The 72,089-nt window shown below is 41.1% G+C and overlaps 1 long non-coding RNA gene across 1 annotated transcript; it reads left to right on the top strand.

Annotated features, from left to right (window-relative positions):
- The first annotated feature begins 13,569 nt into the window (after nucleotides 1-13,569).
- Nucleotides 13,570-37,736, top strand: LOC115846116 (uncharacterized). The gene is made up of 3 exons (XR_004036784.2): nucleotides 13,570-13,866; nucleotides 35,241-35,330; nucleotides 37,006-37,736. It is a non-coding gene; the product is annotated as an uncharacterized lncRNA (long non-coding RNA).
- The last annotated feature ends 34,353 nt before the right edge of the window (nucleotides 37,737-72,089 follow it).

The following is a 72,089-nucleotide window of genomic DNA, read 5'->3' as shown; positions in this document are numbered from 1 at the left end:
CTTGTGCATTTCCAATGTCTTCATCTCGCAAATAGTGCTTCCTTGTTCTTTCCTGCTGTTTCACCATCCCTGCTTTTCATGATGGAAACCTCAACTCCTTGCCTTTTTAATGGCAAATTATTGCAAGGTTACCAAATGGTTCTGATCCAAGTGGACAGCAGGCAAGACTGAACCCTGGCTGAAGTTACGGAGACACTGCTCTACCATCATAAGGGCAAGAGCCTGGAAGTTGCCAGCTGCATTCTATGGTCACATCACTCTTTTTCTCCTTATACTGTTTCTTGTTTTTATGATATTTTGGAATTAATTTTGAGTTTCATGCAGGCAAGAACCATGTCTGATTCATCTAATATTCCTTAAGTTCCAGCAACGAGCAACGTTCTGGAGAATGCCACTAAATACTTGAGAGGTGACTTTGCACGGATCCAGCTGCATTCGCACCATTGATCTTTTGGGCTATGAACTGGTGAGCAGTGCAGTCCAACCCCAAGGGACAGATGGCAGCCAGCTCATCCGTAATGGAACTGGATGAGCCATCTTTATTTTATTAGCACCTCTCTCTAAAAAATAGAAATGACCAGCCACAAATAAATGAATAAATGAATAAAGCATATCTGAAGACATAATCCAATCCCAAAGGATTTGCATTAGCACTCTGTTTCTTGGACTATAAAGATTTAGATGGCCTCCGCCTGGCAAGCCATGCTACTTGGTAATTTGGGGCAAATTACTTAACATCTCAAGGCCTCAGTATCTCCGTCTCTATAATAAGACGGATGAATAGCCGATACCTGAGGGCCCTTTTAGATCTGAAAATATTTGATTAGATTTCTGTCAACAATCGCTAAACATTGATTGACTCGACTGAATGAGCTGAAAAGCAAATGTTTACCATTTGATTCATTTCTGTAAAAATGTATTAAAAATGTATTTTCTGTAAGGCACTGTGCGGAGTGCTGGAAGGGCTCTCAAACAGGGTATGGCAATGCTTTTGTCTCCAAGGAACTGGTGCTTATTCTCTCAGAGGTGTCATAAAATTATCTTAAAATTAAGTAAAAGAAGTAGGCTAGAGTGAAGGCAGTTTTTTTTTTTTTAACAATTATGCCACTGCTTTCTCATAATCAACATGAATGATGAACAGATGCAAATGAGTTTGTCCCGGAGGGTGGTCAGTCTCAGTCCCCTCATCTAATGCCACTCCGTCTCCCCTTCCCAGCACATGGGGACCTCCTGCATCTCTCTGCTTCAGTCTCCTCTCCGGCTGTACCTCTTTCCGGGATGCTTTCTTCCCCTGCTTCTCCCAGGACACTATTTAACCACAGAATCTCCACCATCTTCCTCTCCTCCCACGGACCCTGGTGCCTCCCTCCTCTGTGATCCCATCACCCTGGCCCTGACCTCCACTCCAGCAAGGACATGGTGTTGGAATTGGTTTTCAGGTGAAGATTTCCCTCCTGGGCTCTGGGTTTCCCAAGGACAGGAGCTCCCTGTCTAATTCACCTGTACCTGTGCCCACCTTATGACAGATGGACGTACAGATCTCTCCAAAAAGATTTGCTCTTTACCTATCCCACAGCCAAGGGCTGCAGATTTATTTGTAGCTTTGCCTTTCGTAACCTCATTACTGAGTAAGAATCAACCTCCCTGTGCAAAAGCCAGTCTCACGTTTGGGAGGTTGACATCATCTGAAACTCACCCCTTCCTGTAACACTGGAAGGACCTAGATAAAGGCATTGACCTTGAGTAACCAGGCAGGCAGGACCGTGGGCACAGTCAACCCACTCTCAGGATTTCTTTCTCCGTCTCTTTCTCCGCAGCGTATTTCACCTGCCAGAGTGCATGCCTGTCCTCCCCGCTGTTCTGTCCTCTTCCACCCCTCACCCCACCTGTCACCCAGTGCCTACACATGTTTGTGTGCAAATCGAATGAGCACCGGATTCAGCATAACTGCTCACATGTTGACCTGTTACTCTGTGCCAGGCGCTGCTCTCTGAACTTCACGTGTAATAACATTTAATCCTCCAAACGACCCAATGAGAAAGTGTAGTAGTGTTGTTGTCAGGCTTCCCCGGAGAAACAGAACCAATAGGATAGTATGTAGCCTACTGAGAGAGAGAAAGAGATTTTAAGGAATTGGTTCATGCAACGGTGACGACTGGCAAGTTCTATTTCTGCAGGGTAGGCCAACAGGCTGGAGACCCAGGGAAGATTTGATGCTGCAGATGGAGCCTGAAGGCCATCTACTGGCAGAATTCCCTCTTCCTGAAGATCAGTCTCTATCAAGGCCTTCATCTGCTTAGATGAGGCCCACCCACGTTATAAAGAATAATCTGTTTCACTCAAAGTCTATTGATTTAAATGCAACATCTACACGGATGTTTGACCAAATATCTGGGTAACGTGACCTAACCAAGATAATACAAGTTATCACAGGAAGGTACCCTTGTTACCCTCATTTGACAGAAGAGGAAAAGAAGGTACAGACTGTTTACATAACTAGCCCAAGTCACATGGTGACATGTAGCCCAATTGGGATTTAAACTGGACAGTTGTCCCAAGAGCTTGTGTTCTTAAGCCCTGAGTCAAGCGATCTCCCTGTGAATCACAGCATGGTATTCCATACTTTGCCGTGAGGTTGTACAAGGGGAAGAGTTGAAAAGGAACCACTCTTTCTGATAATTGTCAAGGTCAATTCTACAGTTAAGTGTAGCATTGAGCCAGAAGTGCGGAATCCCAGAGGATGACTGCATATTAAGTTTGGTCACATGATTCCAAGCCAACATCCACCTGAACCAATTCCCTGGGCCTCACAAGGCTGACAGGAAGGTTCTGCCCCTGGAGGCTCTTGGTCCGTCTTTGTTTTTGGTTTTGTTTTCTGTATATGTGTATGTGTATGTGTTTGTGTGTGTGTATACCTGTGCATGATTCGGGAGAAATCTTCTATGGGCTCCTTGGGGACACCAATGACGGATTTCTCTAGTTCATCACCTCTAGCTACTCCCTGCTGTTTAGGACTGAATCCTAGGTGGGTCCTGCCCTTGTCCCAAACCTCCAAAATAGTGTCAATTTGCTGTAAAACTCAAAGTGCTGGCTCTGAATTCAAAGAAAACTGGGTCAGAATCCCACCTCTGCCTTTATCAGCTAAATACTCTAGGACAAGTTATTTAATCCCCCAAGTTCCCATTTCTTCTGTACTATGGGCTAATCAGGATGCCCACTTGGGAGGTCATTGTGAGGACTTAGAAATAATGATGCAAGTAAGGCACACAGCCCAGCACCTGGCCTGGAGACGTGTTTAACGGGTGTGAGCCTTTTTGAAAGATAATTAATGCTTTATTCTAAATATTTCCTCATTAAAAATCTTTTTAATAGAAAAATGATGAACCAAAGCAATCTCTTGATTAAGACTTTCCATATGCCTCATGGGCTGCAAAATGTCAGAACGATCCGAAGGGTTGCTCTAGCCAAGAACCTGTCCAGCTGGGCCTCCCTCACTCTTCCCACGGCCTGCTTTCGGTGACCAACCTCACCCCAGGCCACCGGTCTGGGTGAAGCCCTTCACATCCTCTCCCCACGTATGGTTATCCACCTGCAGTGACCCATTCTTACAATAAGAAAGTGGGCCCCAGCGGACGCCACCGCCTGCCGCCTGCAGGGGCCCCGCAGAATGCGGGCACCACGGCTGTGGTCTTGGTTGGTGGAGGCAACTGTACCTCACTTGCACCCCCGTTTGTTTCAGGAGGAAAACATTGAAAGCGATCTTCCACGGGCACTGACTTTACTCAGTCTCTGTGGGAGATTAAGTGACTGGGTCTCCATGGCTCTGATGTCATTTCAAATGTATGAGCGTTGGCCCAAAGCTTAATGCATTTCAGCCATGATACATTCTTGACTTTGCTCAGGCTGCAGATCCTCCACTTAACAGAAAACAGTCATGGGCCCGATGAAAGCGATCTTCCGGGATGGTACCTTGCTTTTATTTTCCAGTCTCCAGTAAAAGGCCACACCTCTCACCTTGCAGCTATGGCAACACCCCCGGGAACCTGGCCAAGTACGCGGACCTCACAGGAAATGATGCACATTCCCCGAATTCCTCACGGGGAAAAAGGGGCCTCCCTGTTTCTGCCCCACACTGTGCAAACACAGGAAGTGTGGAACAGCTGAGGAGAGGGTCAGAGGCTGTTAAATGTGTCAGAGTTTCTGGGGGTCAGACACCCTGGACATCTGACAAGTTAAAGTTGAGCACCTATTTGGTGGCAGGAAACGTGCTACATGTTAGATTTACAGCTGTGCACGAGGCACCCTGTACCATCCCTGGGGGGTCTCACATTTTCTCAGGGACAGACAATTCATCACTGTAATGGCAAGGGGGTGCAGGCTGCCAAGTAGAAGCTCAGGGCGTGAGAGAATACAAAACACTGGGCTCTTTGGCAGGGCTGGACTCAGTCTGGCAGCTCATTAGACGATGCCCTAGAAAGTGAGATTTTAGCTGAACTCTGAAGTGTGATTAAGAGGGTGCTTCGTAAAGAAGAAACCAGAAGAGCCTTATAGGCTGAGTTGGAAAACCATGGGACTGACGGAAGGTGGTCGAAGCTTGCTGGATTCCAGGAACTAAGAGAAGTGCTGAGTGGGTGGCGTGCCGAGGCAGCAGGCAGAAGCCAGAGCACACAAGGCCTACAGACCATGTGCATGATTTTTAATTTTATCCTACAAGGCAGGGAAGCCACCGAAGGCTTAAGAAAGGGATGAGAAGATTAGGTTTATCTTCCAGAAGATTATTTTGGCCAAATGGAGAATGAAGTAGTGGGAGACAAGATCAGACGAGCTTCAAACAAAAACTTTCACAGCAACGTTCACGGCAGCACCATTCACTGTAGCTAGAAGGTGGAAAGAGCCCAAATATACACCGATTGATGAACAGAGAAACAAAACGTGATAAACCCACACGATGGAGTGTTACTCAGGCTTCAAAAAGGAATGACATACAGATACCTGCTACAAAGTGGATGAACCTCAGAATCAGAAGCCAGACACAAAAGGTCCCGTGTGGTGATGATTCCACTTTTATGAAATATTCAGAATAGGCAGATCCATAGAGACAGCTGTCAGGGGCTGGGGAGGGGGAGGAATGCAGAGTAACTCCTTAACAAGTATGGTGATGGAAAGTTCTGGAACCAGAAATGGCGACGGTTGTACAACATGGTGAACATACGTAATACGACTGAACTCTACGCGACTCCAGCTTTGGGTTCACCTTTCCCTGAGGCTACACCAACGATGCTTCAACCACACTGACTCTCGTTCCCCCAGTTCAGGCCTGGTCGCTCATTAGAGACAGACATGGGGACGCCAGACGGATCCGTTCTTTCACTTCCTCACTCAAAATCATCCCCACGTGTGGACGTTCATGTTGGTTATGTTGAGAGTATTGTTATCAACATAACATCTTAATAAGCACAGCACTGCACTGTTTACAGAACACGTTCCCGTCTCTTATTGAGTATCTTCTCCACTCAGCAATCCTTAAAGCAGATATTGTTAACTGCATCTTATAGATGAGCAAATTGGGTTCAGAGAGGTTAATTAACTTGTTTAAAATCCCACTGTGAACAAATATCAGACCAAAAATTGGGATGCAAGTCTTTGGCCTCCGAGTCCAATATTCTTTCCACAGTGTCACCACTTCCATTCTAGAAAAACAGATCTCTGCATCCCGATGATGTGAACATTCTATCTCCCTTCACACCAGCAAGATGAAGTGGTCCAAATTATTCACAAAAAGAAGGACTTTTGCCTGACTACACAGCAGCCAGCATTTGACCACACATTCCATTGGGTTCTTAATTGGAAAACATTACAAATATTTCCCAGTTAATTTCTTTGTAAGGTCTCCAAGCTAGAAGCAGATCTTTTTGAGTTCATTGTAAGAGATCATGCTTGTGCATGTGTATGGGTGGGTGTGCGTGTCTGATCCTCTTAATCCCGAAAAGATCTGTCCTATTCCTAAGCACATCACAGGCCTATGATAAATGCTTGTTCACATTGAAATAAAATTAATATGAATTCACTTAAATTTTACAAGTAATACTTGTATAGGTGATGCAACACGTCACACTTTGGAGAGAGCCAACTATCCAAACTTGAACCCAAAATGAATGAATATCTGTAAGCTCGCCACCAACCTCAGAAAGGTTTCGATTTACTTAAGCAAAAATACTGGCCTCCACCCTAGACGATGCTCAGATCATCTCAGAGCACCACACGGGACACGGCTGCACATGGCACTGAAATCAACCCGAACTCAGTTTTCAAATTTTACATCCATTGCTCTTGCCTCTGTTCCATAGAAGATGAAGGGGAAGGTGAGTGCTACCAGGAACAGGGACTGCTAAACCATTTGCCCCTCTGACCCCGTCATCTTGACTCTGGGGACTCGGCTGTCAGGGGCCAGCTACACGGATGATGCTGAAACGCCAAGGATAGATTGATCCCCGGAGCCGGACACGCCTACTTGCTCAGAGTTATCACAAAAGGGACCACTGTCAGAGCGAGAAAAGAAAAGCAACCTAAACACATAATTAAAGGAAAGAGATTTAAGGAAACCTCAATCAAACTCAGAGGTAAGCAAGCAGATAACTATTAGGTTGCAGAGAACCTCCATAAAGTTCGCACATGTGAGTGACCTTGTCCTGCATTTGGTGGGTCACTCATTGTGAAGGTTACACTGACCATCTCGGAAAGAGGAGCCAACGGACATGGGTGCGGGTTTCAACTCTGCTCCACCAGCCGTGAACTGTGTGGCACTGATGCTTCTGTGATTCCCTTTTTCTCATCCACACAATGGGAGTGAGCATTTCATATGATTTTCATGAGAAAGTGCTTAGAATATTAATTGAAGAAGAATGTGTGGATGTGGCTAAAAGAACTGTGTTTATTGAATTAAAATAATAATAATTAACATTTTTAACACCTTTCTACGTACCGAGCTTACACCAAGAGCTTTTATCTAGCTCATCCTTCAAAAAATAACTTTGTGAGGGAGGAATGGTTATCACGCCTTTTTTAAAAGAGGAAACTGACTTAGAAAGTCAGTCAGAGTTTCAGCCACACACCAGCTAAGGAGTCCTAGGGTTGCGGCCCCAACAGTCAGTGCACTTTAAGTCCGCATTACGAACCACATCATAACAGAAACGACAAGCAAAAGAAGGAGGAGAAGCGGAAACAAACTTAACAGATTATCTTGTTCAATCCCCATAACAACCCTATGAGGTAGGTATTGTCAAAGCCCCATTTCACAGATGAAAACATTGAGGGAAGGAGAAAGAGAAGAAGGGGTCTTTGGAAACCACAAATAGTTTGCCAGACATGTTTGAAAAGCAGCACAGGGACGTGGACAAGAAAGTGGACCTTACAGCCAAACCTCCTGGGTTCGAATCCCAGCTCTGGCACTTAGTTGCTGTGTGACCTCAAGCAAGTCACGTCACCATCCTTGCCTCAGTTTTCCCATCTGAATAATAGGGACCACAGTAGCACCAACCTCACAGGTCGTTGTGAGGATTAAACTAGTGAATGTGTGCTAAGTGCCTGCTCGTTCAAGTGTGATCTGCCCACCATAAGCGGCACCTGGGAGCTTGTTAGAAATACAGAGTCCTGGGCCCACTTCAGACCCTGGACTGGAGCCTGATCCCAGGAAGTGTGTCTGCACATTGAGGAGAGCCCAGAGCGATGCATGGTAAGGGCGATGTTAGCGGATGTCTTTATTCTCATCGAAGCTAATGACTCAGACCATCAGAATGAGGCGGGAGGGGACACGGGCGGGTGGGAAATGAGCCTGGTGAAGTCAGTTGGGGTAAATTATGAAGGGCTCCCCCGGGCAGTCGGGTGCCATCCTGAAGGTCCCAGAGACAGACGAGGCCCTAGAGGCTGGGAGTGGGGTCATGGTCAAGACCACATTTTAGTGTTCCCTTCCAAATAAGGCCACCAAACTAATGACCAAGCATTAAACAAGCAAGTGTTGCTAGATTCTCTGGCTGTAGACAAAACCCCTGTGACCGTCCAGACCCTCCAGATGTCCTTGTCTCTCCCCTGGGGAACTGGTGGACAGAGCCTTGCTCGGGCCTGCGCCCCATGCCAGGCTCACCAGGGGCCGCTGAACAAGTGAAAGTTTCTCCTTTACACTCTTCCCCACGGGTGGACCTAAAATTAAGCAAATGAGCCAATTCATGTTAAAGGGTATTATAAACCAGGAAACACTATGAAAAAGTGAAGATTCCTTATTGGAAAATCAATTACTTTCTACATGGAAGAATCACCAGACATACCCCAGGAAAACATGGACCCTAAGATTCAGAACTTATTCTAAAAAATATCTGGGAGATTCTAATTCAATAAATTGGGGGAGGGGGGTGCAGGGGGAGGGAGGAGTATGATAACCTCTAGGAAGAAAGACCAAAAGTCTGGGAATTTTTTAGAAAACATGCCTGGATTGTTCTAATGGGAACTTACGGTTTGCAGGGGTAGTTCTCAAACTTGAGTGTGCATCAAAATCTCCTGGTACCTGGGCCCTACCCTCAGAGTTCCTGATTCAATAGATCTGGGTGGTACGGGTTTGCTAGGGCTGCCGTAACAAGCATCACGAACGGAATGGCTTAGGCAACAGAAATTAATCGTCCCACAAATGTGGAGGCCAGAAGTCCAGCATCAAGTGTTTGCAGGGTTACTGACTCCTGAGGCTGTGAGGGAGAATCCGTTCCGTACCTCTCTCCCAGCTGCTGGTGCTTTGCTAGCAATCTCTGGGGTTCCGTGTCTTGCGGATACATCAACCCAACCTCTGTTTTCATGTTCACATGGCATTCACCCTGTGTGCATTTCCATGTCTAAATTTCCCTTTTTTATAAGGACACCAGCCATATTGGATTCACCCAATTCACTGATCATCGAGGATGACCTCATCTTAACTAATTACATCTGCCATGACTCTATTTCCGACGAAGGTCACATCCGGAGGTCCTGGGATTTAGGACCCCAACATATGAGTATTAGAGGGGCACAATTTGACCCATACGATCTGTCTTACCCTGTACGTAACTCACAGCCCCCAAATCCTAATGAATCCAGATCATTGTAGCTATGAATGACCCATAGCACGTAACTTTCTTTCTTCTCTCCCTATTCAGCTCCCTCTAAATACAGATTTCTCTGCCATTGTACCTTCCCTCCTGGACTCCTGCACGTTCTCTGGGAATAAAGCCCTGGGCCTCCTCAGCAGGACTTCTTGGAGCAGAAGTCCATCAATGCCCATCTTTGTGAAGGCGGCTTTCACCAGCTCAGTGCTGCTTTGTCACTCCCAGCCCTTCTCCCTCTCAGGACCCCAGTGATTCCCAAAGAGCAACAGCCTCCTGACGCATCTATAGAGCTGGAAGTCTGCAGTTACCATGGTTAATATTTCTGACTTGATTGGCACCACCAGTAATTGAACTGCAGTCTCTCGAGTGCAACACGCTCTATTCATTAGCTCCTATTGTGTTGGACCATTGCATCAAACCACATTATTTTTCCGCTTACAAAAAAAAAAAATGAAAAAGAGAAAAGAAAGGAAGGAAGAAAAGGCAGTCATGAATACAACGCTGCGTTGCCATATGAGATGCTGCAGTTTTGCTTTGAGGGTGAAATCATTCAAGACGGAATTTAATGTTGTACCAGCTCTGGCCCCGTCAAGAATGGTGAGATGTAAAGTGAGAAATCTTAATTTTGATGGCACAGTCACACAGAATCAGAGCTAGAAATCAAAACTAGCCGAGTCCCAGTGTTTGTGTCATGAAGGCAACTGCTCGCTTGTTTACCATCCTGTCAGCGTGCTTAGAACCATCTTTGAATTCATGTCTCCCTCACATCTATTTATACCCTGCCCCCCATCTCTAGGATTCGAGAGAGCTTTTGTGAAATTGCAGGAGTTTTTCCTTGAGGAATTACTGAAAAGTGTGTGTATTTGTAACAGCCTTGGATGTTTAATAATCATGGCAGTGTTTTGTTTGTTTTCAAGCTGGAGACGCTTCACTTCTCCTCATTGGAATTCCACTTTTTCTTTCTCTCTTTTTTTCCTCACTTACTTCACCACAGTTCCTGGAGCTATACTCTATACTATCAGACTGTGTGGACTTGTGTAATATTAGTAACAATAACAAAGAAAATGCAAAAAAACTATAAAAAGATGGGAGTTGTGGTTTAAGTTTGATTTTTTTTTTTGCATTCCAACATTCATTTGTAAAACTATTCTGGTTTGATCATTTCTGCCCCAGGATATGGGAAATTATGAAACTTCAGAACCTGAGGGTGGACATCCTTGACTGTCACCTGCTCACGGAGGTTGGAGGACACAGCTGTTCTGGAAGGATTAGCCTCACCTCCAATCTCTTCTCAAAACTGGCCCTTCTTGGTGCATGGGAATAACATGGGGTGTCCAGTGGATTCACTCTTCATAACCTGCCTCAACTTAACCCTGACATGTCTCTCCTCCCAAAGTCTCTCAGGGACCCATTTCTCAGCACCCACTCTTCTCACATGCAGGCCTTATGGCTCAGGCCCAGAGCTCAGAAATCACCTCGTCTCTATAGCAGCCTCTGCTCCCTCTCTCTACTTAGAATCAGGTTAACTTCCCAAAACTAACGTTCCTTTATTTCCTGAGAGAGTTTACAATATTAAAATTATATCCCTTCCCAAAAAAAAGAGTTGACAGACTTAACGTCTGTCACCACCACCACAAAGTTTTGTTCGCCCAGCACTAGGTTAAAAAATAGAGTCTGATATCTGGAGGCCTCCCTGCATTCTCTGATTCACCGCAGGCTCCACCACTCCCTATCGCCCTACACTTGACAGCTTCTCAGGCTGTGATAGCTGCCTGGCCTTGAAGACAGCCATGCATATGTGCTTGCTACTCTTGCTGAATGCAGCACATTTTAACCCATCTACCTGGCTCTTCAATCACCTAAACATCGATGTCTACCCCACATTTCTCCTCCCTTCCAGCCAAGTTACACTTGATTTATTCCATTTCACTAAGGCTGATCTCCAAAGCTCTTATTTCCATTTCACAACTTCGTACCCAAAAGCATGTTTTGGGGGATTCCCCTTGCATGGGATGCTTTTGCTCCTCCCCTTTATCCATCTAGACATGATCTGCCATCCCAGTCATGTCCCTGTTCCTTTCATGAAGCCCTCTCTGTCTTCCGGTCCATACCCATTTGCCCCAGATGAGCACCGTACAGAGCCCCTCACCCAGCTGCCTGGATGGACTGAGTCAATCTAACTCAACTAGAAGTTTCTCATGGCCAGGTTGCCTCCACTCTCCTGGTATATATTATATAGTACTAAGTACATAGTCGGCGTGCGCTCAGTAAATGCTTTAAAATGATTCATCTGTGCAATGAAGACAATAGACATGAAATAATCTGCTCTAAAAAGCACCTCCCACCATGAAATGAAGTTGTTCCTCTCTTTAGCTTCCTGGGACTCAGAGTTCTGTCATGTGCAATTGCAAAGTCCAGGGAAACTTGTGGATTCTCCCCCAGGGCACTTTCTGAGCAAGTGTTGGGAAACGGGTAACTGATTCTCCAGGTCCTTCCAGCCAGCTGTGTCTGTTGCATCACGTTAGAGTAAAGTTACAGGAGGACACTTCCAAGCTTGGCTCACAGCCAAGCCCAGGCTCTCGCCACAGTGGGCTCCATCTTATTCCCCAGATACGCCATACCCTAACCCTGCCGGCACCCTGACCTCGACAGCTCCTTTTCCTGTGCTCTCTTTGCTGGAATGTCCTTGCTTCTTCCTACAGGACCGTCCCCAGTTGCCCTCTCCTCTGAGAAGCTTTCCCTCAAGCTCCCTTTCTCCAGCTGATCTTCGCCTGCTCTGTGTCTCTCCAGCCCCTTGGACCTGTGGCTCTCGGCTGGGGGCCCCTCTATACACTCAGGCTAAGATTCACCACTTTGCTCTCCTCCTAAGAATCCCTCACACATCACAACCACTTACCCTTGAATTTTGCAAATACCCAATCTGAGTCTTGAGTGGGAACCTGGGAATGGGTGTAAGAGCACAGGGTGTCCCTAAAATCACCCTCACCCCTGACATAAACCGCCACATATTTCAAGTCGCTGAGCACAAGATCTAAAAATAGCAGATGTCTACAAAATGTTAATTGTTTTCCTTCTTTCTAGTAGTAGGGAATATGAGCTCTAACATGATGCCTTCCCAGGTTTTTTTTTTTTTTTTTGCGGTACACGGGCCTCTCACTGTTGCGGCCTCTCCCATTGTGGAGCACAGGCTCCGGACGCACAGGCTCAGTGACCATGGCTCACGGGCCCAGCCACTCCGCGGCATGTGGAATCTTCCCGGACCGGGGCACGAACCCATGTCCCCTGCATCGGCAGGTGGACTCTCAACCACTGCGCCACCAGGGAAGCCCCCCAGGTATTTTAAATAATAATGAAATATTCCATCCCAGGTAGATATTTAATTAATTTCAATTTTATTCAAAGTTAAAATTTAACATATGCTCAGTTGACAATTAAGACTATGTATAAATCACAATTTATAATGAATTCTAAAGTGAGCTATTACTTGGGGGTTATAATTAATAAGCTACTTCTTTGGTCCAATTTACACTCTGGGAAAGGAAATGAGGCTTGATGGATGGGGGACCAGCTAACAGGGCAAACCCCTGGCGAGGTGTGTTCCTACCCCTTCCTCACTTGACCTTGCAATCAGTCTGCGGGGTGCGTGTCTTTACGAAGTAATTCAGGACCTTGCAATCTGGACGCTGCGCTTGCTCCCAGATCTCTTCCAGACATTTCTGTGGGTCTGTGTTTGCCGTGTGTTCAGTGAGAGGCATGGGAGCAGCAAACATGCTGAGAAAACTTGAGCGGCTGGTCTTTTCTATTTAAGGGAATCTCAAAGCACATGCCATAAATTATCCTTTCCTTGGTTTCTTATTCACGCGAGGAGTCCTGAGCCAACCCTCGGAGTGGCCCGTGGCAGCACTGTTCTGACAGGCAGGTGGCAGGGCAGTCACCCCACCCAACACGAGGCTTGCCTTCATGTTCCACGTCCTTCTCCACCTGTGTAGTGGAGATACTAAGTGCCGTTTTAAAAATAAAGCATGTTTAGAGCCTCCAGGATAATAAATTTTGCATTACCCTCCAGTCTCCTCAAGTCCAGGCTCTCTGCAAATATTCACCTTTATTCTTCATGCCTCTTCCTCTGAACAAGTGTCTGCATACAATCTTGTTGAGGATTTTATTATTTTTCCAAAAAAAAAAAGAACATAATTTTTAAGTAAACAGAGAATTCTTCTAGCTTGGACATCTCTCATCTGTACCCTGGAGTGTGGAGGGTTAATATCTCACGAAGCCACAAAACAGCCACCCCCGGGGTGTGCTGACTCTTCCAGATCTTTCCCTCCCCAGAAGAGGCCCTTCCAAAACCCCATGGGGTGTGGGATCCCACAGAGTTGTTTTCCTGACCTTCAGCTTTCTTTCCCGTTGGCCAAAACTCCCCATACACAAATAGTTGTATCTTAAGAATAGAACAAAATTCTTGTCCTCAGCTTGACATACTAAACTACTGGCAGAGATGTATTCTCGGGACAGCTTTTTAAAGTCTGTCTGCAAACAGCACCAAGATTAAACACGTCTCCGGAGCCTGAGTGGGGATGGCGCGTCTTGACAGGAGCAGTCCTGCAGGCCAGGAGGATCACAGCCCAGGCTGCACACACGTCAGGAGGTCTAGACAATGGCCCTTCTAATTCTGGAAATGCAGGCGATCAGCAAAGCCAGCAAATGGGACGATGGCAGATCCATCTATTGTGGACACAACTGAGTAAGTGAGATATATTTATGAATTCAAGACGGCTTAGTCATTCTGTAAAGTCAGAATTTAAAATCCCAACCAGAAATAGTCATATAATCTCTCCTTTTAAGTTACAGGGTTTTATATAATGGATACGAATGAAGTATATTTCACAAAGTGAGAAGCGCTTCTGCGCATTTAATTAGCAAATGGCGACACTTGGTCGTTGAATAGACACGGAGAGATAACGTCTACTTTTGGATTTCTGTGTTCCGAGGTCGCTGTTGTGTTTTCCTGTTGCTGTGTTCATTAGAATTTAGGAATGCTTCTATCTTGGCCTGACATCACTTCCAGATGTATCATGGGTGTGATTTTAAAATGCTTAAGGAGGAGAACGGCTTTCCTGCCCACACTTGTGCTCATGGTGACAGCACATATGTTAACTCTTTCCAGTTTTAGATGAGAGTAGGTGAACCTGATACTTATTGCTGGCCATAGTCTGTGGATTTTTTTTAGCAATTGATCTAAGAAATATCTTCTTAGAGTTGCACGATGCTTCTGCAGGTAGAAACAGTAACAGCCTATGATTTTATACCCAAAGGGAATTTTTACATGAAAAAAATCACTATTGTGAATGTAGAATGGAATATTATGCAGGCAATAAAATGAGGTTTATAAAAGGAGGTATGTCCATTTATATTTTAAGTGCTAAGAAAAAATTTTATGTATAACAATAGGAAAAATGCAAAATATTCTATACATATACACAGTTGAGATTATATTACATTGTGTATGAAGAATTGTATAATTTTTATATCAAATTATATATATATATGTATATTTCTATCTAACTACACATATAGATTATGTCTAGTGGGAAGATCAGGATTACTTTTACTTTCAAATATGTTTAAAAGTAAATTTATATGATATAAATATGTTCTTATAGTTTCTGAATTTTTATAAGGACATCTTATTTTTTAAGCAAAAAATGACATTTCAAATGAAATATATTTATCTCTGCCATCCCATTATCAATAAAGGAACAAAGTGAAATTGCCTGGTCCTCTAATTCTGAGGATACTTTGGCTTTTCAGTTTTTCCAAATAACAGTCCACAGGGAACAGAGGAGAGAGCTGTTTCCCAAGAGGCTTAGGAAATGCTTTCTTCCCCATGAAGTATGACTTTTAAAATTAAGTTACAAAATACCGGGGAAACAAAGTGCCGGGGGGACAATGGAAGTTTCCATGACTGTGAATTGTTTTCTTTTCCACATTCTACTATATTTTAGAATATTAAAAGCACCCCCCCCCCATAAATGAATTGATGTTGAAAAGTGAAAGGCTCAGGCAATTCAACATACAACCAATACTGATAGGCACCACTCAGGACCTCTGCACCTGGTATAGTGAAGGTGCCAGGATGCAAAAGTGGGGAGCCACTTCCAAGGGCCTATTTGCTGCATAGCACCATTTCCGCCTATGATTTTTTTCAAAATCATTATTATTTACTTTAAAAGGTAGACGTTGTCCGCTAAGGATCTGAACAAATTAACTAGTTGCACATACGTGCACATCTGGGCTTAACAAGTCAAGCTCCTCCCTCTGGCTTTTCCTGGCTCCCAGATAACAACACAAATCAAACTAACTTCAAGTCCATGACCTGCGTGTGTTCTTTTGTTTTGCTTCTCACCCTTGGGGAAGTGCCATGGATGCAAAACACATGGTAAAAAGTACCCCAAATAGGTCCCTGCAAAATCTGACCCACCACTCCCTTGCGCCCGGGCTGTGATGGCTAAGGTTGCCATCCTGCCCTCATCTCTCTGCATCTGTTTTAATTCTCCATCAGCTGGAAGGAAGAAAATTAGTACAGGAAGAGGGAACAATGAACACACTGTAATTTTTACAATACACCAGCAGTAGTATTGTGACAAACAGCTCACAGTGTAATTCAGCATCTCCGAACACTCAAGTACAGTGGAGAACATGACCGGTACTTGAAGAGCTAACAAATGACTTAGAGCACCTGTGGCCTTGAGCACCTTAGGTTCTCAATACTGATGTACTGAATGAACAAGCAAATGAAAGAATGAATGTGTGAATGAATGAAAGCAGATAGTACTTGAGAAAAATCCAGGGAATTTTTTCTGATACATTTTTTCACAAAGTTCTTTATATATCTGTTGGGAAGTTTTGTATTTTGTTTTTAATCAAATACCTTTTATTTCAAACCATGAGTCATAAAGCAACCTCAAATGGACCACTGAAAACCATACAGCCATAGGGTCTTAAATCAGGAGAAACCCTTTAAAAATCAAAGTACACTTCCCCAAATGTATTCTATTAAATAAAGCATTTATAAGGTTCTTAGAAGTTTCCCAATTTAAATGCAAGTGAGCGCCTGAGAAACAAAAGTATTCTGCTAACGTACCCATCTTTCACATATCTTTTTTCCAGTGCAACACAGCCCAGTTCAATATAGCATTTAGAATGAAAGTTATGATAATGTATTAAAAATGTAGAATAAATGAGGAATTTGTGGTACTTTACATTCTTCCTTTTTAAAGTAGTGAAAATTAAATAGCAAGAGCTAAAGCAAACTGTGTAGCAAGCAAGCTGTCAAGGAGGTGATCTTCAAGCAGGTTCGGAGCACAGTTTTGAGTATCATTTAAAGTTCTGAAATATAAACTCTCCCCGTTAAATTGTTTAAATTTAGGAAGAAACTAGATGCAGTACTAGAATAAAATAGAACAACAACAAAATGAATGAAAAAGCTCTTTCATATAAACTGAAAAGAGCTTTTTAAAAACATTTGAAGTTCAGGTACTTGTTAACTTCATCTAAAACAAGATAAATATTTAAGTGCACTTCCTCAAAGCAAGCCTATTCAAGGACACCAAAAGTCAAGAAAATACTTGCTTTGTTTAGATAAAAAACTTATTTGAATGCTGTCTTCCTCAACTATTGCCACATTGAAACAGCCTTACACATATTTTACAGTATAGTTTTCCAGAAAACACCTTAAATTATGTTAAAATATAAACTCACAGATCAGAGGTAGACTAGCTCCTGCAGCGGCACCAATAACATTTCAAAGACCCCAAATTTCCTACATCATCATAGAGCATGACAAACTCACTGAGGTATTAAAGTTCATGCTGATCCCAACTACATGTGGGAAAAAGTAGATTCTACCCTAACTCAGAAATCATTATATAAAGTTTTCTCTCTTTTAAAAGTATGTTACTTTCATTATAAAAATAATACCCACTGATGTAAAAAACTTCTTGAAAATGCAAACAGAGAAAGAAAGAAGAAAAATCTCCTTTGGTACTTTGGGCCTTTCTTTTTAAAACCACATTGGGATCACACTCTATATAATTTTGTAATTAGTTTATCTTTTAATTTAACATTATATCTTTAGCAAACCCTATGACATTCAATGTTCTTTAAGGACACAGACTACAATATATTTAAACTGTTCTCCTACTCTTGGTTAGCTAGGTGTTTACCAATCTTTGCAGAAAATAAATACATTATATTAAGTGATAATGGGAAATTTTATGTTATACTATTAAAAAAAAAAAGATAGACAATGCTTTCCGTTTAAAAAAACAACGAATACAAAAGGAAAGAACAAACCCAAAATAACAGTGGCTCGACAAAGAGGCGTTTAGTGCCTCTCCAAGACAGCTGTCCTCCTTGAGTCAGCTCACAATACCAGAATATTTTGTTCTCAAGGCACTTTCGTGCCAACGTGTACTTCTGCCACGGGGGAGCAGAGAAGAGCAGGTTCAGAGTTGGGCCCCAGTAAGTAAGAACTGACATCTATCACCTCTCTCCTCAAGCCCATGCTAAACTTCCAGGAAGCAGAGCTCAATGCCTCTGACCAGTCATTGGGAGAACGAGACACGAGTAAAAATTTTTCATGCCTAACACGCGGATCTTCTAGAACCTTACAGGAATCAACATCACCTCGCCATACCTGTAGAGATTCTGGGATCTCCCTTTCCCTCCTGATAACACACCTCCTCTGCCCTGGCATGCTCTCAGCTACATGACTGCTCAAATATTCCAAACAGTGGCCCAAGCCAGGCTTTATTGTATTGTACTTTCAACCCTGATTAATAAATTAATAGGTCAAGTCTTAGAGACAAGGAGCCAGTTAATCAGTTAGGTTTTATCTTGGTTGCATACAGCAATGGATGTTTAGGAGGAGGTACCATAATATAACAGAATTCAAAGCCTAGCTCTACATCACAATCAGGTGATGGAGTTGGAAAGTGTGTCCCTCGATCAGGTAGAAATGGAACCAAGGTCATCTTACACTATAAAACGGAGACATTTATTGCTTCCCTCTCAAGCATCCTTCTCATCCCTATGATTCCCCTACACAATATTCTCTCTGGACCATAGAGTTCCTCAAGGAGTGATAATAATAATATGCCTACTCACAATAATAGCAAACACTTATATAGTAACATTCTTAAATGCCAGGCACTGTTCCAAGTATATTACATGCATTATTCCTTTACTCTTCACATCAGTGCTTTGAGGTAAGCAATGTTGTTTGCCCCATTACAGATGAGGAAACTGAGGTATAGGGAAATAAAAGAGCTTGCCCTAAATCACACCACTACTCAGTACTGGAGACAAAATTCAGACCACAGCAGTTTGGCTCCAGAGACCCTGGTCTCTTTCACTGTACACTTGCATTGTGTCAGGATGATTTAGGTTGGTTTTTGAGAGCTCTCAAGACAAGCATGAAAGGGTCATCATTTCCATTTACAGATGGAGATCTACTTCAAGGTCACCCCTCGTGAGCATCAAAACAGAGATCTGAACCTGGCATTGAACACAACTCCACAGCCAAGTGTGTTTCCACTCTGTCAAACTGCTGGTTGCTTTACTGTCCTAAGACCTACAGACCAAGTTCTTTTATCCAATTGTACTTTTGCCAGGAAGAACAATTTGTTTATCCACACACAGCCTCTCTTTCCATTTTATTGTACTCCCCATCCTTCTTATTTTTTTTTAATTGAAGCATAGTTGGTTTACAATGTTTCAGGTGTACAGAAAAAGTGATTCAGTGATATATATATATATATATATATATATATCTTTTTTAGGTTCTTTTCTGTTATAGGTTATTACAAGATAATGAATATAGTTCCCTGTGCTATACAGTAGGTCCTGGTTGTTTATCTGTTTTATATAGAGTAGTGTGTACCTGTTAAACCCAAATTCCCAATTTATCCCTCCCCAACTTTTCCCCTTTGGTAACCATAAGTTTGTTTTCTATGTCTGTGAATCCATTTCTGTTTTGTAAATAAGTTCATTTGTATCATTTTTTTGGATTCCACATATAAGTGGTATCATATGATATTTGTCTTCCTCTTTCTAATTTATTTCACTAGTATGATAATCTCTAGGCCCATCCATGTTGCTGCAAATGGCATTATTTCATTCTTTTTTATGGCTGACTAACATTCCATTTTGTACATATATATACACCCCATATCTTCTTTATCCATTCATCTGCCAATGGACATTTAGATTGCTTCCATGTCTTGGCTATTTTTAAGTAGTGCTGCTATGAACGTTGGGGTGAATTAGAGTTTTCATCTTTTCCAGATATATATCCCAGGAGTGGGATTGCTGGATCATATGGTAACTCTATTTTTAGTTCTTTAAGGAATCTCCATAAAGAAATTGGTGGCTGCACCAATTTATATTCCCACCAACAGTGCAGGAGGGCTCCCTTTTCTCCACACCCTCTCCAGAATTTATTATTTGTAGTCTTTTTGACAATGGCCATTCTGGCTGGTGTGATGTAATACCTCATTGTAGTTTTAATTTGCATTTCTCTAATCATTAGTGATGTTGAGCATCCTTTCATGTTCCTGTTGGCCATCTGTATGTCTTCTTTGGAGAAATGTCTATTTAGATCTTCTGCCCATTTTTTGACTGGTTTGTTTGTTTTTTTTGATATTGAGCTGTATAAGCTGTTTGTAAATTTTGAAAATTAAGCCCTTGTTGGTCGCATCACTTGCAAATATTTCCTTCCATTTTGTAAGTTGTCTTTTCATTTTGTTTATGGTTTCCTTTGCTGTGCAAAAGCTTTTCAGTTTAATTAGGTCCCATTTGTTCCCTGACTTCAGGCTATACTACAAAGCTACAGTAATCAAAACAGTATGGTACTGGCACAAAAACAGACACATAGATCAATGAGACAGGACAGAAAACCCAGAAATAAACCCATACACTTATTGTCAATTAATCTACAAAAAAGTAGGCAAGAATATACAATGGAGAAAAGTTAGTCTCTTCAACAAGTGGTGCTGGTAAAACTGGAGAGTTCCATGTAAAAGAATAAAATTAGAACATTCTCTAACACCATGCACAAAAATAAACTCAAAAAGGATTAAAGATCTAAATGTAAGACCAGGTAACTATAAAACTCCTAGAGGAAAACATAGGCAGAACATTCTTAGACATAAGTCACAACAATATTTTTTTTGGATTCATTTCCTGGAATAATGGAAACAAAGCAAAAGTAAAAATTAATAATAATAAACAAATGGGTCCCCAGCCCTCTTATAAAGAACTTGCAACTCCCAGGCAATCACTTCCTTTGGTCATGCCAATGTTGCTTTTTGCCTTTGACCTTGCTTTGAAGACTTCTTGGTCTATGCTGGAGTTTCACCATTCCTCAGGGGAGCTATTTAATTCAGATCATCTCCCCTAAAGAAAACTGAAAGCTGGCCCTCGGGCTTCCTGTCACTAATTGGAGTCTATGCTCACTCTGTGGGGGCTATCCTGCCCTTGAGGTTTCCTGGCAGACTTACACCTGAGCCCAGAACAATGAAGCCTCCCTTTTCTCAGGTGGGATCCACTTTTGGTTTCACCTGAGAGGAACCTCGGATTCCTCCTCTCTCAGGCCTGGACAGAGGAACAGCACAAAAGACAGCCTCCCTAGGACAGAAGGTCACAGGATGACTGCAATGACCTGGTTGATGTAGGACTTTGATAAGCTTCTCATTCACAGGTTGACTTTCAACCCAAGTTTTACCTAGTATGTCCTTTTCTTCATAGCAATGTGGAGCTACTGCCATCACTGGCAAATCAGCTTTTGATGAAATATGCAGGATAGTTAGAAGCTAAGCAGCATAATTGAATTCACAACTACTTGACACAGGACTATAATTTAATGGGAGCATTATAATTTACTAAATACCATTACTGTGGGATCAGATCCTATTACTCAAAAAATAGAAAAGCTGTATGCAGCAGTTTTTCTTTACTATTCATAGGAGTTTATTACTGGGTGCCTACCTCTAGAGTAGAATGGATATTATCTTTTTAGCTTCCATATTCAAGTATCCTAAAAATAAGTCAAATTTGAGTCCCTCCAAATTTAGTACCTCCAAAATCCAGTTGGTGCCTCCAGTCTGAAGTCCAATTTCTCAATGTCTCCTTTAGCACATCACATTCACCACATAGATGGCAGCTCCAAAAGAGCTTCTATTTTTCTAAACCAATAAACAATAAGAGTTATGTATTGAGGTCCAAATATGTACCAATGGTACAGGGCTGGATGCATTATATATACATGGAGGGGCAAGAAGGAGTGAAGGGTTGGGTGTGTGTGTTCAATAGTCCTACAGGAACAATAGTCCTACAAGAAAGGTATATTACATCTGTTTTAGAGATGAGGAAAACTGGACTTCAGAGAAGTGCAAGGTCATCCAGTTAAGCTGGGCAGTGGAGCAAAGCCTGGGGCCAAATTCTCTCTGACACTGGGACTACCTGTTCTGCCTTAGTCTACTCGTGCTGACACAGCAAAATACCATAAACTAGGGAACTTAAACAACAGACGTTTTCCTCACAGATCTGAAGGCTGAGGACTCCAGGATTTAGCTGCTGGCAGATTCGGTGTCTGGCGAGGGCCCTCTTCCTGATATCAGAGGGTCACCTTCTTGCTGTGCTCTCACCTGGTGAAGAGGAAGCTCTGGTGCCTTTTCCTCTCCTCCTAAGGGCACCAATCCAACCACAGTGCTCTATCTGGATGGCCTCATCGAAATATAATTACCTCCTAATACCATCGCATTAGGGAGCAGGGCTTCAACATATGAATTTGGGGGGAAAACAAACTTTCAGTCCATAACCTGTTTCTGTGGGGTTTCCCCAATCCCAGTGTAGACAAACAGCTAGCGTTTCTCAAAATGCTGCTTGAACCCACCCTAATGGGTGACTTCTTGCCGACATCACTGCTTAGTGGCCAAAGTGGAGGAGGTTCATGAAGAAAAATGAGAGCCAAAAGCACCCGAGCATCTCGTCCCTCTAACCACCCAGAGAGGTATGAGCTTCTGCTTCCTCTGTTCCAAGGAAAGAGTTCTAAGGTATCTATCGGGGAGCCACTTACTATGAGAAGTAACTATTTTGAGTCAACGTCCCCATCTGTTAATATTTACACAGTGATGTACTCAGAACAGAACTAATGAGATTTTGTATTTTGCAATTATGAGCATTCTAAATACCTGCTCCTGTTTCTGTGACAAACTTAGCATGATTTCCACGGGAATCTGCTTCAGAGGCAGATTTAGAAGAGATACTCTTTTCTTTTTTGACTGTTATCAAGCTTTCCCACAACTTGCTTCTCCTTCTTTTCCTGACAGGCCTCAGCCTTGAAAAACTGCAGGCCATATACTTGGGGGCAAAGGTAGCATATTTTGAATAGTGCTAATCTCGGAACAGTCACAGCTCGACTAACATACTGTGTGTCCAAGGCAACGTGGGAAAATACACGTAACCCAAGCCTTCTCAGGCCACCTCAACTTGGTATGAAAAATGAAGTCAAGAAGAAGAAAAATGGGGTGACATTATCAGTGAAATGTATATTGCTCAGGCAATAAAATTTGTGTTGCTTCTCCTCCACAAAGCAGGAATTATATCCCCTGTAAAATGTTCTCTGTTGTTTCTGGAAGACTTGAGAAGGTCCTCTATGAGGTTTTAAACAAGTCCCATGGTTCACATCAATTAACCATTATCACCTTCCTCTCTGGTACCAAGCAGCCTTCACGATAAAGCTGCTGAACCTGCCCAGGAAACTGAATGGAGCAGCACATCACCGCCCTGGGGTCACCAGGTCCCAAAGTCCCTCCCAGCCAAGACCCAGGCAGCAGGTACAACAGAAACTACTCAGAAGGGGGCAATTTAGAAATCTTCATGTACAGCATCAGGACACAGCGTTTCCCAGGAGTAGCAGACACCATTCCCCCTACAGCCAGGAAAGTGTCCACATTTGCTGTCCAGTATTTTCCTCTCCAAATGCCATCCTCCCAGCATCCACAGATACCCCCTACTTGCCGCCCTGTTCACACCACTGATCTCTGCAGCACATCACAAAACACATACACGCACCAGGCCCTCATGCCCATGTCCTGCTTGCCTTTCAACTCACAGAGCAGCCAATGTGGCTTGTCTTTCAGGAACCACCCTTGCAGGTCTGTTGGTCTCCGCTCCATTTCCACCAGCCTCATCATTGGACACCCAGGCCTGGTGCTGTCCCACTGACCCTGCCAATAAGCTCTGAGCCAGATGCCATCCCTTGGGTCCTGCACCAGGACTGGGAGGACAGCCATCCCCACCTCGTCACACTTGGTCAGACAGCCTCCAGAGGCAGGTGGCCCTGACTTCAGGGTCTTCTTACTCCACATAGCTCAGGAAGGCCCATGAGGTGTAACAGGGTAGAATTTCCCACACAGGCAACACGCTTCTCTCTTGCTAAGCTTCTGCTTTTCCAAGATCATGGTGGAAAGTCTGGGTAGCATGCACTGGGGCGGGGAGAAGGAGACCGGCACAACGAGCAAAGGTAAATTACAAGGACAGGTGCAATGCGGTAGAAATGAAGATGAAGGGTAGAGGCAAAATGTATAAACTTGACTTAAATCCTGGTCCTGCTAATGACTCCCCATGCATCAGCAGCCCGGTTGCTATACTTTTATGTCCTCAGTTTCTCCATCCACGGCATGATGTGCTGGCCCCAGATGACTCTCAGACTCCATATAACTCTGGCAGTCTAGGACCTTGAACCCCAAGATAAAGCCTTTAGAATAACAGAGATAAAATGAAGTCATGATAGGGAGTGGGGGGTACAGATAATCTCATTTTTCAGCAACCAGATATTATGAAGGATGTTAATGTTAAACGGTTAATGATGAACACAACTGGCTACATGTAAAAGACACAGGGCCAGGGGAGGGGAGGGTCCAGATAAGACTTTAATCTTTTTCTCACATTTTTTCTTTTAATTTTTTAAAATTTTTATTGGAGTATAGTGGATTTACAGCGTTGTGTTAGTTTCTGCTGTACAGCAAAGTGATTCAGTTATACATATACGTATATCCACTCTTTTTTAGATTCTTTTCCCATATAGGTCATTACAGAGTATTGAGTAGAGTCCCCTGTGCTATACAGTAGGTCCTTATTAGTTATCTATTTTATATATTGGAATGTGTATACTCGAATCCAGATAAAGACTCTAGTATAAATAGCAACGGAGTGTGTGAAAAAAATGTCATTTCAACTCAACAGAGAATGATTCTTTAACCAGCAAATGATGTCAGACAAGTTCTTTGGCAAGTGGGAGAGGAATGTGGGATCCTCAGCCCCCTTCTTACATCAAAATGTTTCCAACAGGATCACAGATTTCAAGAAAAAAAAGAGAAATAAGACATGTAACTGCTATTTTATAACCTTTAGGCAGAGAAGGAGTTTCTAAATAAGCCTGAATAATAAATACACATAAAGGGAAAATCATATAATCAATTTCAAATACAGGTTTTATGCATATAAATATGTTTATACAGCAGGATAAAGCAACAAACATTCGAGGACAAATTGCAAATGAGACAGAGTGTGCTGAAGGCATATGTTAACAGTCAAAGAGCTAAAGTCTGCACCTCACCCAGGACTAGGTTCCAGGCAGACAGATGCAGGACTTGCTCACCGCATATTTTCTGTGAAAGGTGCCCCCTGCAGTTCTCCAATGGATAATCCTGGAGAAAAAAAAATTTTTTTTTCTTCTCAGGAAACAATGTATGTGAAAAATGTTTGGTGAGAAAGATGAGGCTTCTCGCTCTCCAGACAAGGTCGGAACAGGCAACAGTGAAGGGATGGAGCAAGTGTGCTGTGCGTGGGAAGTGAAGAGGAATTTCAGAGACAGAGTGAAGGAAAGAGGCATGAAGTGGCTGAGGAGAGAGGGGTGAGCAATGTGGCGGAGTGCCTGCGACCAAAGAAGACTTGATCTTAATGGAGGAAAAGCCCCCATACTGAGGCTAGCAAGAGATTGCTGAGAAGAGGGAAGTGTAACACCAGATTTTCAATTACTTCCTAGGCTCTAGGGCGAGGAGCTGACGCTCTAATATAACCTCCTCCTCACTCTTTCCAACATTCAGAAGAGTTTGCTGCGTCCCATCACTGAGTCAGTGGTGCTCTGAGAGCCCAAAGGTTGAGAGTGGTTTCCACCTATATGCAAAGTGCAGAAAAAAAAACCAGGATAGGGCTGATGGCGCAGTGGTTGAGAGTCCACCTGCCGATGCAGGGGACATGGGTTCGTGCCCCAGTCCAGGAAGATCCCACATGCCGCGGAGCGGCTAGGCCCATGAGCCATGGCCACTGAGCCTGCGTGTCCAGAGCCTGTGCTCCGCAACAGGAGAGGCCACAACAGTGAGAGGCCCACATACCGCAAAAAAAAAAAAAAAATCAAGGGAACAGAATAAAGAGCCCAGAAATGAATCCACACTTATCAAACTAGCCAAGATACAGAAGCAACCTAAGTGCCCATCAATAGAAGACTGAATAAAAAAGAAGTGATATATATATATATATATATATATGAATATTACTCAGTTATAATAAAGAATGAAATCTTGACAATTGCAACAACATGGATGGACCCAGAGGGTATTATGCTACGTGAAATAAGTCAGACAGAGAAAGAGAAATACTGTATGATTTCACTTATATGTGGAATCTAAAAAAAAAAAAAAAAATGAACAAACATAACAAAACAGAGTCACAGATACATAGAACAAAGAGGTGGTTGCCAGAGGCGGGGGGAGGGAGAGAGAAATAGGTGAGGGAGGTTAAGCGGTATAGATTTTCAGTTACAAAATAAATGAGTCACGGGTATGAGATATACAGTGAAGGGAATATAGTCAATAGTTATGTAATATCTTTGTATGGTGACAGATGGTAATTAGACTTATCATGGTGATCTTTTTGAAATATAGAAATGTCGAATTACTACATTGTATATCTGGAACTACCACAGTGTTGTAGGTCAATTATACTTCAAAAACAAACACACACCCAAAAAAAGAAAAGAGATCAGATTTGGTTACCAGGGGTGGGGGGCTGGGTGGAGGGGGACTTGGAGGAAGGGGGTCAAAGACTTCCAGTTATAAAATACATAAGTACCAGGGATGTGATGTACAACATGATCAATGTAATGAACACTGCTGCACCTTATATATAAAAGCTATGAAGAGAGTAAACCCTAAGAGCTCTCATCACAAAGAAAAAATATTTTGTTTTCTATTTCTTTGATATTTATATGTGATGACAGATGTTCACTAAACTTTCTATGGTAATCATTTTTTTACAAATTAAAGCAAATATATTCTTATCTAACATAACTGTCAAAAGGCAGGTATGTTTTGTGAAGAGTTTGCATCTCCACCAGCCAAAGTGGAAAGACTTTGTAATATATGGGGCATTAAGTGGAAACTTCAGGAGGATAAGACGTTAGTAGTGGGACTAAACTAACCCCATACTAAACTCTGCTTGTTTTCACCTTAAGAAAAGCTTAAAAACAAGCCTCAGGGGATTTTGCATCCAGGAAAAAGGAGTAGACATACTTTTCCCTATTTCTTCTCTAAGCACAACTAAAACCTTGAACTTTACATATAAAAAACAAAATAAGAGAACTCTTTAAAGTGAAGAAAAGAAAGCAAACCATCTAGGGACATTGGGCCACAAAGCCTGAGATCTTAAGGAGCTCCCTGAGTTTTCATGTTTCTTTGCAAATATCCCAGAGTCAGAGCTGAAGAAGTCAGCAACAGAGAAATGCCAGCAGGTGCAGACAGAAAGAGACCCCCAAATACACTAATGATGAAAAATCTGAAAGAGAAATTAAGGAAACACTCCCATTTATCATTGCAACAAAAAGAATAAAATACCTAGGAATAAACCTACCTAAGGAGACAAAATATCTGTATGCACAAAACTATAAGACACTGATGAAAGAAATTAAAGATGATACAAACAGATGGAGAGATATACCATGTTCTTGGATTGGAAGAATCAACATTGTGAAAATGACTATACTACCCAAAGCAATCTACAGCTTCAGTGTGATGTCTATCAAATTACCGATGGCATTTTTCACAGAACTAGAACAAAAAAATTCACAATTTATATGGAAACACAAAAGACCCTGAACAGCCAAAGCAATCTTGAGAAAGAAAAGTGGAGCTGGGGGAATCAGGCGCCCAGACTTCAGACTATACTACAAAGCTGCAGTAATCAAGACAGTATGGTACTGGCACAAAAAACAGAAATATAGATCAATGGAACAGGATAGAAAGCCCAGAGATAAACACACGTACATATAGTCACCTTATATTTGACAAAGGAGGCAAGAATATACAATGGAGAAAAGACAGTCTCTTCAATAAGTGGGGCTGGGAAAACTGGACAGCTACATGTAAAAGAATGAAATGAGAATACTCCCTAACACCATACACAAAAATAAACTCAAAATGGATTAAAGAACTAAATGTAAGGCCAGACACTATAAAACTCTTAGAGGAAAATATAGGTAGAATCCTCTATGACATAAATCACAGCAAGATCCTTTTGGACCCACCTCCTAGAGAAATGGAAATGAAAACAAAAATAAACAAATGGGACCTTAAAAGCTTCTGCACAACAAAGGAAAACATAAACAAGACAAAAAGACAACCCTCAGAATGGGAGAAAGTATTTTGTGAATGAAGCAACTGACAAAGGATTAATCTCCAAAATTTACAAGCAGCTCATGAAGCTCAATATCAAAACAACAAACAACCCAATCCAAAAATGAGCAGAAGACCTAAATAGACACTTCTCCAAAGAAGATATACAGATTGCCAACAAACACATGAAAGGATGCTCAACATCACTAATCATTAGAGAAATGCAAATCAAAGCTACAATGAGGTATCACCTCACACCAGTCAGAATGGCCATCATCAAAAAATCTACAAACAAAAAATGCTGGAGAGGGTGTGGAGAAAAGGGAACCCTCTTGCACTGTTGGTGGGAATGTAAATTCATAAGACCACTATGGAAAACAGTATGGTGGTTCCTTAAAAAACTAAAAACAGGGCTTCCCTGGTGGTGCAGTTGTTGAGAGTCTGCCTGCTGATGCAGGGGACACGGGTTCGTGCCCCGGTCTAGGAAGATACCACATGCCACAGAGAGGCTAGGCCCGTGATCCATGGCCACTGAGCCTGCGCGTCCAGAGCCTGTGCTCTGCAACGGGAGAGGCCACAACAGTGAGAGGCCAGCGTACCGTAAAAAACAAACAAACAAACAAAACACCTAAATATAGAACTACCAGATGACCCAGCAATCCCACTACTGTGCATATACCCTGAGAAAACCATAATTCAAAAAGAGTTATGTACCACAATGTTCATTGTAGCTCTATTTACAATAGCCAGGACATGGAAGCAATCTAGGTGTCCATTGACAGATGAATGGGTAAAGATTATGTGGCACATATATACAATGGAATATTACTCAACCATAAAAAGAAATGAAATTGAGTTATTTGTAGTGAGGTGGATGGACCTGTCTGTCTGGCAGAGTTTAACATACAGAGTGAAGTAAGTCAGAAAGAGAGAAACAAAATACCGTATGCTAGCACATATATAGAGAATCTAAAAAAAAAAAAAAAAAAGAATGGGTCTGATGAACCTAGGGGCAGGACAGGAATAAAGATGCAGATGTAGAGAATGGACTTAAGGACACGGGGAGGGGGCAGGGTAAGCTGGGACGAAGTGAGAGAGTGGCATGGACATATATGCACTACCAAATGTAAAATAGTTAGCTAGTGGGAAGCAGCTGCATAGCGCAGGGAGATCAGCTCAGTGTTTTGTGACCACCTAGAGAGGTGGGGTAGGGAGGGTGGGAGGGAGACACAAGAGGGAGGAGATAGGGGGATGTATGTATATGTACAGCTGATTCACTTTGTTATAAAGCAGAAACAAACACACCATTGTAAAGCAATTATATTCCAATAAAGATGTTAAAAAAAAAAGAGAACAAGACCCCTCAAAAGTCTGCTATCTCTAGTAAGAGGTCCAGGAAAGAGATAGTCTAGAAAGACAGAAAACTTTTACATATTGCCTGCTCTATTCCAGCCAAATACCACAGAAATAATTGTGGTATCACACCCACTCATGTCAGCAAAAAAAACAGCTGGGAGACTGAGACCTCCACCCTTGCCTGGCTGTAATCAGGCACCCACAAGTCCTTCCTGAGGTAGGATTGGAAAGGAAAAGAGAGAGCCAAGACTCTCATCCCACCAGCCCTTGTATCCGAGGCTCTGTATCTGTGGATTCAACCAATTTGAGATCATGTAGTATGGTAGTATTTATTGAAAAAAAGCCAGTCTATAAATGGACATATGCAGTTAAAATACATGTTGTTCAAGGGTCAATTGTATATGACAATTCTGGAAAAGAGAAAACTACGAAGACAAGAAGACTGATAGTTGTTGGTAAGGGTGTGAGAGAATGGATAGGCACAGCTCAGAGGGCTTTTAGGGCAGTGAAAATACTCTGTATAATATTGAAATGATGTATACATGTCCTTATGCATTTGTCTAACTATAGAACGTACAACACCAAGATGAACATTACAGTAAACCCCGGACTTTGGGTGATTATGATGCATCAGGTAGGTTCATCATTGGTAAAAAACTGTACCAGTCTGGTGAGTGTTGTTGATAATGGGGGAGACTATACATTGTGGTAACAGTGGATATATGGGAAACTTCTGCACCTTTCTCTAAATTTTGTTGTGAATCCAAAACTGCTCTAAAAAATAGTCTTTTAAACAAATGAAATGAGAAGTTTTCTCTTTCTACTTAACTTCAAGATTTCCTGTGGCTACAGAAATCAAGACTGTGTGGTATTGGTGGAGCCACAGATAAATGGAACACAATACAGAACCCAGAAATAGCCTCACAGTTGATTTTTGAGAAAGATGCCAAAGCAAGTCAATGAAGGAAGGATAGCCTTTCCAGCAAATGGTATGGAACAATTCAACAACCATATATTTAAAAAAAAAAAAAAAAGAACCGAGAACTAAACTTCACATCTTACACAAAAATAACTCAAAGCAGATCACGGAATTAAATGTAAAATGTAAAACAATAAAAATTTTAGAGAAAAACATAGGAGAAAATCTTCAGAATCTCAGGGTAGGCAAAGAGTTCTTAGACTTGTCTCCAAAAATATAATCTATAAAAGAAGAAACTGATAATTTTGACTTGATTGTAATTAAAAACTTTTGCTCTGCAAAAGACTGTTAAAAAATGAAAAGACAAACTACAGAGAGGGATAAAATATTTGAAAATCACATAGTCAACAAAGGACTGCTTTCTAGAATGTATAAACAAATCTCAAAAGTCAACAGTAAAGAAATAAACAATCTAATTAGAAGATGTATAAAAGACATAAAAAGACATCTCACTGTAGAAGATATACAGATGGCAAATAAAAACATGCAAAGCTATTCAACATTATTATCTGTTCATGAAGTGCAGGATAAAACCACTCATCAGAATGGCTAGAACTTTTTAAAAAATGACAACATCAATACTGGCATGGATGTGGAGAAACTGGATCATTCATATGTTGCTGATAGTAATGGAAAATGGTATACCCACTCTGGAAAAGTCTGGAAGTTTCTTAAAAAACTAAACATGCGGGCTTCCCTGGTGGCGCAGTGGTTGAGAGTCCACCTGCCGATGCAGGGGACACGGGTTCGTGCCCCGGTCCGGGAAGATCCCACATGCCGCGGAGCAGCTAGGTCCGCGAGCCATGGCCATTGAGCCTGCGCATCCGGGGCCTGTGCTTTGCAACGGGAGAGGCCACAACAGTGAGAGGCCCATGTACCGCAAAAAAAAAAATATACAAAAATAGAAAACTAAGCATGCAACTACCATATACCCAGCAATTGCATTCCCAGGCATTAATCCCAGAAAAAAAAAATGAAAACTTAAGTTCACTTAAAACTTGTACACAAATGTTCATAACAGCTCTATTTGTAATAGCCCAAATCTGGAAACAATCCAGATACTCTTCAATGGGTTAAATAAACTGTGGCACATCCTCACCATGAAATACAACTCAACAGTAAAAAAGAACAAACTGTGAACAGATGTCTCAACCTAGATACATCTCCAGAAAGTTATGCTAAGTGAAAAAAGCAAATTCCAAAAAGTTATTTACTGTATGATTTCATTTACACAACATTTTGAAATGACAAAACTATATAAATGAAGGACAGATTAGCAGTTGTCTGGGGTAAGAAAGGGGGCATGGTTGAGAGTGAAGTGGGTGTTCCATGAAAGGCCACACAACATGGTGATGGAATGGTCTATATTCTACTGTACTGATATTAATATTATGATTGTGATACTGTACTGTGGTTTTGCAAGATGCTACCTTTGGGAGAAACTGGGTATAGAACACATGAAATCCCTTTGTACTGTTTCTTGTTGCAAGTCAAGCTACAATTATTACAAAATAAAAAAGTTTAATTAAAAAAATAAATTGGAAATAAAATTTAAGGAACATTTGGAATAAATTTAAATAAAAGATTAAAGAAATGAAATACAGAACTAGCTTGCATTATATAAAACTCTAGTAAATATCATACCTGAATATACAAAGATATATGCATGCATATACAATGTCACTAAATAAAATATATCATATGGTTGCAGTCAAAAAAAGAAACAGCAAGTCTCAAAATGATACCAAATGATACCAACTAACTTAACGGCATGCAAAAACAAAAATCGATCACTCTTAAACACACATTCAAACACTAAACAACATGACATTTACAATATACAGCCTCTATTAAAAATTTACCAGGCTTGCAAAAAAGCATAATTTTTTCCATAACCAAAAGAAAAAAAAAAGAGAGACAAACACCGACATGACAGATATGAATGAACTAGCAGACTAACAATTTAAAAAGCTAATATTATTTTATTCCAAGTGCTCGCAAAGATAGAGGAAAGCATGACTGTGATGAGAAGGGAAATGACTTAAGATGAAAAAATAAAAAAGGACCCAAATGAGACTTTCAGAAATAAAAAAATTGTAAATAAAAATAAAAGCACAGGATTAATAGCAGATTAGATGCTGCATAAGAAAAGATAACTGAGTTTTATTTTAAAATAGCAGTAGAAACTATCCACAATAAATGATGATGTAAGCAGAGCAGCAGCAGGAGAGGAAAGAAAAAGAACAGAAAATATTTTTGTAGAAATATAGACAGAGACTTTTTTTTAAATCAAATTGCATGACAACTATAAATCTACAGATCCTAAAAGCTTAACAAAGCCGCCCAAAATAAATGAAAAGGGACAGCACTCAAAGTCAGAATTTTCTGAAAATTAGCCATAAGAGAAAATCTTTAAAAAGCAAGATAAGGGCTTCCCTGGTGGCGCAGTGGTTGAGAGTCCGCCTGCCGATGCAGGGGACACGGGTTCGTGCCCCGGTCCGGGAGGATCCCACATGCCGCGGAGCGGCTGGGCCCGTGAGCCATGGCCGCTGAGCCTGCGCGTCCGGAGCCTGTGCTCCGCAGCGGGAGAGGCCACAACAGTTGAGAGGCCCGCGTACTGCAAGAAAAAAAAGTAAAAGGGGAAAAAAAATGGAAATGCAAACACTAATCAAAAGAAATATGGAGTTGCTATGTTAACATCAAACTAGCATTTCAAAATAAAGATTATTACAAGAGATAGATCGGGACATACTATAATAATAAGTAGCCTACAGAAATATGTGTAAACACGTATTAAATATGTTCAATGTGCATGGAAAAAACCTTATAGAACTGGAAGGAGAAATAGACAAATTCATAATTATAGTTGGAGATTTCAGCAACTCCTCAGTAATTGGTAGAGCAATTAAATGAAAATCAATAAGCATATAGAAGAACTGATCAAAACTACCAACCAAACTAACCTAATTGCTATTCACAGACCATTCCATCCAACAACGTGCCCTTGAAGGGCTTATGGAAAAGATAAGCCCTTAAAAGATAGATCATACGATGAGCGATAAAGTAAGTCTTGATGATTTTAGAGAATTGAAATCATACAAAATAACTTCTCTGACCACCATGGAATTAAACTAGAAATCAGTAACAGATATCTGGAATATCCTCAAATATTTGGAAATCATATTACACTCTTACAAATAACCCAGGCATCCAAGAAGAAATTAGAGAGAAATTAGGAAATACTTTGAACTGAATGAAAATTCAAAACCAACATATTAAAATTTCTGGATTGTAGCTTACTGCTAAAGCAATGCTTAATGAAACCTTTATAGCATTAAACGTTTATATGAGAAAAGAAGAATGGTCTTAAGGAAAATAAATGATCTCATTTTCTACCTCAAGGAACTATAAGATGAAGAGCAAATTTAACTGAAATAGTAAGAGCAAAGAATTTTTTTAAAGCAGAAATCAATAAAATTGAAAAAAGAGTCAATAAGGAAAATCAGTGAAACTAAAAACTGGTTTATAAATATATCAATAAAATTGATAAATCTCTAGTCAGACTGGTTGGAAAATAGAGAGAATGCATCAAATACCTGTATCACAAAAAAAGAAAGAGGAGATTTCACTACAGAACCTCTAGATATGAAAAATAAGGAGAAAATATTGTAAATAACTTCATTAAAATAAATTCAATGACTTAGATGAAATGGGAAAATTTCATGAAAAGGCAAATTATCAACACCAAAAAAAGAAGAAACAGAGTATTTGATATTTGTAAATCCCTCTAATTGAAGTCCTATATTCAAATTGTAGATGAAATTGGATTTACAGTTGAAAAACTTTACCACAAACAAAACTCCAGGCTGAGACGGTTTGTTCATGAATTCTACCAAACATATAAGGAAAAAATACCAATTCTACACAAACTCTTACACAACATGAAAAAACGAAAGAGCACATTGCAACTCATTTTATGAGGCCAGCATTACTAAAATTGGACAAAGGCATTATAAAAACCTGTACACCAATATCCCTCATAAATATAGATGCAAAAAGAAAGACGTTCCTTCTATGCAACTTTCCAAAGCTTTCCTAGAATTAATCACTTCTTCTTAGTTTCATTTACAGCTTTCTGTCATTTATTATAAACTGCTGTTCATACATGTGCCTTTGTCAAAGAATTTCAGGCCAGTTGCCCAGCTCTTGCATTTAGTATTACCTGGTAAACAGACCTGTCATTGTCTTGATGCAAACCCAAAAGTGTTTGTTAGGTTTCTCTGACAGTGAGATGTTTCCTGTAAATGCAGGCTGGTTTCAGCTTAGATTTATGAAGTGAGCCAGGCCACGGGGGTGGCCACCACTTTGTGCATCCTGATAGATGAATTAACTGTAACAGTGTGTAAGTATGTAGGCCTTTTTCCTTGTGCTTTTCATCTTCCCTCTGGGTGTCACATTTGCTTTCCAAGCAGGAGGCAGGAAGAAAACAGAAGTGGAAAACAATCAGGGTAGCATTGTATCAGGAAAGCAAAAGCTTTTCCAGAACTCTCAGCTTATATCTCACTGGCCAGAACCCCATCACATGCTTCGCTAGCAGAAAAAGAGCCCGGGTGAGCGTTTCCATCTGCAAACATCACCCCCGCCCCCAGCAAAGAAAACTGAGGTTCAGTCGACAAGGCAGAAGAGAGAATGAGTGTTGGGAGACTCAATAGCCCTGTCTGTCACAGTTGTTCATTTCTGGGTTTTATACCCTTGTCCTCAGATAATATCCAAACTATTTCTACTTTTCACCTGTTCATTTATTTGATATATCAAATACAATGAGCTAAGAAAGATAAGTTAAAGGTAATAGAAATACCTATCCTATTGTGTTTATCTGTTTCTTTTCTTAAAATTTATTTATTGAGGTATAGTTGATTTACAATGTTATACAAGTTTCAGGTGTACGACACAATTCACAATTTTTAAAGATTACACTCCATTTATAAAATATTGGCTATGTTCTCTGTGCTGTATAATATATCCTTGTAACTGTTTTATTTTATACAGGGAGTTTGGATCTCTTAATCGCATACGCCTACCCTGCCCCTCCCTCCTTCCGTCTCCCCACTAGTAACCACTGGTTTACTCCCCATATCGGTGAGTCTGTTTCTTTTCTTAATATTCACTAGCTTGTTGTATTCTCAGATTCCACATATAAACGATATTATACAGTATTTGTCTTTCTCTGTTTGACTTATTTCACTAAGCGTAATATCCTCCTGGAGGGTCCCTCCATGTTGCTGCAAAAGGCAAAATTTCATTCTTGTTATGGCTGTAGTCCATTGTGTGCCTATATATGTCACATCTTCTTCATCCATTCATCTTTTTTTTTGACTCCAATCTTTATTTTATATTTTATTTTTTAACTGAAGTATAGTTAGTTTACAATATTGTGTTAGTTTCAGGTGATCCAGTTTTATATATATATACATATATATTATATATATATACTATATACATATTATATATATATATACACATACATATATATATATTATTCTTTTATTCTTCTCCCTTATAGGTTATTACAAGATATTAAATATAGTTTCGCATACAATACAGTAAATCTTTGTTGTTTATCTATTTTATATATGGTAGTGTGTATCTGTTAACGCCATATTCCTAATTTATCGCTCCCATCCCCTTCCCCTTCTGGTAACCATAAATTAGTTTCCTGTGTCTGTGAGTCTGTTTCTGTCTTATAAATAAGTTCATTTGTGTTATTTTTTAGATTTCACTTCTAAGTAATATTACATCGTATTTGTCTTTGTTTCTTGCGTATTTCCTGTTTCAATGCGGGTTTTTTTCACTCTCGGTGGATTAGCGTCCAGGATAGATCCTCACTGTGGATTGCTATCTTTATCGTTACACAGTGGTTTTCTTTAATAGTTTTTGCGTTTTGTTAAAACTTGCTAGACATTAGTTGTACAGCTCTGCCTCATTTTTATTTTATGCCTTGGTACCTCACCACCTCTTCTATTAAAGTTATCCTTTCTATGTCTCTTTGTTTGGATATATTCCTTAAATATCACCCTCTCCTCTTCTCACGCAAACTCAGTGTTTTGTTAGTTTATCATTAAAATATTTGATAAAATTTGCATTCTGTTTTCTAATCACACGTCCCGCAGTTGTTCAACTTTGTATCCCCTTTCAACCAGTTCAATGCTGCCAACAGGCTTTTCCCTCTTTCTCCCCCTCCCCTACTTCCCTCCCCCTTCTTCCCTTTCTCTCCTTCTTCCTCTCCCTCCTCCCTTTCCTCCTCCTCTAGCTTCATCTTAGAACCCTAGTCATCTGTTTGCCCACAGCTTATTCTCTCATATGTCTGTTTTTTGTTTTGTTTTGTTTTGTTTTTGTTTTAAGGACTACTGGTGTCTATATACCTTGAGTTCTTGGGTGCTTGAGAAGAACTGTCTTGACTTTGTACTTGAGTAGCAGCTAAGTTGCATATAAACATCTTGAGTCACACTTTCATCACTAAGAACTCTGTAAACATTGCTCCTCTAACTTTCACGTTTGCATGCTATGAAAATGCCCGGGGTCACCTTGCCTTTTCCCCCGTAGAGAGAACTTGATTTTTCCCTGTGTGCCACAGAATTATCTCCATTCACTTTAGCAAATCACGTTAGAGTGGTTTTATTCTAAATTTGCTTTTCCTGGAACGTGGTGTACTCTCTCAAGCTCTGTATTTCAATCTTTTTCTTTCTTTAATTTTCACAAATTTTAAAACTCACTTAAAATGTTTGTCTTACATTTTCTCCCTTCTCTTTTCCAGGTGCAGTTATGATTATATGACCTGTCTTCACTACCAGTGATTCCTTCTAGAACCCTTTGTAATTTGTTTCTTTTCTGTTTCATCTTGGTCATTCTCTCAAATGGACTTTTTACATCCCAGATGTGTCTTTAGCCATATATAGGTTTTTGTTTCTGTAATAAGAGTCTTGTTTCCATAATAATTTTGATTTTCTCAGTTTTCTAATCTCTACTCTGAGCCCCTGTAGGTCTCCTTGGAGTTTTACTCTAAGAAAGGTCATTTTTTCATTAACACCTTTGACTCCGTGGAGAACCAGTTGTTTATACTTTTTTTTCGCTGTGCGGCATCATTTTTTTCTGGTGTGTGTTCTCTACGAGACTTTTACTTTTCATGTTCTAACTTTCCATTTCTGGTTGGAGTCAATCTGCAAAGGTCGTACCTTATTTGATGACAAGTGTTCAGTGAATCACGTATTTGCAGGAGAATGTTGGAGGTGGCAGAGGATTAAGCTTGAGCAGCTGGAGGTCTGAACTGTGAGGTTGTTTCAGCTTTCTTCTCCTGAGCCCTCCAAGACCAGTGGGCAGCATTTCCCACCTGCCCTTCTACACAGTCACCGGCTTCTTTCAAAGGCGCGATCACTGTAAAGTTCCTCATTCACTTCTAACTCCCCTCCCATTTCTTCAAAACACACAGGGAGGTAGAAGTCTCCCAAATGCCATCAAGCCATACAAATCTTGTCCATCGGAGTTTTCTACCTGCTTTGGAGAATTCATCCCTCCATCCACAGTGCTCCTGGTTTGTGGAGCTGGATTACCTCCCGCAGGGTCCTTCTTTGTCCTGAATCTGACTCAGTCATTGGTACTTACATCCTTAAAGAGTATTTAGTGCTGCGGGGAAACGTTTGGGGGCAAAACAGCAAATGATTAAAAGGATGCAAAAAATCACTGAATTAGAAATGGACAGAAATTATCAAAATAGTAATGATGGTTATTATTTCTGAATAGCAGAACTATGAATGTCTGTCATGTTTTATATTTTTAAATTTCCCACAAAAGCTACATAATTATTTGCATAACCAGAAAAATGTAATGCATTAAAAAAGGAGTGCAGCCGCTTGGCGCTCGCAAGTTCTACATATTTTTACCAAATCCACATGAATATTTTTATCAGATCCAGGCCTAGGTTCCTCTGTAGCTCTTGAGTGGACATGTTCCACTTCCTCGGTCCCTGATCTATTAAATGGGCTTGAGGCTGAAAACAGATAAGCATTGATCCCTCCCACAAGCCATGAAAGGGGAATAGAAAATGTCTCGAACTTGCTGAAGGGGAAAGAGCCTATCACCATTATGAGAACCATTTCTGACCATCTTAGATACACTGTTCATCCCTAGCTTATCCTCTGCTTTTGACTGAGTTACACCTCTGAAATGAATTTTCCTTGTTAAACAGAAGCACTGCAGATGGATGTAGAAATCGTCTAGGGAACAGACCTCACAGCTGGTGGCGCCCGGACAGCCTCTTCTCAAGGCTTTGAGCCTAGATCCCTCCTTGCTTGTCTCACCTTTCCCAGGAGAGCTGAGTGCAAAGGAGTGTGGCCCTCACTAACTCAGAAACACGAACAAGATGCTGAGAGTGGGACGGCTGATAGAGAAAGGGCCAGAGACAGAGGCTGAGAAACGACAGAAACACTTGTGACTAGGGTCCCTTCAAAAGTAAAGTTTCATACAGTTTCTGTATCATAAGAAAACATAAATATAGCAGCTGGCAGAAACTGGGCAATTGGTGAACTAAATTGAATGTTGAAGGATTTTAAATGCCCTAAAATGCCAGTCTTGATACAAACACACACATGTACACTTGCATACCATTTACAGAAAAACAGGTTTTTGCTCAATATAAGGAAGACTTTAACACGTAGAGGCTCTGTAGACGATGTGGATTGGCTGATGATGGAGAAAGTCAAATGAGACGACTTACAGACAACTTTGCCGCTCAGAGTTAATTCTGTGCTGTGTTAATTCTTCACAGTAAATTCCGTCTTGACTCACCTGTGTGATAAGATCTCTTTACAAGTTATATTCAGTAATTTTAACTCCAATAAACCCAACGCAATCACATATTGCCCTTCAACAAGGTCACCAAATCACTGAGCATGGCCAAAGGCAAAGATTGTCTCTACATCATCTCTAGAGATTTTCCAGAAGCCCTCACTGGAAACAAAGAAGAGTCTGAAAAATGTTTAGAGGATTGTGGATGGCCAAGATTCCCACTGTTGGATCACCTCCTGGATTTTTTGTGCAAAATTTCAAGTTTTAAAATGAGAACTACTGTTTATGGATAGAAAAAAACTTTCAACAGGCACCTCATGTCATTAGATTAATTTTCTATGCACCTCGGGCAATTCTATTCGTGGCAAAGCTATTCTTCTAGACCTGTCCCCAAGCAGGCCCTAAAATTAAGGAAGCCTACATCCCCCCAGACACAACCTCTGCAGGCTGGAAGGCAGAGCGCGTTACGTTTGCCCCAGGCACCTCTGACTCTGTGCCTGAACAAGGCAAGTGTGTGCTCTGAACATTAACACAGCCAGAGAGAAAACATCCCACAGGGCGAATCAATACCCAGCAAAGGATAATGGGATTCCTGTTCAGGCAGCTGTGTCCTGCCCCCTCCCATTAGCACCTGTCAGCAGAGCAGGCAGGGCGGGTCCACGGGCAACTCGCCTTACAGCTCAGCCCTCGGGATGGTCATTAGCACCAGCCGCAGAGGCACCCCACGTGGCCAAATAGTGTCCTTTTCTCCTTAAATGCAGACAAACAATGCCTTCTCTTCTAACAGCTGGCACAGACCTTGTCAATCTTTCTTGTTTCACTTCTATTTTTCCCTTTGTGCAGTGTGTAAGGAGAGACTGCAGGAAGGTAGAAATTAGGTTATTCATGTTAATTTCAGGACATGTTCTACTCAGGGGCTGAGAACCCATCTAAGCTGGCATGAGTCACTTAGAGGTAATCACGGGATGAAAATAATGCTCCACTGATTTTGTCAGCTGGTAAATGATCAGTATCTACCCTTTGGAGCTTTTTTATAACCATTTGCTGAAAAGAGGACTGAACAATCCCACGTGGCTAAAAATCTCTCTGTCCCTCTCCCCTCTCTTTCTGCCCCCCCTTTCTTTTATTCCTTCCTCCTTTCCTTCCTTCCTCCCTCCCTTCTTTCCTTTTTTCCTTCCTTCCTCTCTCTCCCTTTCTTCCTCATCCTCCTTTTATTCCAAAGTAGGAATGGATAGCCATTGAAGGGAACACTTCTGATCACAGACAGAGTTAAGTGTGCTCTGTGACCTAGTACTAGAGGCCAGAGCCGGCCAGGTACTGCTCATTTGCCCTTACAGGTGAAGCTGCTTTAGAAATGCCTGTATGGTAAAGGGCCAGAAATTTTAACATCTTGCAGAAATGCATAATGAACTGAGATTTTTACCCAGACATTTTATATTCTACCCAGGAGAATTGAGAAGGTACTATTCGGCAGACTCCATTCAATATTTTCATTTTTGTCTTTTCTGACAGACTGGATGTTCCTCTTAGCAATACGTGTACATGGACTTACAATTCTGCCACATTCTCTCTTAAGACAATTCAAGTCGTTTAGTAATAGGGAGGAAAAAAGCAAAATTTCAGAATGTATTACATAATAATTATTTAATCACTCTCTCTCTCATATATTCACTCATTCAATCATTCACAAATATTTGTTGGGCACCTACTAAATGCCAGGTGCTTGCACACAAATGATCTCACTGTTAGTTGGGGGAATCTACTTGGGGAAGGAAAGGGAAGGTAGGTATTTTCACCAAATCTGGTCATTTTAAAAGAACTCTGGAAACCAGAGACCAAAAATTCTCAAATCTTCTACTGACAATGTAGATTAGCTCCAGAACCAATACCTCTTCACAATGAAAGGTTCTGCCTCTGGAGCATAGAGAAAAATTTTATTTCTCTCTCATCAGAAAAGTAATGCACATTAATTCCAGAAAGTATAAATAAGAAAAAGAAACAAAAAATTAAGTACCTACGATCACCATCCAGAACGTTTCGTAATTATCTTTCACGTGTGTGTATATGTGTGTTTTCTGTTATACCCTGAGTCATCTGAGATTGCTGATATCAAACCATTTGACATAGAAAATGGCAATGTGATATGGCTCAACCTAATGCTGTAGATAGATTCAAGGAAATGGGATCATAGCATTCATGCTATCTATATCCTGATTTTTAAACTTGAATTGTGTAGCATACTCTCCTTTTTCTGACATTAAACATGTTAATAGTTTGAAAGTAAACAAGCTAAATAATTTCCAATGGCTCACCATTTTCCATTTTATGGATATAAGATAAATGGTCACGCATAGCAGACTATTAAAAGGTTTTTCTGCGTTTTAATAATGTTACGAAAAGCATCCCTATCTCAAGTTTCTTCCAATTATGTCGTTGATACTTTGAAGTTAACTGTGAAAGAGGCACTCTCCAACCTCCAGCAGAATAACAAACACAAGCACTTAGAATTTTGTAGATTAAGCTCAATTTTTGAATAAGGCTGATAAATCAAGGACTGTTAGTATGTACCCTTGACCCTGATCTCCCACAAAATTAGTTTGTGTAATCAACAGCTTGTCCTGTCCAAATATTTACCTGCCACCATCACTAAGATACATGCCGCCATCTATCTGTTGAAACAGTCTTCCTGATTTAATAATGTCCTCCACTCTGGGATACCTACACTGCTACAGACTCACCAGGCTGTGTTCTCTGACCCCCACCAACACCATTGAACAGGTAAGTTCAAATACCCACCCCTCAGCTACCTGGAGAGAGTAGCTGAGATACTCAGCTACTCGAGATATGGACCCTTACGAATAAGACTAGAAAAAGGAGGTGGCACCACACAAACACACGCAAAAAAAAAAAGAGGAAAACACTCATGTAGAAAACATTTCTGGGATGATTAATTCGAAAGTCTGAAACAGAGCAAATGCTTCTGTTTCATTAAGGCAAAAGCTTCAGCGGGGTACAGTGCGAGAAATTCTGTACACCGAATGCATCTCAACCTTCCCCAGGAAATCTTACATGGAGATGAATCACCAGCTTTCCATCTGCTTTGCCATATTTCACCAAGCACATGATGGAAACAACTTAGAAAACCCCCACAAGTGTCACACCAGCCCTCAACCAGCCCTATCCATTTTGAAAATGGTGGAAATGGGAACTCCAATGGTAGATTTCACAGTCTTACCATGATATGTTCTTAAATGGTTACAAATAAAGCATGAAGTTCTTTTAAGCAATTTCAATTCCCAAAAACTATGGAGAACGAAAATGCTGAAAAAATGGTTTTGCCTCAGATAGCTCTCCAGGTTCAAATTTGAATTGAAAAGTATTTATTTGCTGAGTTAAATTCACGCTATACATCCCTAGACATGGAGGGATTTTAGCCAAATAGCCTGAAACTTCTTTTTTTTTTTCAATTTTTAAACTTTTTATTTTGAAATAATTTCAGATTTACGGAAGTTTCGAGAATAGCACAAAGAATCTTCTATACCCTTCAGACTCATCAAATGTTAACATTTTAGCACATTTGCTTTATCTATTTATCTATCCCTAAATAGATAAATTTAGTTTATCTATTTAGTGTATATTTCCTAAAAACAAGGACATTCTCTTTTATAACTACAATATAAGTATCATAATCAGGAAATTAATACTGATAACAATACTAAATGGCCTTATTCTTTGCCAATTATACTGGTAACATGCATTATAAGCAAAGAAAATCTAGGACCATGAGTTACATTCAGTTGTCATGTCTCAATTCTTCTTTATTCTGGAACAATTCCTCAGTAGTTCTTTGTCCTTTATGATCTTGACATTTTTGAAGAGTACATTTTTTTTTTTTTTATTTTCTGTAGCAGATGTAGCCTCACATTTTCTTACCCTCTGAAAGTAGCACTACAGATTTTCCATGTCTGGACAACATATATTTCCTTTGAGGCTCGTTTTGGTGCCCTTTCAATGTCTTGTCCAGAAGTGGGAGGAAGAGGCTCAGCCTTTTGTAAATAAAAGGCAGCAATTAAGAGACAATTACAATGATCTGTACATTGATAATATTTGCATTTGAAATTGCAAACTTACAAGTGTTATTTCCCTTATTTTTGTTAGGAAGAAAACTGGGCCACAACGCCCCCAAGGTAGTAAGTTAGCTGCAAAATCAGTCATAGAAGCGGTAAGTCTTGGGTCTTCTTTTCCAGCTCCCTGGAGTCACAGAGCACAGAGAATGCATCGCTGGGGCCGACCTGCTGGTAGGACTGCGCTTACATAAACCCCTGCGAGCGCATGGAAATCACTGCTGGTCCTGGAAAAAGTCTTTTGTTGTCCATGAGATGATTGATCACATGTTCACAGCTGGAGATTAAACAGACCCAAAGATGTAGCAGTCACCACCTTGTGCCATTATTCCAAAAGTGTCATAAACGGGGGTTACCAGAAACCACACTCCTCCTCCACAAGCCCAGCTGCTTCTTCTACCCGCCCCCTACTGAATGCTCAACACTAATTGTATTTTAAAATGTCAAATGCTATTTATTTCAACATTTAAAAACAATGTTTTCTGAGCGTCAGAACGGTATTTTTAAAGATGAACAATCGTGATAGTGAATTTATAGCTTTGAAGTCAACGTGTACTTCTCTCTCTGCCCTGCTCATGGGTTTGGAAGTCTTCTGCAGAAACAAGAAGTAACATTGGTCTTCTGAGATGATGTTTCAATGCACTAACCAAAAGTTAAACTAGCATGCCTGTGGAAACCCTGTTTACTTCGAGGTGATCATACAAATACACACAGTCACATGCACATCATAGAAAATCAATGCATGCTGAATGCATTTTCTGTTTTTCAAACAATGTTTCAAATTAAACGTAAAGTGCTTGCTCTATAGGACTGTTTAATCTGTTGGGACAAATTGGGATGGCTGCCTGTTTTGCTAATAAAGTTTTATTGGCACCCAGCCACACTTATTCATGTATAGATTGTCTCTGGACTGCCTTCATGCTACAACAACAGAGTCTAGTAGTCAAGACAGAGAACCTACAAAGCTAAAAATTTACTATCTGATCCTTTAGAAAAACATTTTGACAATCTCTGATTTACTCTGAAATAGGTTAGCCACAGAACACCCTAGAAAATTATGAGAAGAGAGTAAATAGTCACCCATTTAGAGTAGATGCAGGAGAGGTGACCTGATTAAAAATACCTATTCTGATTATGGCTGTCATCCATGGTATCTACTCACCTACCTCTGTGACCATTAAATTGTTCACTAGGTGAGCACCCATCACTAGGGCTTCCTCACTAAAGCAAGTAAAATCTTGGAGCTGGGAGTAAAAGGCAGCAGAGAGAGGTTATCTGATCTAATCCTGTGTGCTATTAAGGAGCCACGTCCACAGAAGCCATGTGATATAGTCATGGAAGCTCTGCTAGAGCAACACCTGCCTCCCATCCCATCCCTGGACAATTCTACCTGTTAGTGGGCGGGAACCTGCTTCCCTGGCCCTTCCACCCTCACAGCAACCTGGCAGATATTGGAAAACTGACAGCATGACCTCTTGGAAAAGTCCTCCAGCCCCACGACCTCTCTCCTTCAGGCTGAGCAACCATACACCTTCCTCTGTGGCTCACTGGTCACCATCTTGACATGGCACACTCCTACCCACTTCTTCCAGCCACATGCGGTGCCAGAGCTTCTCTCTTTATTCTGCTTATTTTTCATTGTCATGTAAGTACAGTCAAGCCTTCCCCCAGTGTGAATGTAACAAAGGAGGAGGAACTCAAGACACTAAAGTAAGTGGCTTTGCTGTTGTGACCTTAAGTCATCACACTTCCTCATAGCCACATCTCATTTTGACCCCAATCTCACTCACTGATGAAGGGTGGGTTTTATGGCTCCGTGCAATCAGCACTGGGCTAGGCCTCCAAGGATTGAAGGTCTAGTGCAGTACCTGCAACTCCCTGGGCTTTATAAGCTCAGAGAAATTGTCCAATCTACGCGGGTCACTGTTTCTTGATCTATAATATTTCCTCATCGAGAATGGACAGTAGTTATTCCCCTTTCCAAGGTTAAACAGCACTTTGAGAATCCAACAGAGTCTTCAGTCTCTTTCTCTGGAAAAAATAAAAGGGATATAAATATCCTATGGATTGAGACATCAGGGGGATAAGAGGCAGGTTGGTTTCAGATCATTAAAATCATCCTGCGTATTTTAGAAAGCGGCTTGCACTTTGTCCTGAAAGCAATGTGCTCCTAATTAAAGCTTTTTAAACAAGGCAGTGGCATTATCAGATTTTTACTTTAAGAAATTAGAAGGTTGTCCACATTGTAGAGAATGACCTGAGAAGGTAGGTGGAGGTGTTATGTAGGTCAGAGGTCAGGCAGGGGGAGCGGAGGGTGGAGGAGGTGAGAGCAGATGCTGCTTGTTGGGACCATTGCTCCTCAAGGTGTAGCCCCTGGACCAGCGGCAGTAGCAGCACCTCAGACCTGGTTAGAAGTTCAGAGTCCCCATCACAGACTTTCGAAATCAGGGTCCAGGCTTGAACAAGATCGCACGTTGAGAATAAAAGCCCTGAGCTACCTCTTAGTTAACAGACCTTAGAGGTGCTAAGGGCAGAACCAAAATTATGGCTATACAAATGAAAAAATAATAATAATTTGAGAGTTATATATAAGGCAAGATTGACCAAATTTGGTAACACTGGATATGAGAAATGCAACAGAGGAAAGATCAAGGAAATATGCATGATTGTGGCTAAGAGTAGGGGCAGGAGGTCCTGCCACTTGCTGAAATGGGGAACTCGAGGAGAGGAGCAATTCTGAAGACGTTACCTAATTCCCCTTGTGGCATCTCAACTTGAAGTGCACATGCAATTTGCTGGGGTCATGTCCAGTGGGCACTTAAATATCAGTTTAGTGCTCTGAACATAGGGCCTCCATGAAAGTGAAGATTTGGAAGTCAAGGTACAGAGGTGGCACTTGAAGCTGGAGAAGATGATACTGACACCCTGAAAGAAGAAAAAAGTGAGAGGATACGATGAAAGAAGAAAAGGAAAAAGTCACCAATCAGGGTGAAAATTAAAGAGAAAAAAAGAGGACATTGAGTCACTCAAGGAGAATCCTATCGGCGGGGCAGAGACTGACCTCCAACATCCATTTTTCATGCCCCTTGGGGTTAGCTCAGCTGTGGCCACTCAGTCACTGCTGCTAATGCTTCCAAGGTCAAGTGAGGTGAGGACTGAATGTCTCCCAATTTAGGGAATATCTAGGTACCTTAATAAGGGCAGGTACGACGAGGCGGCCGCACAGTGAACTGAAGTGAGCGGATGGTGAGAAAGAGAAGATGTTCAGTTTAGAAAGATGCTCCAGGTTTTTGCAAAAAAGGAAATGAGAGAGGATGGTTCCACCTTGAGGAGGAGGCTTGTTAAAAGAAGAATTTTGTTTTGTTTCATTTCATTTAAGGATTGTGTATACTTGACATGTACACAGGCTGAGAGGAAAGAGTCACAGAAAAGCAGGAGGTGAGGGTCAGAGGAGATGGAGCAGATACCAGTGGCAGAGCCAGAAGGTAGAGCATGTGCAGGGGCTGACGGGAACAGGTGGGGGACTCGCCTTGAACCAGGGTTCCCTGGAGGCTACACAGATTCAAGGCACCAAGGCTCATGAACCATAAGGCAAGTAATGGGCTGGAGAGGCAGTCCCCAGGGGAGCCGAGGTACTCACGTCCCTTTGGCCAACAAGGAATTGATCAAAAATGACATTTAGTGTCCAGGTGTCTGAATGGCATTCCAGACAATCCCTGCCTTTCCTTCTGTTCTGCTTCCTGGGACATCAGTCTCAAGCCATCCAGGGCACCTGTAAAACCTGAACGGTCTTTCAAGACGTCTGTACATATTTGCAAAAAATCCCATTTGTCTTCTAATTAGACTTTAGCTCTTTAGCTTATAAACCTATCCAGTGTTTGCATACCTGTGTTTAGACAAGAGGTAGAGAAAGCATCATGTTTCATAAAAGGTGAAAACCCTGGAAACCAAGAGAACAATTAAACTGTCAGGGGAAGAAGTACTTTCGGGGTTTGACACCGACTGCCTGTTTACAATGGAGCTCATTCAGGAAAGCTTCAATGACTCGTACAGAAAACAAAATCAAGAAATTACTTTGTCAGAATGTGCAAATTGAATCTCCAGGGATTTGGGGAGGGGGGCGACAGGAGCAGTTCTGTAATTACAAGTCACGCAGAGGTATTTCGTTCTTGGCAGTGATGAGATTGTGCAAATTGAAAAGTATGTAGTGACAGTTGGTGGCAGAACTCCTAGACAAAACGAAGCCTGCCAGGTACCAATCCATGCATGGCAACATCATCACAAATGCATGAATAGCTCACATTTCCCCCACAATATAATACTGGTTCTACAATATGTGATTTTCAAGATTTCATGCTCATAGCTGAAGTCACACATGGTCTCAGGTGACACCAGCCACTCTTGTGCCGTTCCTTCCTCTCCAGTCAAAGATCCAGGACATGAAGAAGAATAAAAAATTGGGGAAGTTAAAACATCATTGGGTTTTTTCTAAGAGTCATACAGAGAGTTCAATTCTTCTGGCTTTGAAATTAACAATGAGAAATAAAACCAAAACAAACAAACAGAAAAAGGTGGCACATTAATACATCCTATTAGCAACAGACATTGACTGAGCCCTTATTCCAAGTAAGGGAAAGGGCTGTGTGAATCCATGCATGATTTCTTCTTTCTTGTATTTAACAGATATTTACCAGGTACTGTGTTAGCTAACTGCTAGGCTTATAGATTTCTGCCTTTATTTTCACATTGTGTGTGTGTGTGTGTGTGTGTGTGTGTGTGTGTGTGTGTGTACCCAAATTTCCCCCTTTGATAAGGACAGTAACAAAGTACCACAAACTGGGTAACTTGAAGAAGTAATTTATCCTTCTGGAGGCTGGAAGCCTGAGATCATGATGTTGGTTCCTTCTGAAGGTGTTAGGGAGTCTTTTCAGGACTCTCCCCTAGTTCCTGGTGGTTTGCTGGCACTTTGGGGGTCCCTTGGCTTACAGATCTCTGCCTTCGTCTTCACATACTGTCCTTCCTGTGTGTGTGTCTGTATCCAAATTTTCCCTTTTTATAAGGACACCAGTCATATTGGATTAGGGCTCACCCTTATGACCTCATCTTAACTGGATTCCCTCTGTAAAGACCCTATCTTCAAATAAGGTCACATTCTAGGTACTGGGGTTTAGGACTCAAACATAACTTTCTGGGGAATAGGGGGACACAATTCAACCCCTAACAGGCACTTATGCTGACCTTAGCACTACACTGGATACCAGGTGGATAATGGTGAACAAAAGACTGTCCTTCTCCTCACGGAGCTTAGAATTAGGACAAAAAGATGGATGTTGAACAAGCACTTAAATAATTACCCAAATAATTACCTAATTACAGTTGTGGTAAGGTCTGTGAAGGGTTATGTGAAAATGGATAATGGAGGGCTGAAGACAGTCTAGGTGATGATGAGGGAGGGAGTGGCGTGGCCACGGTGGGGTGAGTGTCTCAGGCAGAGACCGGTGAGTGGAGGGGGTGGATCTTGGCAAGCTGAAGGACTGGGAGTTGCTGGATCCTATGTCTCAGTGATACAGTCATGAACCGAGAAGAAGAAGTCCCCATTATCTCCCCACAGCCTACTGTTTCCCAGGTTACTCACTCTCACTCCCTTCCTCCCTCCTTTTCTAATATTTAGTTTTGTGTTTTCTTATTTTTCAGGAACACATTCATGGACTTCCCAAAGCCAATGACCTGTCTCTACAGGTAGTGTGTTCCCCTTGCCGGGTCCCTGGGTGCCCGGCATGGGGAGCAAACCCTGATAATTCCCAGCCCCTAGGCTTAATTGAGTGCTTCTTCCCTATGTTCCAGCATCCTCTACGTCACCGTCATTAAAAGCCCAGATTCTGGATTCAGACTGCCTGGGTTGGGAGCCTGCCTCTGCTTCCTGTGAGCAGTAGAGTTACATGCTTCCTCAGCTGTAAGGCAAGGATGCTGAGAGTTCATGACTCTGGGTGCCACCTCACAATTTGTTGTAAGGATCAAATGAGTACATCCATGGACAGCACAGGACAGTTCCTGGCATATACTAAACACACAATAAATATTGGATATTTAACCTGCACTTAAGTGACTACTTTGCATGTTTCTTCCACTGGATTTTAAATTTCTTAAGGACCATTTTATCCAGTGACTAACAAATTTAGTATATACAAAGTAAATACTTTTTGAATGAAGGAATGAATGAATGGTATACAGGCTGTGCCTGAAATACAATAGATTTCATTTCTTCCTCAAGTGAGAGAAGGCTCAAGTGAAAAGACAAAGACTCTTTCTACTTTAAGAATCTATTCTTTAAAGATTTACATTATTTACATTACATTAATTTATGGAATTACAACTTGAAAAATAATCTGCCCCACAAATGGATAGGCCACAATTACTGAAAAAAACTTTGTGCCTATTTTATTTAAAGTGTTTTAAGATAATATTTATAGGTTCATACTTTCTTAAGAAAATAGCATGACCACAAAAAGTCAAGGGACACTCTGAAAGCTCCCTTCTGAGAAGGCCCCTGGAACAGTCAGATTGGCTCTAGGTTCGTTCAACCAGGTTTATTAAGTGCTAGGTTATCCCACACAATGTGTTAAGTGTTTTGTAGGATAAAGGTCTTCAGGAGGCAACAGTGATACATCACTGTGCATTGAGTGTCAGACCTTGCACCATCTCATTTAATCTTCATATAATCACCGGAGGTATATTTTATCATCACACTATGGGGAGTAGAAAGATATAGAAGCTGGTTCAAAGCCAAATTCCTCTCCAGAGCCCTTTCTTCAAATTGCCATTCTGGTTTTATCCTGGAAGTGCACTGTTCAACATCTATTTCAAATTTGGTATATAATAGGCTTATCTCAATACCATGCAACAAAGCTGGGGCAGATATTGAGGAAGGGGAAAATGTAAACTAAGCTTGGTACTTAGTGGCCTCCAGTGGCTCAGGAATATTGCACCAGGAATAAGAGGAAAGGAAATTGGAACTCAGCCACTAGGAAGTAGTGGAGAGCCAGTCATGCTGGAGAGTGGGGAATTTGGGCAAGCACAACTGTCCCTCAGATGGATTTTCACTAGCTACACCCTGTGCAGTTCATAGTGGTCCTCCATATACCAAAATAATCTTTGCAGATGTCACTGAACCAACCCATTACATCTGCAAGATGCTCCCCATTCAAGAATCAGCAAAGGTAAGTGACTAGGACTAGAGAAGAAGTGTTGAGAACCTTGATTTATTCAGGAGAATAACTGAAAGTAATGAGCAATCTATGTGCTTCAATATAGGCAACCAGAGGTGCACAGCTGAGATATACACCCATGGTGGTGTTTTTAAATGTCTTCCAGCTGAAATTGATATTGCAAAATTCACAGAATCCTCTCTAAATACACCAGAAAATGAACAGTAGATTGCAAAACTCCTTTTTAAATAATCTAATGTACCAGAATTCTACCTTAGAATAAATGTGGTTGAATGAAACTACAGCCCATCTGACTGATCCAGGGACCTTCTCACAAGGGGGCTTTCAGAATGTCTCTTGGCTTCTTATGGTCATGCTATTTTTAAAAAATATGTACGTATAATTATCTAAATTTTAGAACTGAAAAAGACAATAACTGAAATAAATACCTCAATGAATGGGCTCAACAGCAAAATAGAGGGGAAAGAGGAAAGATAGTGTGAACTTGAAGACAAAATATAATAAATTACCCAATTTGGACAACTGAGAGAAAATAAATGGAAAAAAGAAGAAGAAGAAAAAAAAAAAAAACAATGAACAGAGCCTCAGGGATCTGTGGCCTATAACAAAGATCCAATATTCACGTCATCAGAATCTCAGAAAGATAAGGCAGGGTTGACAAGGTACTTAAAGAAATAATGACTTGAAGATATAATAAAATTCTCAAACTTGGCAAAAGATATAAACATACAGATTCAAAAAAACTGAGCAAACCTCAAACAGAATAACCACCCCCTGCAAATATACATCATAGTCAAGTTCTCAAAACTAAAGACAAAGAAAAAACTCTCAAAATCAGAGAGAGAAACACTTCATCTACAAGGGCAAACAATTTGAATGGCAGTGGAATTCTGATCAGAAACCATGGAGGCCAGAAAGAAGTGGCATAAGAGTCTTCAAATGATGAAACAAAGGAACTGTCAACACAGAATTATTTATTTGGCAAAAATTTCCTTCAGGAAATAAGGAGAAATCAAGATATTCTCAGAGGAAAGAAACTAAGAGCATTTGTAACCAACAGACCTACACTGAAAGAAGGGCCAAAGAAGTTTCTCTGAACAAAAATATAGATAGATAGATAGATAGATAGATAGATAGATAGATTATATATACGTATATATGTTTATACCTAGACCTAGAACAATAATTAACAGTCATACAAAGAGATACACGCAATTTTTTTTAATTGAACTGAATAAAAATGAAAATTTAGCACACCAAAGTGTGTGGGACATAACTGAAGTAGTGCTGAAACAGAAATTTATAGCACTAAATGCTTATATTATGAAAGAGGAAAACTCTTAAATCAATAACCTATACTATCGTCTCAAGAATTTAAAAAGGGAAGAGAAAAACAAACTCAAAACAAGAAAAACGAAAGAAATACTAAAGATGAGAGCAGAAATCAATGACACTAAAAACAGAAAATAGAGAAAATCAATAAAATTAAGAACTGGTTCTTTGGAAACATTGATAAAATTTACAAACCTCCAGCAAGTCAGAAGGCACAAATTACCAATATCAGGAATGAAACACGGAATATCACTACAGACCCTGCAGACACCAAAAGCGTAATAAAGGAATACTATGAACAATTCTACAGACGTAAGTTTAACAACTCAGATGAAATAGACTAATTACTCAAAAAACACAAACTACTACAATTCACCAGGTATTGAATAGTGTATTTTTACAAACTCTCAATGAACCTGTGGACACTGAAATTAAAAATACAATACTCTTTGCAATTGTTCAAAAATAAGAGCTACCTATGTGTAAATAGAATAAAATATAGAGAGGATTTACAAGCTAAAAACTATAAAACACTTATGAAAGAAACCAAAGAAGATGTAAATAAATGGAGAGACATACCATGTTCATGGATTAGAAGATTCAACATAGTAAAGATGTCAATTCTCCCCCAAATTGATATACAGATTTAGTGTAATTGTTATCAAAATCCCCACAAGAGTTTTTGCAGATAGAGAAAAGATCACTCTAAAGTGTATATGAAAAGGAAAAAGAAGCATAGTAGCTAAAACAACTTTGAAAATAAAATATATTGTGGGAGGAATGAGTCTACACAATTTGAAGACATTATAAAGCTACAATAATCAAGACTGTGTGGTACTGATGGAAGATAGACACATAGGTCAATGGAACACAGCAGAGAGCCCAGAAATAGACACACACAAATATGTCCAACTGACTTTTGATAAAGGAGCAAGAGTAATTCCATGGAGGAAGGGTAGCTTTTTTGACAAATGGTAATGAAGTAATTGGATGTCTATAGGCCAAAAAGAAAAAAAAAAAAATGGGGAGCAAAAATCCAAAAATCTCCAAGCACTATTAATAGAGTTCATCTAGATCACAAGATACAAGATAAACATACAAAAATAAATTGTATGCCTACCATTTTTCTGCCTAAATCTCATAATTATATAAATAATTCAAAATGGATCACAGGCTTAAACATGATAAAATTTATAGCAGTAAAACAAGAGAAAAATCTTTGGGATCTTGGACTAAGTAAAGATTTCTTATACTTGACACCAAAAGCACAATCCATAACAGGAAAAATTGATAAAATGGATGAAATCAAAATGAAAAACTTTAGCTCCGTGAAAGACCCTATTAAGAGGATAAAAACCCAACATACAGACTGAAAGAAAATATTTGCAAACCACATATCTAACAAAGGACTAATCTCAATATATAAACAGCTCTCAAAACTTAACAGTGAAAAAAACAAACAATTCAATCACAAAATATACAAAAGAAATGAACAGACTTTTCACTGGTGAGGATATACAGATGGCAAATAAGCACATAAAAAGATGTTTAGCACCAGTATCCACTAGGGGAATACAAAATAAAACCACAATGAAATATCACTACACATTCAACAGAATAGTTGTAAGAAATAGTGACAACACCAAATGCTGGTGAGGGTGTGGAGAAGCTTAATCCATCATACATTGCTCATGGCAATGGAAAATGCCACAACCACTTCGAGAAACAGCTTGGCAGTTTCTTTAAAATTAAACATATAACTACCATACACCCAGCATTTGCACTCCTGGGCATTTATCCCAGAGAAACAAAAACTTATGTTCATTCAAAACCTGCACACCAGTGTTCATAGCAGCTTTATTCATAATAGCAAAAACTGGAAATAAGCCAGATGTCCTTCAATGGGTAAATGTTTAAACACACTATGGCACATCCATACCATGGAACAGTACTACTGGCAATAAAAAGGAACACACTGTTGATACATGCCACAACTTGGATAAATCTCCAGAGAATCATGTTATGTGGGAAAAAAAAAAAAAAAAAAAGTCAGTCCCAAAAGGTTACATACTCCACTTATGTAATATTCTTGACATGACAAAATCGTAGAAGTAGAGAACAGATTAGTGGTTGTCAGGGACTAGAGATGAGGTGAGGGGGGGGAGGGAAGCTAGTACGGCTATAAAAGAGCCACAAAAGGGATGCTCGTGATGATGGAGTTGTCCTATACCTTGACTGAGTCAGTGTCAGTGTCCTGACTGTGATATTGTACTATGGCTTTGTAAGATGTTACCAGTCAGGAAAAGTGGGTCAAGAGCACCTGGGATCTTTCTGTATTATTTCTTACACATGAATCTACAATGATTTGAAAACAAAAAGTCTAATTAAAAAATAATATAATTCTTAAAAGTGCAAAAGACTTACAGACTACATATTTCTCTGTTTCTTTTTCTGTCTCCACCCCGCCTCACCCCACCTTCCACCCCCTGACAGAATGCAAGTGACAAGAGCCAAGACACTGTACGTTTCAGTCATTTCTACATCTTCGACACAAAAGCAGTCTGGAGGACTGTGGACACAAATCTTTATTGAACAGGTCAAGACAGGAATGTCGACCACAGAGCAACTTCGACAGAGCAGGGGATGCCAGACTGGAACTTAGGGAAGAATTCAGTGGGGCAGGGTCCTGTCCAGGCCTGTGATGTGCCTTAAACCCTGATGCATGGTTCACAAGTGCCACAAGTGGCTCTGATTCTGGAATCGTCAAGAAACCTGGCAATAATGCACACCTAGTACTCACCACCACGATAGTACTCACCACCACGATCCTGTCTTAGGAAGCATGTCTTTGAGTTTGCCTTCAGAAAATATCATTGAAGGTGTACCCTATAATAAAACTAATGACGGCTGAATTTATTGAACATTTATAATGTGCTGGGCAAAATTCTAAACACCTATTTTCCCATGGAAACCATACACCTCAGTAATATTGTTATTTAGGAAACTAAGGTGGACACACATTAAGTAACTCACTGAAAGTTACAAGCCACCAAGTGCTTGAAGAGGTATCCAAAACCCAGAGTCTGACCTTTGAGCCCTTTAAACTATTGCAGGGCGAGGCCTCCTAGCACAAGACAGAGGTGTGGCCATCCATCAGCTTAGCTACCACTTAGTGACATGACATTTCGAAGAAGTCATTTAGAGTATCGTATGCCCATCCTTCCCTTCCTCTCTCTCTCCCTGTTTCTTTCCTATTTCTCTAATCTTTTTTGACAAGCGCTATTAGTAAATAGAAAATTGTTAAATCGGAGCGTATAGAAATGTAAATACCAATTCTGTAATCCACTAGAAGAAACTAGAAAACGAATGTCCAGGCCAAGACGTTAAAGAGAGTCATAAATCTTTTCCCACTCTACTTTTGTAAATAAGATGTTTTTAAAACTGCAATGCAAATTAAAGTGTTCTTATCCCATAGAATTTTTATATGTTATGATATTTGGTACAACTGGCTAATCAGTCCTGGCAGCCATAAATGTCATTGAGTCATTTTATTGTCATAGGAAGTTTCAAAAATTCTTCATCATTTAGAATACGTACCCTGAGCCTAAAGCCAGTGGGTCCTAAGGAAGGTCCTTCGTTCTCTAAGGAGGAAGGAGAAGCGAGAGGGCTGGGAGGAGATAAACTGGAGAAGAAAAAAAGGAGCTTAATGGTTACGTATAAAAAGTAGAGCAAATACATGCAGGGAAAAGATCTAGAAGGAGGAGGTTGGAACTAGGGAAATACAGAGGCGGCCTGAGGGGAGAGCAAGAAGGGATTTGGGAACAAAGAATGTGGATCCGTCGTAGAGAGAACAGCGGGAGAAAGACACAGGCACATTCAGGGCGGATTTTCAGTGTGTTGCCACATGGTGTACAAGGGAAGCCATTTCCTGGGTCTTCCCACAAAACCCTTAGTAAAAGTTCCACCTTCCAGGAGCTGCCTAGAAAAGTCAGAAGCTTGCTGCAATCTGATAACATTATACAGAGTTCAAATTATAAGGCACAGGCAAGTATGTCTATTAATGAGTGAATTAATTAAAAGAGTAAAAAAGTTGATACACATTTATTTATTGTTCTATTTATTTATAGTGACAAGAAATTTAAAATTAGATTATGTCACTTATTGCAGCTCATTTAACTTTCTTCTAAAGCTTTTAAATAAAAGACCACCTTGCTACTACACTAAAGTCTACTTTGGTACAGAGTAATTAATAAGAATGAAATCACAAAAACCAGGGAGCTCTTTGGCCCAGAGGCTGTAGTTCCTTCTAGGCCTGTCCCTCTGCAGTTCTCTACAGCAGAGTACCACCGGATCCAGGGAACCAAATGCAATGAATAGCCTCCTTGCAGAGCCCTAAGTACTTCAAATACAATAGCTCATTAGAATTTCTCAGCAAATCTTCCCATGACTGCCCTCCTCCACCCCTACCACCCCATGCAGATTAAGAAACAGACCTAAGACCTCACCACTGGTAAACTGAAACTGTAAATCAAACCTAGGTCAGACTTTTCCAGATATATCCCACTTACTTCCTGGATGACTCAGAAAGAGGAAAGGGATCCCTCCACAAGTCACAGGTTCTGTGTGCCCTTACTTCTCCTCCAGAGGAGCAAGGAGCCAACTATCTGGGATACACTCTCTTCTTGGAATGAATGCACATCACTGGGTCACCTGCCACAAAGTCATTCCCAAGGGGATTAGATTTGAACACTTGAACCTACCTTTCTGCCAGTGGGAAGTGAACCACTCCTCAGCCCATAATCACTGATAACCCAGTCACTTAGCTAATTGCCGGCAATTGGTAGCCTTCCCCAAATACAGACATTTGAATGTCAAGCACTTTGCACTTGAATATTCATTTCTTTTCAATTACTTCTCTGGGGTGGGGGAAGTGCTACTTTTTTGGATAATATGATAATAACAGATCATATTATCCTATTAATATTAATATTAATTGTGGATAATAAGGAGGAAAAAAATAAGAAAAAACTCTATAGAATCTATTGACCTTTCCAAGGACACATTTAAAGAGTTTGGGTACCAAACCACCTTTTTCCAGATGATCAATCCCATCACCTCAAATGCTCTCCTAAGGAGCTACTGTTCCTCATTTGGTCCTTTTTCTATTAATCATGTAGACTGTTCATCTCCACTGAAAGCAGGCCCCTAAAACCCCAAAACCCCATTAGTCATGATTCTATGTTGATCTGCGAATTTCATTTCCCGAGATTTTCCCAATAGATTCCTGCCTCTGAGGTCCCAATCCTTAGAATGTGTTCCAGTCTGTTTTTACTCCTTTCCCTCCAGAATCAGGAGGGGGTGGCGTCCATCCCCAGGGTGGTGTCACCAAAACCCAAGAGCAAGGTGGGCTGGCATCTCCTCCATCACAGTTATCATTATCTCCTCCTTCCAGGCCACTCAAAGTCATAGGAGAACTCAGGAGTCGAGGGATGTGGAAGGTCTCTGGAAACTGCTCACCCTACAAATGTATGATTATAGCGACAGCAGTAACTTAATTCTTCCACACCGCATTCTATATGTTCTCCTGAAATCCTCATTCAGTCACTCCCCAATGTCACTGTAGATCTGAGCTGTTGACGTAAACATGTTGAATTTTGTCTTGTCATTTTGACCTCACATTCCAAAAAGCTTGAAGGAAACCGTTGTCTTTACTAATTATTTTCCATATCACAAATATTTGAGTTTGCTATTATAGAGAGACCATATAACAATGTCCAAACTGCCACAAGTCTGAGAGTGAAAGGCAACACTGGGAATAATTATGGAAGGATTTGAGGTAAGAACAGAGACTGTCCTGAGCAAACCAGGCTGTGTGGTCACTGACTAAAGCCTCCTATTGCTAAAACTCTATTTCAATGCATGCATTACTTTACAATAAAGAGATAAAAGCTGATTACTTCTGCGGCTTATTTCATTTTCTTCCCTATTCCTTGGCATTCATTGTGTAGGTGTTTTTAGAGAAGAGAACGTTTTTCTCTGGTCACTTCCACTGTGTTTGTCTCTTTGGTCAATTTTTTTCTATGTGAGTTAGCTTCTGCCTAAGTCACATCCCTTTCTTATTCTCTTTGCCGATACTTCTTTAATTGTATCTTTATTTTTTTGACTCATGTAGAAATGTTATACTGTAGGTGTTTTTGGAATCATGTCATTTCCATTAGGTATGGTGTCTTTTATTTTAAAAAATCTAGAGTTGCTATCTTGAGATCTAATTGTATGGCATCGAATATGTTCATTGCTCATTTGTTTTTACGAAAGCATCCTTAAACCCGGGCTTATGGGCTAGGACACGCCTGCTTGGAATCATTCTGTTCCAGCCAAAGTGTATAAGGGAGAGAAGAGGGAGAAGGACTGCCAAGCAACACATGAAATATAAAGAAGCAGTCGGACTCTCCCACTGGGGGCTGTGCAAGATGCCTGACCTGGGTTTCAGATTTTTTATGTGATAAAGGGAATTTATGTTCCACAAAAATCATTTAAAAAACAGTTTTGTGAAGAATAACAAATAAGGTGGTGAGAATTTAGAGAAGAGAAAATTTGGAAGTTAGATTTGGGGGAAAATAATGCATTTGTTGGAAAGAAAATAGACAACCCAATTTCACCCACAAGCACTATCAAATGAAACAACCAATATCATTTCCCAATCTTGCACCTACTCCAGACAGACGTCACAGAGGATGAAATATTTTGTAACTTGTAAACAGAAACAAATGGAAAGTCTCTCCTTAGGGTAAAAAAATTGCTTCAAAACAACTGGACTTGTTTATATTCAGACTAAAGCCCCACCAAGGTAGAATTGTTTTTGAATCACAAAGAAACATGTGGCAGGGAAAGCAATATTTTTAAACCAGAAAAAAATACATGTTGGCAAAAAATTTTAATAAAATAGGAAGGCTTACTCTATAATACTGAGTTCAAAAGACAGGATTCAACTTAAATAGATAATACTGTTCTAGCAAAAATAATTTACACACACACACACACACACATATCCCTTGGTAATCTCTCTCTGCAAAAGAGAAGAGATGAATAAGCCACCACATTCACATGGCTGCCCCTTGACGGTACAACCACAGATTACTTTTTTCTTAGAATCTTTATGCTTTTTAGAACTTTCCACACTTTCTGCCATGAGCGTATATTACTTTGAAAATGCATTTATTACAAAAAGGAAGTAAGTAGGAGAAAATTAACAGCAGCCAAAAGACTAATACGTCCATGAAAGCATTTTCAACAAAAAGTTTGAGTCACAGCTTCTGTCCACTTACTCCTTCACACCTCCATCTCCCCAACTGAAAATCTTGGATATTTTAAAATGACAGGAACTCCATACACAATAGCATAAGAAAGTTTCTATATGGCAAATGCTATCAGAACTACAAAAATGAGATAGGTGGCTTTGGCCAGACGCCCTCTAACAGTGCTAGGCAGATGGGGGTGCCACGTCCCAGCCTCACAGCAGACGAAAACCACCTACTCCTTGTTTGAGAAGCTCAGCTTGTTTTCAGTGGCTTGCATTCTTTGGGCAACATGTTAGAGGTGCTGGATTCTCCTGCTAAGCCTGCAGGTATGCCACCCCGATCAGAGGCCCCAGTCCATCACCTTCATCCTAATGAACGAGAGCACAGGAAGTTTCAGGAACATCCCTAATGGAATCTATTCCGAGCCCCCTCCTCCTACCAGCTACAGGGAACATGCACCATGATTTTCAAAAGCCCAAATGAAGTCTTTATACTAACGAAGGACATGCTATCAAAACAGCCACCACCATTCTGAATCTAGAAGGATTCAGAATCTGCCTGGATTGGCAGCTTCTCCCAGTGGTGAAGAACTCGCTTCCGGCTATGTGCCACGTGCCAAATTCATTTTTGTCCATGGAACAGCTGAGCCTCTTAGATTTCCAGGAATCCCTCGGCGTAAGGGTTCCTCTCGCCAACGCTGCCCCTACACTATTTTAATGATAGACACAGACAGAAGGAAGGCATAGTGACAAAGGAGGCTCCTTTGTCACAGCAAAGAATAGCCACGATAAATTCCCTTTGCAGACCTCACTGGTCTCCTGGGGATAATGACGCTCATTAGCATGTGCAGGTGTCTGACCTCCTCCAACTCCCAAGGTTTAGATGGGTAGTGGTCTTGGAGGGGGGTAGTTCATTTACTAAATGGGGATGCCCTAATCATTAATGTTCTCTTGCCTTTCTGTTAGAGTTAAGGAAGAGCTGCAAATCCAATGGGATACTGTCTTTTTATCATCCCAGATCAGCTCACCCTGAAGACACCTGAAGCATCGACACCCCTCCACTCCCAAAGCAGGAGCCACTTGGATGAGCTCTCTCAGGAACACGTGGTTCTTTCAGCTAACATTGAAATAATCAGGCTGAGTTGGGGTGGGCAATTTATAATGCTCCTGTTTCAGAGAAAAAGAACTGTAGGATCAGGAGGTCAGAACTGCCAGCAAGACAGAGGGAGCTAAACTCCAGCTCTCAGAAATGTTTCTGGCCCCAATTTCTAGCTGTGCCACTAGCTTTATAAAGAAACACAAATGTTCAACAGAACTCTTTGAGACAACACACACATCCTCTGTGTCTCTTATTTGGTACTCAATCATATTCCGTGAGTATGTATACTACCCGTGAGAATAAGATCTATCTAATCTCACTTGGGCTTGTTTATGTCCTCTCATAATGCAGGCGCCAGAAACGCATGTACAGTGACCTGTTACATTAAATCTGACCTGTAGATGGACACAACGAATGAACAGAATAAGCAGCATAACTTAACAAAAAGACCACAGCTCCGGAGTCTAAAAGACCCACACCCACACCTGAAATCACATCAAAACTTACTACATTTGTTACTCTGAGCAGGACTCTGGTTCCTCATCTTTAAAATAGGATAATAATATGTACCTAGAAGGACCATTAACATCACCAGAGGTAATGGCCGTGTGTCACATGCAATGGCAGCTGTGGCTGTTATGTCCTTTACCCGCTAGAAATAAAACTTCTTGTCCTTAGGTAAAAGTTTTCATCATTTCTACATCACTGCTGGCATTTTATTTAGTTCAGCAATTATTTTGTTGTTATTTTTATTTTTTAAAAAAAACACTGAAATAGAGGCCGTGGCGGTGAGAGGCCCGCGTACCGCAAAACAAACAAACAAACAAACAAACACTGAAATAAATTTTTAATAAGACCCCCTAATGGCTGGGTACTTTGGGATATGGACACAAGGGGAAGCGTCTGCCCTCGGGGAACTTAGACTCCTGCTGTAGAACCAAGTCCAAGGCAACACCAAAGGAACCTACACCAAAAACTGTGGTACTGAGTAAGCACCTTGTCCGTGGGAAGCATTCGGTAAATGCTTGTCTACTGAACTGAATGAAGTCACGTGATAATGTATAAGAGGACAGTGAGGACATGGTGAGTGGCCATGACCAGAAGAAAGCATTTAGGGCTCATCTCAGCAACTTCATCATCCAGCAACTTCATCAACAGGGCCCTGGATGGCCGGTCTTTGCAAGACGTGAGCAAATGAGAGAATGATGGGGGGTGTCCGGTGGGTCCCAAGTGCTGAGCACGTGGCTCCACGAAAGGCAATAAGCAGAGCATCATTTTCAGAAAAAAAGCATATTTCACCTGCTTTTCCTGGGGCCGGTGGTATTATTTTACTGATGTCAACCCTGAAAACATTACAGGGGCCTCTTCCTGGTCAGCTGAGCTTTTTCAAAACTGTCTCCCAGGGCGGTAAGCTGCCCTTGGGCCCATCCTATGCCCTTCCCTGCACAGAAGGCCTGGCAGCTACAAAGAATCCAGACCTGGAGTCGGGGGCCCTGGGTGCACTGGCTCAGCCCAGAGATGTCCTGAAACACAGGCCAGCAAAGCGGGTGCTGCTGGGGTGCCTCTGATAAGCCCTGGCCAGGAGGCCGGGGACCTGGTCTGGTTCTCGCTCTGCCATCCACCCTCCCCTCCAGGCCGCAGGGCTGGCCCTGGACCCGATAGCTCTAACCCTCACTGCAGGTCTGTCCACACAGCTGCTTGGAGTCAGATGTGTTTCAACAATGCTTCGTCTCCACAAGGAGATGACCCTTGGGCCCGAAACATGGATACGGCCAGCGGGGACTGTATCTCTGCCCTCCCGCTAGTGTGAGAGAGAATCATAGCATCCTTGAGCTGGAAGGCCCCCCCAGCTCCCTCACTTCACAGATGCGGAGGCTCCGGCCAAGTGTCCCTCTGGCCACAACTGCAGCGCGGACAGGACGGCGGGCAGATGAGGCGTCAAGGGCCGCAATGCTGCAGACGCTGCTCTTCACCAGGCTCTTAGGACAGCATCAGATGTTATATTTAACATTGCCACACTCGGCCAACAGCTGGCACACCAGACATAGAGGCTCTGAGACGTTCCCATGGAGATTTAAGCCCAGTTCAGTGGCTGGTTTAGGTCACAGGCTGGATGCAACCAGAAGGGCGGTGGTGTGAGGAATCGGGAGATTGGGATTGACATATATACACTAATATGTATAAAAGATAACTAATAAGAACCTGCTGTATAAAAAATAAATTAAATTAAATTTAAAAAAAAAGACGTCATGATGCTGCAGACGCAGTCAGACAAGAGCCTGTCCTTGTGGGAAGAGACCTATTCATGGAGCTGTGGGTGGACACTTTGCACCCAAGAACCCCATGAGGCAGGAAATTCAGCTAAATGATTAAGCTCCCCGCAGTCTCAGCTTTAATCAGCAAAAGAACCAGAATGTGCACTCGGTTCTGTATGAGGCCGCCGCCAGGGGTGTTTTGCTTTGTTTTGTTTTGTTCACTCACCGTAACTTGTCTGACCCCGCTGTGCCCTGCCTATCTAGCTGACAAGATATTGGTCAGGAAGAGGGTAAGTGGGCAGTTGCAAGGAAGTGCCAAAGAGCATCACTTATCCCAACCTGGAGGTCGAGGGGACCGGACGTTGCAGAGTGTCTGGGCTCCATTACTAGGACTGAAAGAGGATAAGCAGGTGAGGAGGGTACAAGGGGCAGAGGAAAGAGCAAGAGAAGAGAAAAGTCTCCAAATAACCTGGTGATTCAAGGAACCTCTGGGCCCCTTGATGTCACTCATGCATTTTGCAGTTCATGCTCAATGACAGAGCGCAAGCCCCAGCAATTCCCCCCCACCATGAATCAACAGGAAAGGAGCAGGCAGGTCAGGAACCCACAGAGCCATCGCCAACCCCATGCATCATTCACTGTTCCCTTCTCTGGACGCTTGCCTTTCCTCCATCCCTCCTCCACCTCTGTTCCAGCCCTGCCTATTCATCGAGGACAGATCCATGTGCCGCTTCTCCCCACTATCTGCTCCCTTGGAATCAATTTTCCAGTTAGTCATGTGGACCATTTACTCCCAGAAGGAGAGGACCCCTGGACTCCCCTTTGTGGCTCCCACTCACCTTCGCACTTGGTCCTTGATGAATCACAGACAGGGATGCCTGACAGTTTCAATGAACTGAACTCCAAGCAGCTGATGCACACAAAGGACGGGGTGGATGGTCACCTAACTGAGAGGTGGGGATCCGACCTCATGAAGAGGAGAGCAGTGCTTTAACAAAGCCCAGTGCTATGTGGGAGGCATGCGTGGGGACAAAGCCAGTGACCTGGGAGCTCAGGACACCCAGGTGACAGTCCAGCTTTCAACCCTACCTGGCTGCAAAGTGGAAATAGTAACACTATCGTTTTCAGAAGATTCTGTGGGCATTAAATGACATAATGTGTAAGAAAAACACTCAGTACACTCAGAAGTGCTTTTTAAGGCCAACGTAAAATCCATACAATTGTAGGTTGCTACTTAAGAGTCCAGTATCATTATTCCCCCTCCCCTCGTGGCTTCAGGTCATTGATGGCTGAAGCTACAAATGTCTTGCTCAATCTGCACTCAGAGTTGGCTCATTTGATGCCAAACAACAACCCCGGGCTGGCCTCTTTTTGGGGCAGTGGAAGGAGTCCAGGCTGGGAGGGGAGTGGGGAAGGGATTCCCGTGCTGGCCCCAGTCAGGAAGGGACCGGTCCATTCTCTGTGCTTCTGTGCTTCCATCACTTTTCTCCAATAAAGGCCTTGGCTTTGATGGCATCCAGGACCATTATCAGGTTAAGAATTCACTGACCTAAGCTCTAAAATTTCTAGGATGAGGGCACTGGGGTCTCAAGGCAGCCCCGCTGCATGTGGTTGTGTGACAGGGTGGCTCCGTTGTTCCTTGATTCTCTTTCTGTGGTTCTACACGCCCCATTCAACTTTCCCAAGGCCAGCGCTTAGGGAGTATCCCCTGTGCGTCATTTTCTCATGTGCCCTGCCATCGGCGTATACCATTCAATCCTTCCTCCCCAACCTACTTCCTAATTTATGTAGCAATGACCTTGCAATTGCTGCAAAAGAAATTCAGGGGCCTCTTTAAGCAGCCTGGACAGAGAGAGGAGCTGTGAGCTCAGGCCGCCCCGCAGGGTAGACTTTAAAAGCGCCCACATTAAGGTAGGTGTTGTGAAACAAGCTCCGAGGAGTCCCCAGGAAACGCTCCCTGGTGGTGAGCTGAATTGAGGAAATTACTTGTGCTCCAGCTGAAGCTCTGAACCTCGGGGTCATGATTACACCCCCTAAAAGTCCTATGGTGCTTTGGACAAGAATTGCAGGGTGGCACAGCAGGGGCCTGGAGGTGTTCCCACGGTGGGGAGGGCGGGAACCAGGCCCCGTGGGCTTCCTGACCTGCCTTGCTTTGGAGTACTCTGAGCTGATTTGTCATTTCCAAATTTGGCCTGCGTTTTCAATTATATTAAGTCACATCCAATCAACACACACAAACTCTATGCCTCCTGTGTGCCAGGCTCTGGGCTCGCCTGGGGAGCCAAAACCTGGAGAGGCTTCTTGGAGAAAGAAGGGACTCACAACACCTGAGGTTATGAAAGAATCAAGGCACGTGCGACTTTTGCCAATTGTTAATTATCAGATGGGGTGTATGGCCAAGACGATCTGATGCAGAAGGAAAGAAAAGAGAGAGGGGCTGTCGGGGAATGTTCTAGAAGGATGGATTTAAGCTGAACCCACAAACCAAGGGAGACAGTGCCAATGGAGGGAAGAAATTAAATTCTCCAAAAGGGATACCCAGCAGGTACAGCCTCAGAAGATGCGAGGAGACAAGAGGACTTTTAAAAGTATGTCCACTCCACAGGCTGCACTTTTACCCCCTTCCCATGGTCCCAGGGCCTGGAGTCTGATCTGCTGAGAAAATTGCCCATTTTCCAACCTCAGTGGACACAGCAAGCCTTGGAGAGAAAGGCATAGGACAGTGGAAACTATACCAGCCTGGTCAGGAGACAAAGGAACTACAGTGACCAGTGGCCCTAAGACCTGGCACCGGCCACACAAATTCTCTGAGTCTCCATATCTTCACTCGTGAGCTGAGGAATGACCCAGCAGGGCTTCCTATCCCACGGGATCCTTGCAGGAATCAAACGAAGAAATGGATGTGACAGGGGATAGGACCTAAGGGGTTACATGGCTGCAGGGTTAGCAGGAACAGTGGAGGCAGAGGGTACACAGTGCATTGTTCCCGGCACCGGCTCTCCAGCTGGAGACACAGCCTGCGTTTTAACCCCGACTCAGCCACTGACTAGTTGGAGGGATTACTTTACACCTGTATACCTTGGTTTCCTCACCCATTAAAAGGCAATGAGTCCGATTCCTATACCTCATAGGACTAAATGAGCCGATACTTGTAGAGCTCCCAGAGCATGCTTAAGTCTTCAATTAACATTAGTTATTTATTAAAAGTGTTATTTTTATTATTATTGAGGAGGACCAGTTATTGATAACACTCAGAGCCCAGGGTGATATATATATCCTGGCTAGAGATCCAGGGAAGAGTTATGTTACAGCCTGGAGTTGACATTGCAGTCTGAAGGCAGAAGTCCCTCTTCTTCCAGGGAAATCACTCTTCTTCTCTTAAGGCCTTCAACTGATTGGATTAGGCCCACCCACATAATGAAGGGTAATCTGCTTTCCTCAAAGTTTACTGATTTAAATGTCAACCTCATCTAAAGAAACCTTCTCAGCCACATCTAAACTGGTGTTTGCTCAATATCTAGGTCAGATGACCCAGCCACATTGACATATAAAATTATCCACCACCACAGGGCCAGGTCTCTCGTGTGAACCTCTTTTGCCATCCCTAACAGAGACTCTGCTACTTAGAAGCTGCTCAATAAATACTCAGCAAGTGAATGAATGGATGGATAGATTAGTGATTCTATATAATCACTTAGAAGCTATTGTATTTCAGAGATAATCCTTTATAAAAAAAAAATCCATGTGTAACTGTTTTTGGCATGAATCAAATGGACTTTTGGAAAAAAGCATTTGTTGTTCTATTTTGAGTCTTCCCCTGTGGACCCTAGAGGCTGACGGCATCCATCCACGGACCAGCCGACCACCCCTCCCTGCCCTGGCTCACACCCCATTACAAAGAACATCACTGTCTGGAGGGCAGAATAGGAAAGGGCGGGAGACATTAACTCCTGCCAAGAAACAAGCCACGGCTCCTCTGCCTCAGGAAACAGCCAAGGCTGAGAGGAAGCCGCTGCAGGTGTCTGTTCCAGGGGTTTCCATGTTTATGAGGATCCCCAGGATCTAGAAAAACAAGGTGCAAACCAACAGGCTAGACGGTGTTTACAAGTTGTTTAGCAAACCTACTTGTAAACGTCTGATCAATAATTTACGTGAATGTGCCTCAAATTAAAAGTGACACTAAGCCATCCTCATCCAGCACTGGTGGAGTCTATCTCTTTATTTCTCTTGTAACATCTTAAACATCGTAAGGGATTGGTCTTGGGATCGCCAAAGTTCATTGTCCAGAGAATCTAATGTTTGCTCAAGGATAAAATTCAGATCAGAAAATTACAAGATTTCTGAATTGGAATGACCCGACACATCCAAATATCAGAAGCAGGTCCAGGGGGGGCAAGGTGGCGTGCTCAGAGTCACGAAGTTGAGTAGTTCTGGCGCTGAAACCAAGTCGCCTCCTCCTAGCCCTGGCCCAGAGCCTGGCCATTGCACTGTGGTTTGCCATCACTGAGAGAGGTTATAGCTGGGGAGGACTCATATAAGTAATCAGTTAGGCTTTAACTTGCAACTATATAAAAAGGCTTCCTGGTCTAAAATTCGACTCACAGTTTAGCTCAGAGATAAATTCCATGATTTCCCCCTTGCCAAAACCAGTATTTATGGCATTTGAGTGAGCAGCAAATTACCAGTTTCAAGCAAAAAAAAATGTCCTTTCTACATGTTCACAAACATATCATCACCTCCAAATACTACATCACTATAATGAAATATATGGCAAATTAGCTTATCATATTTGGAGTAATTTAATCAAATCAATACATATTCTACCAACCCACACAAGTGACTCATATAATTACAGTAGATTGACAAAAATTACTTCACATTAATAAGCAAACAAGACACTTTAAAAAGAATACTGTCCTCCTCTCCTCTGTATAAGTTTACCAATTTATGAGAAGGATGCTATCTTAATGTGTAAAATGACATTTATCTATCATAAACTTTCTATAACATTCAGCTTCAGAATGATTAAAAAACATCAGGACCCAAGGTATGTAAAAATATATCTGAACAGGAATTCCACCCTTAGCTGGTTTGGCATCCCTGACACAGCATTAACTGTGATTGTGACACAAGTCCAGTCGAGGGCTCCAGGAGATACAAAGACCATTCCACTTGTTCATAGACATCTCCAATGTTCACAGTAGCTCCTTCCCTGACCACAGATCCCAGAGGGAGAAAAGCCCAGTCTTCTTCTAGTGAAATGCCCAGCAAATTTCATTATTCAACCAAAGATAACAACCAGTGTTTTTAGGTGAGAATTTCTTCCCTGCTTTTCTCAGGAAATTTATGTTCTTCTGAATCCCAAATCCTAAGAAAAGTCAATCGTGAACACACGAGGAAAACGGGAATAATTATAATTTTCCTACAAGAAATAGAGTTAACAGGCAAGACCTTATTAGTTTAATGGAAACCACTGATTCAAGTCAAAAGCAAGAGCAGGAAATGTTATGTGTGGAGTCCAGGGTTAAGATCAAAGTTATTGGAAACTGGGGGCAGAGCAAGGAGCAGAGACGTCTTGTGATTTAATCAGTCCGTGTTGCTTGTGGCCATTGCCATGTGTGTTCTGGCCCTGTGTGCTGCTGAGGGTGTAACATTATTGCAAATAAAATAAATATTAATACGTGTATAGAACAGGGTATACTTTACACAAATCTTATGAGTGCTCCAAGAAATAGCAAGTTTGGGAAGAAAAATAAATGCTTAAATTGGGAATATTGACATGTGATTCTCTGGTGCTGTGAACCACGCTAAGATAGCTAAATGTTACATTATTCAAACATACCCAATAATATTCTCTAGTGTTTTCTAGTGTTTGAGTATTTGCTATAGACTACAGTTCTCTGTAAATATTTTAACAGAAGAAATGCAAAGAGAAAATAACAGTGCTGTAGATTACTACATGAAATCAGAAACTGATGTAAAATTTGAATTAGCAAAAAAAAATTTTTGAATTAGCATAAGTGATAATGATTTCAACAGCAACACCAAAATCAGGGCAAGTAGACAAAATATCTTCTTTCTTTTTTTTTTTCATTTTCATTGTTAAAAAAGAAAAACCGGTGACATATGTGGTAATGCCCAAATTGAAGGTGCTTTTGGACAAAGGATAATTAGACCAACTCAAGACAAAATATAAGGAAATTGTCTATGTCTGGAATATTTGTTACAAAACAAAGATCGAGAGTATCACATAAGGCAATTGATGCTTTAGGTGTTATTTTTAAAATGGAAACTTAGATATTTGGGATAATGTCTTTCCATTTTGAAATGATTTTTATTCGGTATATATTTTGTATTAAAGTTCTCTTCTTTTAATGCTTCCTGTTATCAAATATCTCTATCAGGAAAAGATCACTTTTACATGCTATCAAAAGATGTAATCTTACCATAATGCATTAGTTCATAATAATAAACCATACATTTATGATGATAAATTTTGCTTACAGAAATCTTCTGAGAGTTTTAGTATAATCCTATTACAATAAAAATCACTCATTATTTATTATAACCCTATTATAATAATCATTCATTGTTTATTCATTGTTATTATTATAACCTTATTATGATAAAAATCATTCATAATTTAATATACATATAAAAAATGAAAAATACAGCCTAGCTCACGATTTCAGGGATTCCCTAGAATTCCCAAGAATTTCAATTTCTTATTCTCAGATCCCAAATGTTAATATTAATTAAAGATTTAAAAAAAAAAAAAAAGAATGTTTGGAAACACGAAGCCCAACGGTTAAGGTAGAAAGAGGATACAATTTATAATGTAGATTTTGTAAGGCAGGAAGTAGAATTTTTGTCAGATAATCCTCTCCACTACTGTAATAACAGTTAATATGAAAATGTATCCCAAAGAAGTTTATCAAAAGACAAATAAATTGTAAATATAAAATGAAAGCCATGTTGCTTTGGTGATGTAATGATACAAAGGTAAAACATCTCTTCCAATTTTTAGCACCTCTTTAGAGCTAATTTCTATTTCACTTAGAAGTATTTTGAAGAGTTGGTCTCCATAAATAATAAAAATCTTAATAATCAATTAATTAATATTTATAATTATTATTTAAATAAAAATAAATCCTTTGAAATGTAGGTTCTACACTTATGAAAGGCATTCTATTATTTTGCTCTGAATTATTTTATATATCTAATCTCTTGATATTGGTGGAGAGAAAAAAGAAAGAAAACAAAGAAATTGAAAAGAAGCAATTCTTATACAACTGCACAGCAAAATAGATTTCCTTGAAAGCTGTTTTTGGAGCTAAGCCTTGGATCCAATAATATAAACATCCTCTGAGCTTTTCCTAATTCATCTTTACTTGATGGTGGTTGCAGACTGGAGTCTCCAGGAAGCAGATGCTAGGATGGAATTGAAAGCACAAAAAGTTTACTGGGGAGAAACATCTATTAAGAAAGAAATGGGAGGAAGCAGGATTGAGCAGAGGAGCTGACAGATTGCAATGACAAAGGGCAAGGCCAAGTCTCCCCAGGGAGGTCCAGGGCAAAGATCACCTTCCGAAAGTCATGTTGAGCAGAAATGGATAGACCCTTCCTCCACCACTTCACTTGGGCATCAGCAGAACTGTGGCTGGAAAACTGAGGCAGATCTTCTGGAAACTAACAGCTGGAGGCTACCAGCCAGCCATACTCATTGCAGTGGGAAGCATTCCTGTTCTCCAAAGGGCATTTGAGCAGAACATCTCTGTAACAACTACATAGCAAATATGACCAAAAAATCAAAAACAAAAACTCAGTAAGTATAGGCAAAATCTCCCAAAAGTCCCACTGAATTTTAACATAGTATGTTTGTTAAACGAAGTATTTTTACATAATTGGTGGAGTAGACTTTTACAACTCGGAGTCAGAAACTACAAATAGTATGAAATCAATTAGTCAAAGGACAAAATCTTCCCAGTGGGGTCTTATACTCCTCTCCAAAAGCAACAGAACTACAATAATCACGTTCGGAAGGTTCTCTGACGAGTACAATATAAACTTGGAAACGTTTTAGGAATCAGAACCATTTTGGATATACGTGTTAAAATAAAATCGCAAAACTAGATGTTGAAGTGATAAGTACGTTATGGGGGTGTTGACTGATTCCAATACACTTATTGGAATGAACAGTGCAGGAATGTTGGCTATATTACTGGCATTAATTGGTGAGCAGCAAATAAAGCTATATATTTTCTCCATCTGTCTCTGGGGTCATCTTATATTTGCAAAGGCTCACAATGAGATAATAGGCCCGGTTTGTAAAGGGGGTTCTCCATTTTTGCCCAGGCAATTAAACGGAAAGAGTACAACTGTCCCCACGGTTGCCTAATTGCGGGTGCAATTAGCCAGGACCCCTCATTCAGAGGCTGTGAGTGACAGATCAGTCAATTATTCAATAGCAGACACAAGGATTTGCACATGCAATTCTGTATTCAAAGCTATTCACAGACTCTAAAATTGATAAATAATGGGAAAGCCTCCTGAAACATTTTTTTCCCAAGCGAATTGTCTGTCCTCTCAAAAGAAGAGACTGATTTGATTCTAGGGCCCATTTGTGAGCTTAGGTCAACCAAAGGGAGCAGCCCCATCCTTGGCTTCACCCAAAGCCCTTTAGAACCCTTTGAAGAATGGAACATTCAGGACCATCTTGGACCTTGTATGGCCACTCCTGGCCTTAGCCAACCTCTAACACTCCTCACGTCTAAACTCATGCCATTGGGGTTAATCTAAAACCTACCATGCATGCATCATTTATTCAACAAAAATTATCAATATTAAGAGCTGTTTATGAGATGTAATAGTCCATAGGACATGATCCCTGCCAGGAAGCTCGTATTCTCTCAAGATATGTAAATGAGCAGATTCAATACGATGCAAGAATTGGAGAGGTATGAAGGTGGGAACAGAAGATGAGGTGCCTCCCCCTGCCTGGAGGAGAGTGGGAGGAACTCAAGGGATGATGGGGACATTGAGTAGCCTTCAAAGCAAAGGATGTATGCTCAATGGAGGATATGATCTCCCATCATCCCGGGAGGAACTCAAGGGATGATGGGGGCATTGAGTAGCCTTCAAAGCAAAGGAGGTATGCTCAATGGAGGATATGATCTCCCATCAATTATCCAGAATAAAATGCCACCTAATAATAGTGTATCTCATTGCACAACTTGCCTAAAAAAAGTAACTACTATTTTTTTCTCTTTTTAAGATTATTCTCCTATATTCGTTAGGTTAAACTAAATGCTTTTATACATAAATCCAAACATATGTATTGGCTCAGATGCCACAGAAATTCATTTAATAAAAGAAAAGGTTTACAGCCAAATACCTAATAATGTTATTAAATATTAATAGACTATAAGTAAAAGACAGATTGTCAGACTGAATTTACAAAACAATATATGTATGTATAAGTAAAAATATATATAAGTGTATATATAAGTATACCTGTATGTATACTACCTACAAGAGACATACTTTAAATATAAGGATACACAAAGTTTAAAAGTAAACAGAAAAATATACAGGATGCAAACACTAATAAAAAGAAAGCTGTTCTGATCATACTAATAACTGCAGAGATAAAGGGGTATATTTCATTAGGAGAATAGGATCAGTCCAACAAGAAGCTACAACAAGCTTAAATTTGAATGCATCT

The sequence above is a fragment of the Globicephala melas genome, chromosome 12, assembly GCF_963455315.2.
Source record: "Globicephala melas chromosome 12, mGloMel1.2, whole genome shotgun sequence".
Taxonomy (NCBI): domain Eukaryota; kingdom Metazoa; phylum Chordata; class Mammalia; order Artiodactyla; family Delphinidae; genus Globicephala; species Globicephala melas.
The sequence above is the reverse complement of the archived record's forward strand: the minus strand, read 5'-3'. Positions and strand labels throughout refer to the sequence as shown.